We start from the raw sequence: 72,089 nt of genomic DNA on the forward strand, positions 1-72,089 counted from the left end.
ACTCCTGATCTTATTGGGAAGGCTTCTAGTTTATCCCCATTGGAGATGATGTTTGCTGATGGTTTCAGATATATACTGTTTATTATTTTTAGGAAAGACCCTTCTATGCCTATACTTTCTAGTGTTTTCAATAGGAATGGGTGTTGTATTTTATCAAAGGCTTTTTCTGCATCTATTGAGATAATCATGTGATTTTTGTCAGTTTCCTTGTTAATATGGTCAATTATGTGGATGGTTTTCACATCCTTGCATTCCTGGTATTAATCCTACCTGGTCATAGTGAATAACCCTTGTGATGACTTGCTAGAGTCTTTTTGCCAGTATACTATTTAAGATTTTTTGCATCTATATTCATTAGGGAGATTGGTCTATACTTTTCTTTCTCTGTTTTTGACCTGCCTGGCTTTGGGATCAGTACCATGTTTGTGTTGTAAAATGAATTTGGTAGAATTCCTTCTTGGCTTATTCTGTCAAATAGTTTGCTTAATATTGGAATTAGTTGTTATTTGAATGTTTGATAGAATTCATTTGTGAATCCATCTGGACCTGGGGAATTTTTCTTAGGGAGTTCTTTGATGGCTTGTTCAATTTCTTTTTCTGATATGGGGTTGTTTAGGTAATTTATTTCTTCCTCTGTTAGTCTAGGCAATTTATATTTTTGTAAGTATTCATCCATTTCACCTAGATTGCCATATTTGTTGCCATATAATTGGGCAGAGTAGTTTTTAATGATTGCCTTAATTTCCTCTTCATTAGAGGTGAGGTCTCCCTTTTCATCTTGGATACTGTCAATTTGGTTTTTTTATTTCCTTTTTTTAATGAGATTGACTAGTACTTTGTCTATTTTAGTTGTTTTTTCAAAGTACCAGCTTCTAGTGTTATTTATTAAATCAATAGTTCTTTGACTTTCAATTTTATTAATTTCTCCTTTGAGTTTTAGGATCCCTAATTTAGTCTTCATCTGAGGATTTTTAATTTGTTTGCTTTCTAGTTTTTTAATTTGCATGCCCAATTCATTGACCTCTGCCCTTCTTAATTTGTTAACATGTGAATTCAAGGATATAATTTCCCCCTGAGTACTGCTTTGGCTGCATCCCATAGGTTTTCAGAGGATGTCTCATCATTGTCATTTTCTTCAATTAAGTTATTAATTGTTTCTAAGATTTGTTCTTTTACTAACTGGTTTTGAAGAATCATATTGTTTAATTTCCAATTAATTTTTTATTTATCTTTCCATGTACCCTTACTAATTATTATTTTCATTGCCTTATGATCTGAGAAGGTTGCATTTATTATTTCTGCCCTTTTGCACTCATTTACAATGTTTTTATTCCCTAATACATGGTCAATTTTTGTGAATATACCATGTGCTGCTGAAAAGAAGGTATATTCCTTTTTGTCCATATTTATTTTTCTCCACATGTCTACTAACTCTAATTTTTCTAAGCTTTCATTCACTTCTCTCACCTCTTTCTTATTTATTTTGTGGTTTGATTTATCTAGTTTGGATAGAGGAAGGTTCAGGTCTCCCACTAGCATAGTTTTTCTGTCTATTTCATCCTTGAGCTCCTCTAGTTTCTTCTTTAGAAATTTGGATGCTCTGCCATTTGGTGCATACATGTTGAGTATAGATATTTCCTGATTGTCTATACTACCTATACTGTCTATTGTCTATACTGTCTATATCAGGCTGTAATTACCTTCCCTATCTCTTTTAACAAGATTTATTTTTACTTTAGCTTTGTCAGATATCATGATTGTGACTCCTGCCTTCTTTTTATCAGTTGATGCCCAATAGATTTGGCTCCATCCTCTTATGCGTATCTATCTTCCTTATGTGCGTTCCTTGTAAACAGCATTTGGTAGGGTTTTGGATTCTAATCCACTCGGGTAATCACTTGCATTTTATGGGTGAGTTCATTCCATTCACATTCAGAGTTATGATTACTAGCTGTGTATATCCTAGCATTTTGATTTCTACTCCTGGTCCTGCCTTTTCTTCTTTCACTATTTCCTTCTACACCAATGTTTGTTTATAATCAGTCCCCCTAGTTCCCACCCTTATTTTACTTCCCTTTATACCCCCTCCCTTTTCACCCTCCCTTATTTTCCCTGTAGTTTTTCTAAAATTGCCCCCCCACCCTTTCTCTCCCTTGTACTGCTTCCCTCCCCACCAGTCTGTTTGTTACCCTTCTACACCCCTATAGGGCGCAAATCTATTCTCCGCCCCAATGGATTGGATTGTTCTTCCCTCTTTGGGTCAGTTTCAAAGCACATAAGAGTTGAGTATTTCCTATCTCCAACCTCTTTACCCTTCCAGTGTATTGATGTTCTCCCCACTTCCGCTATGAGCTTCTTTGTGACATATAAATTTATCCCCATTTGTTTCTTTTCCCATTTCTTTTAGTATTAACCTCTTTTTTTTAGCTCTAGTTGTATTTTTATATATAATATATAAGTATATTATATATATACACATGTATATGTATTTATGCACGCATATATCTATATACCTATTTATGTCTTGTCCTTTCATCCTATACAGTTTGTCACTGTTCCCTCTAAGCGTAATTCTTCTAGATGCCCATGTGATAGCAACAGTTTTTAAGAGTTACCAATGTCCTCTTTTCTTATAGGGATACATATCATTTTAACTTATTGAGTCTCTTAAATTTTTTTTGTTGTTTTGTTTTTCTTCCCCCACCCCCTTTTTAAATTACCTTTTGATGATTCTCTTTAGTTCTGTGCTTGGACATCAAATTTTCTGTTCAGGTCTGGTCTTTTATTTACCAATGCTTGGAATTCTTCTATTGTGTTGAATGACCATACTTTCCCCTGTAATAATATAGTCAGTTTCCCTAGGTAGTTGATTCTTGGTTGTAGATCTAGTTCCCTTGCTTTCCAGAATATCATATTACATTCCTTTCGGTCCTTCAGTGTGGATGCAGCCAGATCCTGTGTTATCCTCACTGTGGTTCCATGGTATCTGAATGTCTTTTTCTTGGCAGCTTGTAATATCTTTTCTTTGGTCTGATAGTTCTTGAGTTTGGCTATAACATTTCTGGGTTTTGTCAGTTGGGGATTAAATACAGGAGGTGGCCTGTGGATTCTTTCAATCTTCACTTTTCCCTCTTGTTCTAGGATATCGGGGCAGTTTTCCTGAATAATTTCCTGTAGTATGATGTCCAGGCTTTTTCTTTTGTCATGGTCTTCTGGTAGACCAATGATTCTTAAATTGTCTCTTCTCGAATGATTTTCTAAATCATCTGTTTTGTGAATGAGATGCTTCATATTTTCCTCATTTTTTTCATTCTATTCATTTTATTTTATTGTGTCCTGATGCCTTGTGAGGTCACTTAATTCCCTTTGTTGTAGTCTGCTTTTTAAAGACTGGATTTCATCCCTGGCTTTTTGGTCATCCTTCTCTTTCTGGTCTGATTTTCTATGGAGGTCATCTTTCATCCTCTTTACCGCATCTTTCATCTCCTTTGCCTCATCTTTCATCTCCTTTGCCTCATCTTTTGTCTCCTTTGCCTCATCTTTCATCTCCTTTGCTCCATTTTCCAGCTGGTTGATTTTGGCTTTCAAGACACTATTTTCTCATTTTAGTTCAAGTGCCTCTGTTTCCAGATGACTTATCTTAATTTTTAGATTCTTTTCCCAATTGTCTTCAGCCTCTCTTAATTGTGTTTTGAGTTCTTCCACAGCCTGTATCCAATTCACTGGGATTTCTGATTTATCATTTGCTGATCTCTCCCACTCTGTTCCATTTGGTGAATAGAAGCTGTCTATTGTAGTTTCTTTCTTCTTTTTTCTGTTGTTTGTTCATATTCACCCCTTCTTACTCCCTGTATTTGTCTGTGCTCTTGCTCCTCTCATTTTTTTGGTTTTGTGGGCTTCTGGCAGTCTCCCATCTTAGAGCTTTAACAGAAAATCTCTTGGTGTAGTGTCTGGGGGAGGGTTGTTGGGCATTTGAGCTTCCCTCTCCTCTGTAGGCTTTTGATTGGATTAAAGTCCAGCAGTCACTGAGGATAGGTGTGGGGCCTGGGCTTCCCTGAGTTCTGGAGACTTTTGATGGGATTAAGTTCAGCTTAGTTGGGCTGGGTGTGCTCTGAGTCCAAAACCTCCTGAAAGATTGGAGCAAATATGGAGGATCTCCACAGCTCTGGCCAAGATGCCAGGTCTATGCTCCATCTCTTGCTCTTCCCTGCCGTCTCTATTGGAAGCTCTGAACTTGGAACAGCCCTGCCCAAAAGGTACACCCTCCAGACCAGCATCTTTGCTCGCCAAGAAGTTCCCACTGCCGCTGGAATCTCAGCGCTCTAGTTGGGAGGGGGGATGGGTCCTGGGACCTTCTTTCTGTCTTCCTCTTAAACCCGAGTGTTCTCAGATTCAGGCTTTTTGGGGGGCGTGCCTTTTGAATTTAAATCCAGCAGGAGGGTTCCTTGGCTCTGTCTTGTCGTTAAGTTTGATTTTCAGTTCCCTAGGAGCATTCAGTTTGTGATCAGTAAGGAAGTTCAGAGGTCTGAACTTCTGTTCCTTCTAGGCTGCCATCTTGACTCCACCTTTCCGTTCTCTTTTAAAATCCTTTTTGTTTATTCTTTTCCTTTTCTCTCTCTTTTTACCATGTCCCTCATCAAAAATCTGTTTTTCTTCTGATCACTACCTCCCTTAATCTTCTCTCTCTTCTATTAGTTCACCTTCCCTCCTCTTGTTCCCTTACAATCTTACTTCCCTGTAGGGTAAGATATATTTCTATAACCAACTGAATGTATATGCTATTTCCTGTGGGAGCCAATTTTTTTTAAACCCTTACCTTTTGTCTTGGAGTCAATACTGTGTATTGGCTCCAAGGCAGAAGAATGGTAAGGGCTAGGCAATGGGGGTCAAGTGACTTGCCCAGGGTCACACAGCTAGGAAGTGGCTGAGGGCAGATTTGAACCTAGGACCTCCCACCTCTAGGCCTGGTTCTCAATCCACTGAGCTACCCAGCTGCCCCCCGGGAGCCAATTTTTATGAGAGTTAGGATCAAGCATTGCCTGCCACCCTTTTCCTTATTTCCCCCTACATTGTAAAAGCTCTTCCTTTTTATACCTCATTTTTTGTGAGCTAGTCCCCATTTTTCTTTTTCCGTCCCCCTCTTCCCAGTCCATCCCTCTTTCTCATCCCTTAATTTTTTAATACCATCTCATCATAATCAAATTATCCCCATACCTTCTGTTTATATATATATATATATACATATATATATATATATTCCTTCTAACTTCTCTAATAATAATAAAGTTCTTAGGAGTTATCAGTATTATTTTCCCATGTAGAAATATAAAAGGTTTAACATTATTGAATCTCTCATAGATTTCTCTTGTGTTTACCTTTTTTTGCTCTTTTTTTGAGCCTTGTATTTGAAATTCAAATTTTTTATTTAGCTCTCATCTTTTCATCAGGAATGCTTGAAAATCCTCTATTTCATTAAATATCTATTTTTTCCACCTAAAGGATTATTCTCAGTTTTCCTGGATTGGTTATTCTTGGTTGTACTCTTGGCTGCTTTGCCTTCCAGAATATCATATTTTAAGTGCCCTACTCTTTTAATATGAAAGCTGCTGAATATTGTGTGATCCTGAATGCAGCTCCACAATATTTGAATTGTTTCTTTCTGGCCGCTTACGATATTGTCTCCTTAATCTGGGAGATCTGAAATCTGTTCTGTTTTTTAAGATGTTATTTTTGTGCCTCCTTTATTAAGCTGTTGACTCTTTCCAAAAATTCTTATGTAAACTTCACTTCTTTCCCCAAGTTTTCCTTTACTTCTCCTATTAAATTTTAAAAATCCCTTTTGAGTTCTTTTAGGAATTCTTTTTGGGCTTGTATCTGATTCATATTTTTTTTTCCTTTGAGGCTTTGCATGTAGCTTTTTGACTTTGTCTTCCTCTGAGTTTCTGAGTTTATATCTTCCCCTTTTGATGGTCAGGTTATTTTTTGTCATTTGCAAATTTTTTCTAGCCTATTTACTGACTTTTAACTTTATGTTAAAGTTGGATTCTGTTCCCAGGATAGAGGGAATTCTATGCTAAATTTCAGACTTTTCCTGTTGTTGTTTTCAGGACTAACTCTGGTTGTCTGTAAGTTTTTGATGATTCTAAGATGGTATGATCTAAGGAGAGGTGTTTTCTAGCCTGTGCTCTGTTCTTTACCCATAATGGGACTTTGTTCCCCTATAGCCACCTGCCCTAGTATTCCTCTTTGCCCTGGAGATTGTGGAAAGAAAAACTGAATCAAGCTTTGGCATTTCTGCCACTGAGGTGGAACAAGCAGCAGTTGGAATGTTAGAGTGAATATTGATGGACAGTGATGACAGTTGGTGGGGAGAGAGGAGACTGGAAGAGTGACAGTTGTTCTTGAGGTCTCTCTTTCCTGGCCCTCAGGCTGTCTCTGGATAGAAGTACCTCTATTCCTGGATTTTTCCCCAATGTTTTCTCTGCCTGGATTCCTGTGATTGTGTCATCAAACAAAAGAATTTAAGGGGAGTGGTTTGAACTATAAGGTTGATCTTTAGGGTGCTAGCCCAAAGATACAGGCCCAACCAACTCTGAAAGTCAGAATCTTTTTTTACCTCTTGCTGTCTACTGCTAAGATTTTGAACTTAAGAAAACTAGCATAGAGAGGATGGAAATAGCTCAGAGTGGGCAACCTCTTTGACCTCAGTTGCTTCCTACCCCAGATTTAGTTTGCAGTTCTGCAGATGTAAGATGAGAAAACCGAGATTCAAAGATAATGTGACTTGCTTGTCATCACAGATCCTCAAGAAGCCAGGGCTCCTATATTGATCTTCTTATTCCAGGGTCAATAGTTTTCCTGTCATGCTGTCCTGCTTCTTGTTAAGAGTTAACTGATTTGAATGATTTTTTCTCTTTTAGCATCATTATTTGGGCATTCTGAAATGGTAACTTTAGATGCAATAACAAGTAATAATTAAGGACATGATAACCATGCACATAAATAGCCACTTATTTTAAGTAATTAAAATATAGATCAATTTCATGTTTGGCTGCAACTCATTTCTCAATGTTGCTGTCCAAGAACCATCTAGTTTTTCTCTTCACTAAATGGTTCAGCAAATCGTTGATCATCAGCAATGACTAAACTGCTGCATGCATAGCTTCCCCCACAGGTCACAGAGAGAAATTAAGTTCTCTTATTAGAAATTAGGGAATTAAATTCAGTGATGGAATACTATTGTGCTCAAAGGAACACTGAACTGGAGGAATTTCATGTGAACTGGAATGACCTCCAGGAATTGATGCAGAGCGAGAGGAGAAGAACCAGGAGAACATTATACACAGTACAATTGTACTATAGTACAATTGAATGTAATGAATTTCTCCATTAGTGGCAATGCAGTGATCCTGAACAACTCCGAGGGATTTAGAAGAAAGAACACTATCCACATTTAGAAGAAAAACTGTGGGAGTAGAAACACCAAAGAAAAACAACTGTTTGATTACATGGGTCAAGGGGGATATGATTGGGGATGCAGACTCTAAATGATCATCCTAGTGCAAATATCAACAACATGGATATAGATTATTATCAAGGTCACATGTAAAACCTAGTGGAATTGTGCATCAGTTATGGGAAGGGGCGGGGGAGGGGAGGGAAAGAATATGATTCTTGTAACCAAGGAATAATGTTCTAAATTGACTAATTAAATAAAAATTTAAAAAAAAGAAAGCTAGCCTAGATTAGCATAGACAGTAATAAAAGAAACCCTCCACCAGCCTGTGAGGCCTGGCCTCAGCTCAAAAGCTGAGAAAGACTCAAACCCAATCTGGGGTAAAGTATAGGGCAATCCCTATTCCCTCTACCCTGATACCTTCCCAGTTTGTACTTGTTATTAAATTCATCTATAATTAACCAAATGCAGTCAGATATCTTTGTAAGTGTGAGGGGACCCTGAAGGGAATAAGGGTTTTTAGGGGAGAAGGTTCTCTATAACCTCAAGTACCCAAATCTTGAGGTGCCCATCCATGCCTCTCTCCCCCCTTTCACCCTATATAATATCTGTAAGAAGAATATTTCCTTATAATCAGTTCCTTCCTTGCTTTCCTGAAGCCATCCTTCCTTCTTTGCCCTCCTGTATACACAATTGCTAGTGCTCCCTTGGATTTGAGACTAGGGTCCCTATACCTCCCTGTGAGTGATCCTAATCACTCCTCTCTACCTTGGAACTGTGATCAGAGTTCCTATATCTCTGTGGCAGCAAGTGGTATTGCTCCTTTTGGACCTGGGATCTGTGTATTGGCAGTGTATTACCACTGGGAACTGTGTATTGGCAATGCTACAGGGTTCTAAAGTGCCAGAAAAATGTCCCCTACAAACTCCTTCTTATTCCCCACCATCTGTGGATTGAGAATTCCAGAAGCTGCTATTGCTGTTGCCAATGTATTCTCCTCCAAGACCTTCTGCTGGTGCAGCAGCATATCCTGTGTAGAGCTGTCTTGCACTCCAGGTTTGACTCACCACTCTTCACAGTGTTAGAGCTTTCCTGCTGACCTTTGAAGTTATCTTTGAATAGAAAATTGTTTCATCTGGCCTTTAGTACTTCTATAGAATTCTCTAGAATTCAATTTAAGGCATTATTTTAGAGTTGTTTGGAAGGAAATTTGGGAGAGCTCAGCTGAGTGCTTCTTTATTCTACTGTCTTGTTTCTACTTCTTCTACCATTACTCTTTATGTTTTAGTCCACTCTCTCCTGGGACCTTGTGTATATAAGGGGAGTGAGTATCTCTGGTTTTAGTGGGGGAAATGTTTTGTACCAATTTTTCTCACTAAAGTGTCTAAAAAATGACCTTACCTTCTGTCTTAGGATCAGTACTGTGTCATTGGTTCCAAGGCAGAAGAGTGGTAAAGACTAGGCAATTGGAATGGGGGTTGTGGGGGTAAATGACTTACCCAGGACTTCCAAAATCTCCAGGCCTTGCTGTCAATCCACTGAAACACCTAGCTGCTCCTTTATTATCTTATTTTAAAAATATCTTGCTAAAAATAAATTGAGGGAGGCACCTAGGCAGATAAGAGTGTTAGGTCTGGAAAGGTCCTGGGTTCAAATATGACCTCAGATAGCAATTTCCTATTTAAAAAGAGTAAATTAAAGACTACTGCCTGATAATCAATGGGGAAAAATATCCATTAAGTACTTATATACCAGGCACCATTGCTTTATTCACATAGGAAATACATAGCTGAAGCAAAGGCAATCCTTGCCCTTAAGGTTCTTAAATTTCTAATAAAGGAGACTAGCATGCCAAAAAGTGGAGGACTAGGAAAGGCACTTTGAACTGGTATGGTGAATAGAGCCAAAAGGGAGTAGATCGATATACCCCATCCAGGAACTGGCAAGAGTAGATTAGATACATCATATGAGAATATATGACAAAACATATATTGTACAATAATATAATAAATATTATTTACATAGCACCCACCCCCAAAAAAGGGTTGATCAGATAATTGTTCATTGTTCCAAAATAAGATTGGGGGTAAGGAAAGGAGAAAAGGGAAGACACAGTTGCTTAGGCAGCGGTGAGGTAATTGTATACAAGGAATAGCAAAAGAGGAGTGAGGGATGTGAAGTTAGGCTGTAGCCTTCTTGTAGAGAGGTTAGGAGAAATAGTTACCAATTAGGAGCTTAAGAGCTCTTGGGCAGAAGTTCATCCAGGGTTCCTCCAACCTATGGTATGGTTGTCAAGGCTGATGTCTAGGAAGCTTTGCCAGAGGAAACCAGAGAGAAGTACACCAGTGGGGGATCCCTATAGTAAGGGGGATGACTACAGTGTTAGACATATGGCCTGTCAAGATGAATTCTAACACCAGAGCTGTGCTGGTTAATATTGAACAACAAGCTAGGGGTGAGGAGGAGTGGATTACTGATTTAAAAAAATAAAAGAGAAAGGGAGGTTTGGACCCCAAGGTATGGAGATGGGGAAAGGGAGGAGAAAGAACCCCTCTTCCTCAAAAGCGGGCTACAGGGGCGACAGCAGATGCTGTTGGGTTGGCTCAGAGAGAGGAGAGGGGGGTTGAAGATTTTCCCCCCATTTGCCTTCCCTCCTTAGCTAAAGCTGCTCTCCCCAATTCATTCTTGTCCCTCTTATCTTCCCTCCACTACTCGAGACCAAAAGGTTTCCCCTAGATCTGTTCACTCACACTTAGCTTGGGGAATAGATAACTTGTAATGTTAACTCAATCAGGTAGTACAAAAGGAATAACAGGCAGGGAAGAATGGGAAAAGGAAAGCGGGAAAAGGGGGTCCCCATCTCTATCTTTTCCTCCCTCCTCAAGTTTGGGGGATGGAACTTGGGCCTTGGAAGCCTGAGCCCCTTGGGAGAAAGTCAGGTGGACTCACCCCTGGGCAATAGGAGCTGAGGTAAAGTCTGCTCAAATTTCTCTTTAGAAAGTCCCTTCAATTTGGAAGTGTTGGGGGGAAAGATTTCTAGTCACCAGCAGGAAAAATGGGTAACCCTCAGGAGAAGGTCTTTTTCCCACCTTCTCTCTTCGGAGTCTCAAGCCTGAGAGAGACCCTCACTGCTCTCCTCACCAGAGGCTTCGCTCCTCAGGAAATTCACTCCTGGGACCCCTCCCCCATCGAGGTGATCAATTTCATATACTCTTCAGTCTGGCACTTTTTCTCTAGTGCCAGCCAGCCTCTATCACATTACTAGGAAATGGGTATATATCTGGCAGGGTCTTTTAAATTTAATTTACATTTTCCACATTTTTTTCTATCACTTTCTTAAGTCTAGTCAATCAATAAAAAAAAAATCAAACTCTTGTTTTTAAAATTTGCCAATTTCTGAGCTATGAATTTATTAATGGTCTCTCCTGAAAACAGTATGAGTTGGCTTTAGTACATCCCTACCTACCACCTGGCAGGATAATAGTTAATCCTACACAGGGGACCCAGCTGCCAATGCAAGTGGGATTTAGGGGAATAGCCTCAGAGGGGGTGCTACACACATGATTATCTCCATTTTACATATAGGAAAACAGGGGTCCAGAAGCAGGTTTATTCAAGGTCACAGAACTAGAAAGAAGAACTTTATGGTTTGTGACCTGGGGTAAATCAGTTAACCTTAGAATCTTCATTTGCTTGTCTCTAAAGTGAAAGGATTGTACTAGTTAATTGCTAAGACCCTTTTTAGCTAGAAAATTCTTTAATTTGATTAACCATAACTGTCAATGTTATACAAATAGCCCCAACTGTACAGAAGTTCTTATATAATCAGGCTCCAATTTAGATGAGCCAGTGTCATATTCTTTGACCTCAGTCATCTCAATCTCTTTGTGCCTCCCTTAACCCAGCTGGGAAGTAGGTGAAAAAAGAAGGGTCTCATCGAACACCAGCTGCTGTTGCTAATCTGGGCTTTTTTGAATAAAACAGTTCCACTCAAAATCAATGGAGCAATTCTTACAAAGCCAGTTTTCTAACACTAGCACTATTTCAGTCTTTTGAAATTATTTACACTACCCATATTTCTAACATATATTTCACATGCCACACATATTCTGAAAATGAGTTGATCCTGATATAACTCATTAAAAATGTTTAAGGAAACATCTTTGTTATGTGAAATCTGAATACTGTATTAAGAACTTGGTAATAGTGAGTTGTAGGTATGTTTATTTTTTCTCCAATGATCTATTTGTATTTGGATAAAGAAGAATCATGAAAATAACAAATATCTAAATATAGTATAGTTTTATTATGAGACTAGCACACGAGTACATTATAGGAAAGTCACATTATCCAAACAGATTTTAATACTGGATTATTATTTGTAATGAACTTGATTCAAATAGACTATTCAACCTCCAAAGCTTTGCTTTCTTTAACAGTAAAATAAATCAAAATTATGAAAGAAATAATAGAAAAGTATGGCTCCATAATGCATTTGTAATACAGAATATTTAATTTATATAGGTTTTAAAATATCTTTTAAGCTCTGGTTATCTTATAGAGTAGCTGTATTTATACTTATATAATACATGAAACAACTTGATCCAAATGATAGTATGTTTCTACAAACTGTAATTTTATTCTAAGAGCTAAATAGAGATACTTTGTTCATCTGTCATAAGAGAACAATAAACAAAAGATCTCAACACTATACATGCCAACAAACTCAAACACACACCAATATAAACATTTTTGTGTTGCTTTCCTTCTTCTAATTATTCCTGCAGCTAAAGAGTTTGTCTGGTTGGGTTTCTTCCTCCTCATCCCCCATTTGATAAGAATGCGCTTTGATGACTTACATTTGTTATTTTGCACATGGTTAAGAAAAATAATCAAGAAACTTAAACATTATATGTAATAATGACTACTCCAGCCCCTACTGCCTGCAGGCTAGTTATATTACATTTTCACTTTTTCAGAATTTTTCAGTACCTTTAAGAAGGATGGGAGGTATTTAGTCTCTGCCATTGGCTCAAACTGCCACCAACTGTCTTCCTTCAGTCTTGAGTTCCATATAACCACTTAACAGTAAGACAAGCTTTTTAAAAACAAATATTTATTTTAAATTTATAGCAAAAACAAGCATACAATTCCTACTTCCTGTTCTGTTACCTGGGGCATCATAATCTCTCCTATATTTCCTTGGTTTTTGGTTAGGAAAGGGAGAATTAGTTCTTGATTTGGTTTAGTTCCTATAGCAGATAACATCAGTTCCATCAAAATCCAAGTCTAAAACCCTCCCCTGCCCCAGTTCTCATCTTGGCATTCTTATCTCCTGAGGACTTCTTTGGTGAACCGAGAGTAACATCTGGCTTGGAATCTTGGCTCCACTCTTTCCATTCAAATTCCTGCAACCAGGACTCAATTGCCTTTATCTAGAACTGAAGAGGAGAAGAGAAACAGACCAAAAACCCAAGCTTGTTTCTTGGAGCTGCAAGACCTAAATCAAGGGGAATGTAGTCTTTTTTCTACCAAACTGCCCTTGCTGAGGGTGTACAAGACCTTACACTTGAATGCCTTCCAAAAGAGAATGTCCAACTGTTCCTCCATCAGATAGATTTAAAGAAACAAGCAGTTCTGGCTTTGGGGCCAATGGAAAGAGGCTGGTCCAACATATGTGGTAGAGGAAAGCAGGATTTCTTTTTCCAGAATCAGGTGTCTGGAATTTCATACTCTCCCATGTGGATATTTCTTAGGCCATTTGGGTATGCATCAGAAAGTTCTGTAACATATTTGCTATTATGAGTTTATATTTAGATGGTTCTCTTTTAAGGTTTAAAGCCCTGATTCTTTTGGCCAATAGAAATATTAAGGAGAATTTGGATTGACAGAATGTAATCATTCTTTAACAACCAATCTAAACTCCTTCAGAATTGAGGATCCCAAATATCCTGAGCATATTATTATTATTTTAATTATTCCGTATAAGGGTTAAGAATTATTGAAAAGATTTTGGAAGTCTCATTGAACTTTTGATCTTCCCTGAACCTACTGTCAGTTTTATTTTAATGGGGATCTAATTTTCTGTATTCTGCTTTGGACCAAAATGACAACCATCCCAAGGAGAATACAGACTCATTCCCTTTACATTTACTCAGTACCTTTTGTTTTCATTCTTCACAATATGAACTAAATTTCTGCTCTCCTAAATGAATAATATTGCTGCCTATAGATGCTGTCCTTATTGTCAAAAGTGCCTCTTATCCTCAGTATGACTACCTTGTTTCTAATCAATCTGACTTGTTCTCTGTTGCTCCATACAAATACTATGTGCTTTCTATTGTAACTTATAAGAAGTTGGCAGCAATGTGTTTCAGATTCTATTTTGAAGCTTTTCTTTTTGCCTGTCCTGTGATCAGGGTTGAAGTGCCTCCATAAAGTGGTGATATGAATTTTCATAGTGCCAGACAACTAAAAAGAATGCCCAGAGATTGTAGGTCATAGTTACTTCCCTTCCCTTCCCATCTCCTCGCTTCTATTTCATCAAGTTGTGAATTGTCCTCAGACCATTAGAAAAATGTCTTATTGTCCCTGAGGTCCTACCCTCTAAATATTTGGCCTCTTTTTGCTGATGTTACCTGGTAAATGGATGTGATTCTGAGGATGTCTGGATATTGAAGAAATACTTGGCTGGGGCCAAATTCTTCTAATCTCCATATAATGTGATGGTACCATAGAGAAAGGAGCAAAGGCTTCAACTAATTATGGCAATTATCTATTGATTAATAGATAGATAGCTAGATCCCAAGATATATATCACTAACTTCAAAAGATGTGATTAAAAGATGATATCTTCATAGTACAAATATTGCTCATATCTGCTAGACCCATGGTGTGTCTTATTTTTGTGGTTTTTTTAAACCTCACTTTCTGTCTTAGAATTAACTAAGTATTGGTTCCAAGGCAGAAGAGCAATAAGGAATTGGAGTTAAGTGACTTGCCTAGGGTCATATAGCTAGGAAGTATCTGAGGTCATATTTGAAACCAGGACCTCTTATCTCTAGGTCTGCTTCTCTATTAACTGAGACACCTTACTTCCCCAGGGTACCCTTCATTAACAACTCTGATGTCATAAAATCAGAGTGCCCAAAGATATTCCTTATGTAGATATGCATACTTGAATAATTCTATTTTAAAGTGTCGTCAGGGATGTACAATCCGTAGAGTTCACTTATAGTCTTGTCATAATATATAATATGGCAACGGCTTCGATAGGCCGGCCAAACCTTGTGAGGGTAGCCATTGGGTCATAGACCCCTGGTGAACCAAGGCTTTGCTCACCCAGCATGTGAAGACTGCTTCAGCTGAACAGATGGAAGAAACCAACAAGAAGGTTCAACAGCTGAGATGGCGACGCAGCAAAGCACTGTGGAGTGTTCAGGGCACGTTGGAGCACAAAAGACAACCCGGCCATTCAATGCAGCTGAGGAAGTCTCCAGGTGTAATGACTTTTCATACCACTGGACCCAGGCTTCCAACGCCGAGAGAGTGGGACTGTCTCTGTGCATCGACTTTTCCACTTAAATCTTCACGCACAAGTATCTTTGTGCACACATGCACAAAGACAATCGTCATTCTCGGCTTCTGAGAGACTACTACAAAAAAATAATATATAATCAAATTCTCCTTGGGAAGATGGTGGAATAGAGGCAGCACCTCAAATGAACTCAACCAATATTCTTCTCCACACAACTTTAAAATAATGCCTCAAATTGAATTCTCGTGTGGCAGAGCCAACAAAAGTTGGAGTGAGACATTTTTCCATCCCCAAACAACCTGGGAGGTAGGCAATAGAGGCCAGTGACACAGAGATTGGGGCTGGCCTGGAGTGCAACAATACCAACTGCTTGTGCCAGCAGTAGCAGCTTCAGGTACTCTCGACCAAAGATGGTAAGGGGAGTCCATAACTGGTCAGAAAGGGATCACAGAGGATCCTTTAGAGGCACAAGGTGCAGAACTCTGTTGCATTGCTTATATACAGTTCCAGGGGAAAGAAAAGCATGTGGCTCCAGGAGGGCAGCGCCTTGACCAGAGTGCCAAGGCAAATTGGAGAGCAGGAACTCTGGTCACAATTCCAGGGTCAAGAGGAGCCTTAGCACTTGTGGCTACAGGACAACAACGTCCCTTCTTATGCAAAGACCAGAGTGCAGACTAGGAGAACAGTGATCATATCTCTCCTTGCATCATGTCATCTTGGAAGAACTGAAAACTTTTAGACCTCCTCTAATGAACCCTAAAAACAGCAACACATAAAAAACCATCTGAAATTTGGGACAGTGCAATAGGAGCAGAGCTGTATTTAACAAAGTTAAGACATAAAAACTGAGAATTTAACATAAATCTGTATTCCTCTTTCATTATTAAAATGAAAATTACATTTTGAACTTGAAAATGCATTTTTGTCTCACTCTTACCCTTTAGATTAAAAACAAGACCTGAACCTTATCTGGATAAAGAGGATGCTTGCGATATTCGGGGGGATGCCAGAAGCTTTATGACTCCCTGGCTTCCTGGCCTCTTGTCCCACATGACTCCTGGCATCCAGAAGACAAGCCTGTGACCCGGACTGAGATCAAGTCTGTCTAATCAGGGAGTCCCAGAAAAGTGATTTTACAAGGGAATAAATTATGAATGAAGGAAACTTAAGGTCTGTTCTAGTCAAGCAGCAAAAGTAAATGGAAAGACCAAGAAAGCAGCAAGCTAGGAAGAAGGTATAAGACCAACAATGTGTCTATATGCTTTTTCTTTCTCCAACCCACTTTTCACTATTTAATAAATAATTATAAACTAACATACCATCTCCAGAGAATTTTAATCTTAACAAAGGAGCTATTGTAAATTGAAATAAAAGAGCAAAAAAATACTACCGTTCATAAGTAAATTAAAAGAAAAAGGAATATACTACCTGTAAGATTTAGGAAAGGAATTTATGAATCAATAAGAGAGAGAGAGAGAGAGAGAGAGAGCATTGTGAAATAGAAAATGGATAATTTGGGGTACATTAAGTTGAAAAGTTTTGTAAAAATAAAGTAATTCTTGGGATAACTAAATAAAACAAATGTTGCCAAGAGTAGAAGGAAAGCAGAAAATTGGAAAAATTTTATAGACCAGGTCTCATATAGAGGCCTCATATCTAGACTATATAAAGAACTTTGTCAAATTTATAAGAATTAGAACCATCCCTCCCTCAATTGATAAATGGAGAAAAGAAACTAACAGACAATTTTCAGATGAAGTAACCAAAGTCTTATATAGATATATGAAGAAAAATGCTCTAAATCACTACTGATTAGAGAAATACCAAAACAACTCTGAGCTATCACCTAGCATCCATCAGACTGACTAAAATGACAGAAGGGTAAAATGCCAAATTTTAGAGGAGATGTGGTAAAATGGAGATATTAATACACTGTTGGTGGAATTGTGAACTGATCTAACCATTTTGGAGAGAAATTTGGAATTATACCCAGAGAGTTATAAAACTGTGTATACTCTATTGCTGAGTCTGTTTCCCAAGGAGATCAGAGAAAGGAAAAGAACTCACTTGTTTCAAAATATGTATAGCAGCTCTCTTTGGGGTGGCAAAGAACTGGAAACTGAGGGGATATTCATTCCCAAGGAGAATTTGATGGAGAATAGCTAAACAAATTGCAGTATATGATTGTGATGGAATCCTACTATTCCATAAGAAACAATGAATAGACCGATTTAAAAACAAAACAAAACTTTGAAGGAATTACACAAGGTAATGAACAGTGGAGTAAGTAGAAACTAGGAGAACATTCATTATACAAAGTCACAGAATTAATGTTGGAAGAAAAAACTGAATGTTACCTCTGAAAAGTGAAGAGAAAATGGAAATGCGAAAGACTTAATTTTTTTGTTGTTAGTCTCCCTTACACAACTGGGACACTTGTAGATAGGATTTTTTATGTAGATATGAAGAAAAGTAAGCTAAGTAAACAAATAGGAAATTTGTGATTTCATTTGTGTACAATCTTCTCTAGCCCTTACTGCTCTTTTGCCTCAGAACCAATACGTAGTTTTAATTCTAAGACAGAAGGTAAGGGTTTTTTTAAAAAAATAAATAAATAAAAATTAGAATTGGTCAAGTGGAAGCTAATGATGTCCACTAGACATCAAGAAACAATAAAGCAAAGTCAAAAGAAAAAAAATAGAAGAAAATATGAAATATTTCATTGGAAAATAGATTAAGAAGAGATAATTTAAGAATTATTGGATAACCTAAAAACCATGAAAAAAAGAGCCTCAATTTTATGTTTTAATAAATTATCAAAGAAAATGGTCTCAATATCCTAGAATCAGAGAGTAAAATAAAAATAGAAAGAATCCATTGATCATCTCCTGAAAAAGACCTGCAAATGAAAACTCCCAGGAATATTATTGACAAACTTAAAGATATTCCAATATTAAAAGCAGGAAGAAAGAAGCAATTCAAATATCATAGATCCACAATCAAGATCACACAACATTTATCAGCTTCCACATTAAAGGAGTTGAAGGTTTGGAATATGATATTTTTGAAGACAAAGCAGCTAGATTTGGAACCAAGAATAACCTATCCAGCAAAATTGAGTATAGTCCTTTCAGAGGGGAAATGGATTTTTTATGAAATAGAGAACTTTCAAGCATTCTTGATGAAAAGACCAGAACTAAATAGAAAACTGACTTTCAAATAAATCACTTGAGAGAAGCTTTAAAAGGTAATATGTATCTCAATAGATGCAAAAAAACCCAACCTTTTTTGATGAAATACATTACTCATTAACACTAGAAATTATACGAATAAATAAAGTTTTCCTTTAAAATAATTAGTACTAGGGGGCAGCTGGGTGACTCAGTGGATTGAGAGTCAGGCCCAGAGATGGGAGGTCCTGGGTTCAGATCTGACCTCAGACACTTCCTAACTGTGTAACCCTGGACAAGTCACTTAATCCCCATTGCCTAGCCCTTACCACTCTTCTGCCTTGGAACCAATACACAGTATTGATTCTAAGATGGAAGGTAAGGGTTTTTAAAAATAAAATAAAATAACTAGTGCTATCTATTAAACAAGGGTAAGTGCAAACATTATCTGTAATGGAGATAAGTCAGAAGCCTTCCTAATAAGCAAGAATGTCCATTATCATCTTTATTGTTCAATATTGTTCCAGAAGTGCTAACTATAGCAATAAGAGAAGAAAAATAAATTGAAGAAATTAGAATAGGCAGTGGAGAAACAATCTTTGCAATCTTAGAGAATCAAGTGAAAGAACTTCAAAACATTTAACTTTAGCAAAGTTTCAGGATATAAAATAAACTCAAATGAATTATTAGCATTTCTACATTGCCATCAGAAAAAGATAGTAAGAGAAATTCCACTTAATTGCTGACAATAGAAGTACATGGAAGTCAACCTCAGGAACTATATAATTACAAAACCCTTTTCACACAAATGAAAACATTAATTGCTCATGGGTAAACCAAAGCAATACAATAAAAATGACAATTCAGCCTCAATTATTTTACTTTTTTGGAACAATGACAGTCAAAATCATTAAAGAATTACTGTATTTTCTGGAGTTCAAAAAAAATCACAACAAAAGTCATGGGGGGTAAAATTTAAGCTGAACCTTGGCAGGGATTAGAGCCCGGTCCCACCCCAACCCCCACCCCCCACACCCAGGGATGCCTGTAGGACAAAGCATGGCTGGGAATTTCAAGTAAAGGCAGGGAGAGATCACCCTTCCCCTCCACCCCCACCCCTACATCCATGAGGGAAGCTCAGCTCCTAGGATCAAAAGGTGCCTCTGGAAGTTGTCCCTAAACATTGCAACCTCTAAAGAGGCCCTCCCTTTCTAGCCTCCTTTATTCTGTGGCATTAGAATTTTAATTCAGTGGGACAGAAGAAAATGCAGGGATTGGTGAGATTACTGACATCTGTAAGATACAGCACTGACCTCTCCAGAAAGGACTTGAATCTGAGGTGGGAAACTTAGGTTCTTGGGGTCTGGTTTCCAAGGGACACACTGATAGACACAAGACTCCACCAATATGGTAGCAGTGAAATTCTGAGCTGCTCTTGGGCTACTTCAAAAAACTGGTTCTCCTGCTGTCCTCATCACTGCCAGACCTTACAGTGGGTCCAGATTCTCAGGAGCAGGAGGAGGAGAAAGAGTTTATAAAAAGGGTCCCCCAAAAGTCCCATGAGGTTTTTTTTGAAAGAGGAAAAGACTTAGAATATGAATATCATGAATAGGGACTTTGCAGGGTTAGGTTGCCTGTGGATGATTCAACAGGAAAACAGTTGGTGGTTGAAGCCATTCTCTCTGGGAAGAAAAAGGAAGCAATGATCCAGTGCTCCCAAGAAGCCTGTCAGATGCTTCAAACTTTGGGTTTGCTGTGTCAGAAGGCAGTATCTTAGAAAAAGGAAAGCTAAGAACTGAGAGGAAGAAGATTATTATGACAGCAGTGATGACACATTCCTTCATCAAAGTGCCTTAACAGGATTGAAAAAAAAAAAACTAGAAAGACTGATGATAAATCATTGATTTGGAAGCTAAATATTACAGAGAAAGAACTTGCTGAGCTTTCAGAGAAGTTGAATGTCTCAGGCAAAGTCCTCTCAGAGCCTATACTTCAGAATTCTTTGGATGCATTTATGATAGAAATCAAATCATGGAATACATTAACTGGTGTGTCCCAGAAAAAGACTACATTTAAGAACCTTTGAACTGAGAAAACAACAGCGGAGAATTAAAGGATTTGTTAAACTTGTGAAGCCAACAGAGATGCCAGAGCTTAAAAAGACTGAAAATCAGACTGAAAATTTGGAAAACAAGCCTAAAAAGCTAATATTGCCTGTGTTTGGTGCCATGAAAGAAAGAAGCAATTTTAAATTAAAAACCAGAACAGTAGGGAAATTACCCTCTAAGCTTCTAGGACTTCATCCAAGTTTAATAGGAATGAAAGATGAGCCTGAAGAAAAGGAAGAGGAGGAGGGAGAGAAGAAATAGGATCAGCAGATCATAGATTTCTTAAAATGGCATTCCAGTCAGAAGAAGCAATGCAGGAAACTTGTCCAACTCCAAGTCTTTCAAGTCAGAACTAACTTATGGATACCAGCCATGAAACAGGGTCTTCTACCCAGCCCAGTCTGGAAGTACTGAATAAGGAATGCCCAGAGAGTACCAAGGGAGTCCTCAGAGTGGAAGAAAAGCTGAAAGTAGAATAAAAAAGAATTGCTAATCCAATCATAGTGTCATGAATACTTTCCTCAAAGTATCCAGAAGATGATCCAGACAATTGTGTTTTTTGGTACCACCTGAAGGCCAGAGTGATGATAGAAGGACACATCTTTTTTTAAAATTCTTACCTTCTGTATTAGAATCAAGTACTGATTCTAAGGCAAAAGAGTAGTAATGGCTAGATAATTGGGGTTAAGTGACTTGCCCAGGGTCACATAGCTAAGAAGAATATGAGGACAAATTTGAATCCATATCCTCCCAACTCCAGGCCTTGTGTTTTTAGTGAAAATAAGTTCTCTTAGTGAAAATGGAAGTTAATGAAATTTATGGCTATTGAGTTCTGTGAGTTCCCAAGTCCTTTTATTTATTCAACGCTGTCAAAGAAGGAGCATTGTGGCAAGCCCATTAACTAGTGCTGCTTGTTACCATTTCAAGTTCAATGACCAAAGATGAGGCATTTGGGCACTATTTGTAAAATACTGGATGGCTTGGCCTATTCACCCAGATGCTTGACTTTCTGAACTGAAATCTTTGATCTTAGTTTCCTTTTGGAAATGATTTGTGTGCTTGGTGTTCATTCATCAAAGTAAAAGTTTGTTTATGTATGTAAGATAATAACCATATACTCACAGGCCAAGTAAAGCAGGAAAAATATGTTTTCATTGGTTTTCTACATCCCTAAAAAGGAAAGTTGTACAAAATTCATGTGGAAAAACAAAAGATCAAGAATATCAAGAGAATCCATGAAGGAAAAAATGTGAAGGAAAGTAGCCTATCAGTACCAGATTTCAAACTACATTTACAAAGTGATACTCATGAATACAATCTTCTACTGGCTAAGAAGTAGAATGATGTGTCAATGAAACAGATTAGTTGCACAGTACAAAGAAGTAAATGACAGTAGTGATGTAGAATTTGATCATCTCAAAGATCCAAACTTTTGAGACAAGAACTGACTATTTGACAAAATAGTTGGAAAGTAGTTTTGCAGAAACTAGGTATGGACCATACCTAACACCATATACTAAGATAAGGTCAAAATGGATATATGATTTAAAAATAAAGGATAATATAAGCAAATTAGAGAAGCATGAAATATTTTACTTGTCAGATATACAGGTAAGGGAAGAATTTATGACCAAACAAGAGATAAGGAGTGTTATGTATTGGAAAATGAATAAATTTGATTACATTAAATTTAAGAGGTTTTATACAAACAAAATCAATTCAGCCAAGATGAAAAGAAAAAAAAGAAAATTGTAAGAAAATTTTTACAACAAATTTCCAATGGACTCATTTCTCAAATATATATATAGAACTGAATCAATTTATAAAAATATGGGCCATTCAATTATTAAATGATCAAAGGAAGTGGACAGGCAGTTTTCAGAAGAAATCAAACCTAGCTTTAGACATATGGAAAAAATGTTCTAAATCACTATTGATTACAGAAATGTAAATGAAATCAAACTACCTCACTATCAGATTAAGTACTATGACAGGAAAGGGAAATGACTGTGATGTTGGAGGGAATGTGGAAAAATAGGGACACTAATGGATTGGTGGTAGAGTTGCAAACCAGTCCAATCATTATGGAGAACAATTTGGAACTATGCCCAAAGGGCTATAAATTTGTGTATATCTTTTGACTTAGCAATATTGGTATTAGGTCTCTTTCTTTTTTTTTTTTTAAACCCTTAGCTTTCATCTTAGAATTGACACTAAGAACCAATTCCAAGGCAAAAGAGTAGTAAGGGCTAGACAATGGGGATTCTGTGACTTACCCAGGGTCACATAGTGTGATAGAGACATGAAGAGAGAGGTTTTGCAGGACTTGTGGACCAAGATGCAGGGCTGGAGATCTAGCTCTAGATGTCTATCAAGAGAAGATTCCAACGGAATGTCCCCAGTTGTTGGCAGTTTGAGCTGACAGGAGGGAGGGGCTTTTGGACTTTGTCTCTGACTGGAAGCCACTCTTTTCCTTGGAGGTTTGAAGCTGGCTGAAAGACTTTAGTGAGGCTGATTTGATTTTTTGTTTTTTCTGACTCTGAGCAGCTGAAGTTGACATTGAGAAGAGAAACTTGACTTTTGGAACTTGGTCTCTGTCTCTCTGACTCTGAGCAGTGGAAGCTGACCAGGGGAGAAGCTTTTGAGTTGGTGGTCTATAAGAGAGTTGAGCTGACCAGGAGAAAAGGAGAGACTTTGAGCTTTGTTTCTATCCGGGTTTAAGCTGAGAGACTTGGCTCATTTATGAAGAAGAAGAAAGAAGATTTTGAACTACTATTGTCCTCCATATTTCTAACTGTCTAAGAGTCACACTTGTGACTCCCCAAATCCTAAATTTTATCTCATTTAGATTAGGGAAATTCCTCATCCCTCTTACCTCAGTTTTCCATCCTGTTATTCCAATAAACTCCTTGACTAAGAATGCAACTGGAGTATCTTTATAGTTCACTCAGGAGGGAAGGAAGAAACGCTTCAAGAAAATTTGGGAGGTGAGGGAGGCAAAAGGGAGACGTTGGTTAAGGGAGGGAGTGAGGGAGGAAGGGGGTTAGGAAATAGATTGATCCATCAGCAATCAGTAGGGATCAATAGGCACAAACCCCAGAGTAAACCCCAGAGTAGTCCCTTATAAGCAGTGTCCCCTGTGTACCAGCAGCTGTGTGTGTGTGTGGCATCCCTGTACCTCAGCATTTCTCTGTTCTACCTCCATTACCAATAAGCAGGTTCAGGTCCCTGTAGCAGCCCTCTCAAGTCAAAGTCAGAGAGCAATAGCCATTGAAGAAGAAACAGGTTTCCCCTCAGTTTACCTTTACTATTTCAAGCAGTAACCATTCCTCTTCAGTTTACTATTTTATTACAATAGCTAGGAAGAGTCTGAAATCATAATCGATTATAGGACCTCCTGTCTCCAGGCCTGGTTCTCTATCCATTGAATCTACTGAATCACCTAGTATCCTCTATTAAACCTCTTTCCCAAAGTGATCAGGGAAAAAGGAAAAGAATCTATATTCTAAAATTTACACCAGTTTCTTTATGGTGACAAAGGATTGGAAATCAAGATTTCAAATTGCTCTGCAAAAGGGTTGGATCAGTTTGCAGTTTCATCAACAGTGTAAGACTATTCCCATTTTCCACATCCCTTCCAACATTTGTCATTTTACCCTTTTATCATTTTAGCCAATCTGAAATAGAAATGTTAATTTGTGTGACACTATTTCTTGTTCCTGTAGTAACTGATGCACTCTGGCTTATGACTAGAGAACTGCTGCTGGTATGGGGACACACCTAATGGTACTTAGTTAAAATGGAGGTAGAGGTACTACAGAGATAGGGAGAGATGGAGCCACAGGGGATACTGCTACAGGTGAATGCTCTGGGCTTTGCCTACCGATCCCTACTGATGGCTGATGAATCAGTCTATTTCCTAACCTCCTTCTCCCTCTTCCTCCCTCACTCCCCCCCCCCCTTAACCACCCACTTCTGGAAGCCTTTTGGCTTCCTCCCTCCCCCCTGAGTGGACTATAAAATATTCTAGTTTTCTATCTCAGGTAAGTTTATTGTGATAACAGGATGGGAAACTGAGGTAAGAGGGATGAGGATTTCTCTAAACCACAAGGAGAATTTAGGAGGGTTATGGAAATAATCAGTCTTGTCACAAACTGTGACAGAGAGACAATTAGAGAGATGAATGGAGGACAACTGTTTAAAATCTTCTTTCTTTTTCACAAAGCCAAGAAAAGTCTCTCCTTCAGCTTGGCTTTCCTCCAACTCTTGGTCAGTCAAATCTCAGAGAGAGCAGAGGTTTTCCCTTGATCAGAAAGCCCAAAGCCAAGCTAGCCCTACAAGGGTCTTTAACCCATGGACAAAAGCTAACTGGGTTCCGTTCTCAGCTTCTTCCCCTTCAGTCAGGCTCAACTGCCAACTCCTGGGAACATTCCCTTTGGAACCTTCTTCTTGGAACCTTCTTGATTGACAGGCAGGTCAGATCCCCAGCTTGTTTCTTGCATCTTGGCTTGTCCTGAAAAACTTCTCTCTCTTCAAGTCTCTACCACATATCTCAGGAATTGTTTTGATTTTCATTTCTCTAATCAACAATGATTTAGAGGAGCATTTTTTTTTCATTTGGCTACATATAGTTTTGATTTCTTTATCCAAAAGACTGTCTTCATATCTTTTGACCATTTGGCAATTGGAAAATGGCTTATAGTCTTATAAATTTGACAAAGTTCTCTATATATTTGAGATATAGACCTCTAAGAAACTGTCTATAAAAATGTCCCCTCCCCATTTTCTGCTCTCCTTCTAATCTTAACTATGTTCATTTAATTTGTACAAAACCTTTTAAATTTAATGTAGTTAAATTCATCATTTTACATCTCACAATGTTCTTTACCTCTTATTTATTCATAAATTCTTCTCCTATCCCTATATCAGATAGGTAATATGTTCCATTTTCTACTTTGCTTATGAGATCTCCCTTTATGTCTAGGTCAGGTATCAATTTTGATCTTATTTTAGTAGATGGTGTGAGATATTGGTCTATACTTAGTTTCTGCCAGACTATTTTCCAGTTTTATCAACAATTTTTTTTCCCAAATTGTTAATCCCAAACTTGGATCTTTATTTTTTTCCAAGCATAAGGTTACTATAATCTTTTATTACTGTTTGTTGTATGTCTCTTTTATTCCACCAATCAACCTTTCTGTTTCTTAGCCAGTAACAAATAGTTTTGATAATTGCCAATTTCTGGTACTACTAGACTTCCTTCCTTTGCATTAAAAAATTAATTCCTTTGATATTCTTGACCTTTTATTTTTTACAAATAAATTTTGTTATTATTTTTCTAGTTCAGTAAAACAATATTTTGGTAATTTAATTGGGATGCCATTTAATAAATTAATTTAGGTAGGATTATCATTTAATTAATATTTCTCTAATTATTTAAATCTGACTTTATTTGTATAAAATGCTTTTTAATTATGTTCATGTAGTTTCTGAGTTTATTTTGGCATATTCCCAGATATTTTATTCTGTCTATGATAATTTTAAACAGGGTATCTCTTACTCTTTCTTCTGGCAAGTCTTTGTTAATGATATATAGAAATGCTGATGATTTATGTGGATTTATTTTATATCTTGCTACTTAGCTAAAATTTATTGTTTCACTGACTTTTTTGTAGAATCTTTAGATTTTTCCACATATGCCATCATATTAACTATAAAGAGATAGTTTTATTACCTTTGTCCATTCTGATCTTTGAAATGAAAATTTCTTTTTCTTTACTTACTGTTATTGCTGTCATTTCTAACACAATATTGAATAGTACTGGGGATAATTGGCATCTTTGGTTCATTCCTTCCTGATCACTTCTAGATTATCTTTGTTGCAAATAATGATTACTGATGGTTTCCATCCAAATAAACTGTCTGAGGGGAACTCAAAAGAAGACGTTTCTATTAGTATACATATTTTAAACAAAATGTGGTGTTTGTGGTTTTGCACATAATTGTTTATGTATTTGTTTTAGTTAAATATTTTTTGGTATTCATGCTGGTTCCCAAGTATATAATAAAAAATAAAAATTTAAAAAGTATATTCCTTCTATTTCCTTTTAATTCTCTTTAGATAGCTGTTGTATTTAGCTTATCAAAATTCTGTTCCTCTCCTTGACTTCTTTCTTATTTATTTTTTGGCTAAATTTATCTAGTTCTAAAAGGGGAAGCTTGAAGTCCCCAACTGGTTTTGCTACCTATGCCACCTGTAGCTCATTTAGCTTTTCCTTTTATGATTTAGATGCTATAATATTTGGTGCATATGGGTTTAGTATTGATAATGTTTTATTTCTACAGTACCTTTTAACATAATGCAGTTTCCATGTTTATCTCTTTTAATTAAATATGTTTTGGTTTTGACTTTTCCCAAGATTGATTGCTATCCTTGTATTTTTTTAATTGATTAGAATGTAATACATTGGCTTTAACCCTTTATTTTTACTCTATTTATGTCTCTCATTTGAAACAAGATAATTCTGAAGGACTTATAATGAAAAACAATAACCATCCAGGGAGAGAACTGATGAAGTGCAAATTGAAGCATAATTTGTTCACTTTTTTTCTTACCCTTTTTTTAAAAAATGGCTAATCAAGAAATAGGTTTTGCATAATTTCATATGTATAGTTGATGCCAATTTTTTGCTTTCTCAATAGTTTGGGAATTAGTGAGTGGGCAGGAAAGAATTAGAACTCAAAATTTTTTTTAATTATTATAGAAAATAAATACATGAGGGGCAGCTTAGCATAGTGGATAGAGCATCAGGCTTGGAGTAGTGAGGACCTGGGTTCAAATTGGCCTTAGATACTTCCAGTTCATGTGACCCCATTAAGTCCTTCTGTCTTCCAGTCGTTATTAAAAAATGAAAATAAGATTTTTTTTAATGAATGAATGAATCACCAAAAATTGTCTTGTTTTTAAAGAAAAAAAGTTTTCCTTGGGACTTAAACTGTCAATGCTAGAGAAAGTTGGGGGAATTTGTGTCTTTGTGTGGCAGGGGCTACACATGGTAGATATGTTTGATTTTGCTAAATTATTTTTTCTTTTTTTTTAAAACCTTTGCCTTCTGTCTTAGAATCAATACTATTTATTGGTTCCAAGGCAGAAGAGTGGTAAGGGCTAGGCAATGGGGGTTAAGTGACTTGCCCAGGGTTACACAGTTAGGCAGTATTTGAAGTCATATTTGAACCTAGGACCTCCTGTCTCAGGGCTTGACTGTTTTTTTTTCTTTTAAAGAAGGGAAGACTCACTGAGTAGGGAAATGAATGAGCAATAAATTCAGAGATGAATAGGATTTTTTTAAACTGCCTCATTCCACTTGTAAAGATTAAAATTAACATACAATAACTATTATATTTTATAAAGTTTTATTAATAATAACTAAAGTAAAAGAAGTGCCTGAACTCAGTCTGGTTGCAGATCAAAAAAAGAGAGTGGGAGGATTTACAGCCCACTTAAATGCTATCACGAAAATGTGAAGATGTAGGAAAAGGGAAAAGGATTCTGGGTAATACAGAAAGGAACTTTGGATCGTGTAGTTTATTTTTAGGGGTTGTGGTAGGTCAACATGGAAATCTAGAAATCCCCAGTTTACTTCATTTAAGGGCAGAAACCCCAGGTTTTGACCTTGTCACAGGAGAGGTTCCCCCTGAGGGAAGGTCCCGCTTCACCAGACAATAGACATCCACTTCAGCTTTGGCGAAGTAGGTAGCACGTCAGTCTCACAAGCTGAAGATCCCAAGTTTGAGCCTCTGAAGGAGGGTATGATATACTGGGAAAGGCTTCTGAAGACAAAAGAGCTGGTCAAAACCTGGGGTTTATACCCTTAAACTAAGTAAACTGGGGATTTCTACATTTCCATGTTGACAAGTAGATATTGATACTCGCTGTGGTCGAGACATGAAGAGAGAGAGGTTTTGCAGGACAAGCCAAGATGCAAGAACCAAGGCTGGGGACCTGTCTGTCCATCAAGGAGAAGGTTCTAAACGGAATGTTCCCAGGAGGAAAGGCAGTTGAGCCTGACTGAAGGGGGAAGAAGAGGAGAACTGATCCCTGTGAGTTTCTGTCCATGAGTGAAGGACCCTTGTAGGGCTGGTTTGTCTCTGGGGCTCTCTGACCAAGGGAGAAATCTCTGCTCTTTCTCTGAGATTTGACTGACCAAGAGTTGGAGGAAAGCTAGGCTGAAGGAAAGACTTTTTCTTAGTGGCTGGCTGAGGGGGAAGAAGCCTAGGCTGAGAGACCTTGGTGGCTTTGTGTAGAAGAAAGAAGATTTTAACTGTTGTCCATCCATTTCTCTAACTGTCTCTGTGTCACAGTTGTGTCTGGACTGCTTTTCCAAACCTTCAAATTCTTATTATAGATTAGGGAAATCCTCATCCTTCTTACCTCAGTTTCCCATCCTGTTGTTTCCCAATAAACTCCTTACCTGAGAAAGAAAACAAGAGTATTTTATAGTCCACTGGGGTGGGGGTGGGGGGAGGGAGGAAGCCAAAAGGCTTCAAGAAGCCAGTGGTTAAGGGAGGGAGTGAGGGAGGAAGAGAGTAGGAAATAGATTGATTGATCCATTAGCCTCAGTAGGGATCAGTAGGCAGAGAGCATTCCCCTGTGGCAATATCTCAATATCCCTGTACCAGCATCTCTCAGCATCTCTCAGCATCTCTCTATCTCTGTAGTAACTAGCATCATCTCTCATCTATCTCCACCACTGCAAATAGGCAGGTGTGTCTCCATACTTGTAGCAGCTCTCTCTAGTCTCAAGCCAGAGTACATCAGTCATTGCAACAAGAAATAGTCACACAGATTTACATTTCTATTTCATAGGGGAATTAGGGTAACAGGGAAATATTAGAGATGTAACACCAGGAAGCAAACCAGGAAGAAGACTGGATCTTGAGTCCCTCCCCCTACACTATTTCCTGTTCCCTTTCAACTGTTTAGAAATATTCTCCTTCACTGAGGCCAGCTTGAAGATTTCCCCTAATAACCAAATCCCATAATCAAATCTCTCAACTGAAAGGTCTTTTATTCTTTTGGGTAGAGGAGGGAAAGAAAGGGGGAAAGGTGAGAGGAAATTAGGTTTCCCTAAATTTCCCAAGTTATCCTGTTGATTGAAGATTTCAAGATATATTCAAATTCAGGATATATTCAAATTATCTTTCCCTAAGGTGAGATGTTGACAGGTTTTTTCTGGGCTAAAACCCAAAAGTCTTTTCAGCACACAGTCTTATGGATAAGGCAGATGCTAGAGAGAGAGAGAGAGAGAGAGAATTTATCTTCTACCTTCTGGTTCAACAGCCAGAGAAGGAATCCTTTCAGTCAGCTCCAAGCTGCTTAACTGCTTTTTCCCAAGGTTCCATGGAACTGTCTCATCTCAGTTGACTGGCGTTTCACAAAGTTCTGAGTTCCTTTCCTTTTTGCAGATGCATTTGTCACTCCTCAAAATCTTCATTTATAGAGGTCAAGAATTTATAACTATACATTCCACCTTGTGATCCTGCTGGGGAGATCAGTCTCCCCAAAAGGATCATGGAAACATAACTTACTTATAAATTGCAATAATTTGTGGATAAGAGGGAAAAAAGAACAAAACCAATGATTACTAGGTTGACAAAAAGCCAATTTGGGGGCAGTCCCCTTTGGCATGAGAGTATACATTCAAAACAAAGGCATTTCAACCCCCCATAGTTCAATTCACATCCCAAAATCCATTCTGGATCTTCTGGTGCAGCATATGGTCTCTGCAGACATCTGCATGGCTCCTTCTCCAAAAAGTTCACCTTCTGGATTATTAGGGGTAGTCTCTTGTTCTAAATTAGGCTCAAATTCAAGTCAAAGTTCACAACAATAATTTGGCCCCCATGAGGTGAATAATAACAAACATAGGGATCACTCAGGGATGCATGACTGAGTTATGAGTTATATGAATCAATTTGCAAAAGAAAATCAAAAACATAAAATTCAAATCAAAGAGAAAAATAACTGGTGGATGAAATATAAAATGTAAAAGTCTTATGTCTAAAAAAATCTAAGTAAAGGAAAAAACAAATGTATAACAGGTCCTTGAATCAGGCCCAATTAAATTGATTTAAGCAATTATGCATTTACCCAGTTAGTGGCCAGGGCTACAAAAGTTTGAGAAATAGAAAAGGGACTAGATTTATGGGAGCCAGGTAGGAACCAAATTTGAGATACTTGGTAGAATGTGGGACAAGGAAGACCTGCCTTTGACCTATGTCAAAACAGCTGCAACCTTGAACCCCAAACAAGTTCAAGTCCTCTTGTCTTGGCTCAAAATTACATCAATCCCACTGGGATCTGGTCTCTTTGACCTTATTCTCCATAGGCACTATTCAGGTACTCTGTGCTTCTTTAGCACTGTACAGTGGCTCTTTTTATATTCCCTTCTTTTGGAATCAGACAGAATCATTAAGCAAAGTCCCATAATTTTTTTTAACAATCAGTGGCATAATTTTTATAGTCTAAAGCTTTTTGGGTACATATTAATATTAGAAGAAATATATTTTAAACTTATATTACTGCAAAATAAAAAAATTAAAGAAAAATATCAATACTGTTGACATGTGCTTCAAATACAAAAAGTAGAGAAAAAATCAAACTGAGATACTATATTGCACATGCAAGGAAAAACAATCATAAAAAAAGAGTTTTAAAAATAAAAAATATATAGCTTACAATCAGTGACACACTGTGTCAGCCAAGGAGAGGCAGAATACAAAGGTTTCTCACCAAAGAAATGAGATTAATTTCTTTTTTAACATGGCCATGAACCACTGTATAAGTGCAAATGATTTTCAGAATAAAACAATAATACCATAGATAATACACATTCAAAAAAGTATCAAAGTCCCCAAAATTCACAATAGCCCAGTTAATGATAATAGTAAACAAATCCACTATCATATTTCATATGAGTTGCTGAGTAACATTTTTAAAAAACTATGAATTGATGGGTATTTGTCACAATTTTTTACAGATGTAGCAAATTTAAAAAAATATGGTAAAAATATTTTTAAACAAAGTAAAACTTATTTGGGTCCAGAACAGCACCAAGAAATCTAGATCGTTCTGATGGAAGCAAATTAAACTGAAGAGTTAAATTATTTTGCATGAACAGAAGCTCTTTTTGACTTCCTGCTTTATATAAACATTTTTACCTTTAGTACAACATTCCTTATAATATATGTATAAATATAAAAAAAAACCATCCATTCAGAAACCACTAGTTTTCAAAAATTATTTCTGAAGACCTCTTAGAATTACCATTTAAATTTTTAGCTCATTAAATTCTCCAAAGGTTGCATACAATTTAACCAGTTTTGTTGAGGTCCATCCATCATCATCTATGTGACAACAAAGGCAAAAAGATAACATATGATCTTCAATGGATCTAATGACAAGGGGTTTTTTGGGCAAGATATTCATGGGCTTATACAATCATATTTTGTTCTCCAGCAAAGGTAAAGGTACAAATTAAAGATCAATATAGGCAAAACATAGTAGCTTAAAATGATTCAGTATTACAAAAAGGTATCGATTAGATTAATACAGATAAACTTAAAAAAATTTTAAACCTTAAAGCAATCAGTAAATACAATAATATAAGCAGATGAGAAGGTACAGGCAAGCAGTGCAGTCAAAATCCTTTTCATCAATCCAATAGACTTGTTCTATATTTTAGGAGGAGAATAAACTCAAAATAGTTAGCAATAAACTTCCAGATCTCTTTTAAAGTTTCCCTTCCCCCAGTATTTATTATCCATTTAAATTTCTTTTGTCAGAGCTATGAAGTTTCTGATAGAAGCATTGGGCAGAATGTAAAGAAATCCCATATGGTGCAGAAAGTGGGCAGGCCAAAATGACAATGGAATATAGGGAGATGTAGTTTCCCCTCCAATCTTAAGATTAGTAGAGCACTCAACTGCAAGGTAATCAATCAGCATAAAAACCTCCAGGATCAGAAGTAAGAAAACATGCTCTAAAGCTGTAAGTTATATGAGTTCTATAAGGCTCGGTGGAATGGGAGCTTTTATGACATGGGCAAGAAACTGAGCTATGCTTTTTAATAGTATTATTCCACAAAAAAATAAAAAGATACTGAATTGGGTCTGTTTACAGAGTAAATAAGTTAGGGGCAAAACTTTGAGGGAAACAATAGCGTTTTTGCATATGATAGAAAAAGTACTGCTCCTTGGTGTTTTGGATTAAGAGAAAGAAAGAAAAAAGCAGACTCATTTCTCAAAAATGAGTTTAAATCCAATGATTTGGAACTAACTGTCCTCCCAGTGAAAAAAAACCTTTAGTAACAGCCTTCTAAACTATAAGTCCAGGGTCAACTTAAAAAAAAAATCTATTTGAAAACTCGAAGGGGTGGGGTTTCTTTTCTCTAAGCTGAAAAATGGCTATGGCAAGCTAGAAAACTCCACATGGAGTGTGGAAAGGGATTGAGGTGGAAAGATTTTTATATGTCACCTTCTGTGTAGAGACTCAACTCAGAGATAGTAGTGGGAGGTGGCAGCAGAGTAGCACACTGGATGTGTGTGCATAGTGGTGCCAGGAGAAGTGGGTCTGGGATGCAGGAAGCAGGAAAACAGTGGCAGCTATGGTAACAGCAGGCAGAGGGGTGGAGCAGCAGTGGCCTCCATGATGCCAAGGCAGGCAGGGCTGGATGACCGGTGAAAAACTTATTAACAACTGAAAACCTCTCTTAAAAATACTTGAGAATTCTATCCATTTGTAGGTTAGCCCAAAATGTGAAGGTTAAAATTAACATATAATAACTATTATGTTTTATAAGGTTTTATTAATAATAACTAAAGCAAAAAAAGTGCTTGAACTCGGCCCAGTTGCAGGTCAAAAAGAAAGAGTGGGAGGAGTTACAGCCCACTTAAATACCATCATGTAAAACATGAGGACCTAGGAAAAGGGAAAAGGATTCTGGGTAATACAGAAAGGAACTTTGGGGCATTTAGTTTTCTTTTTTGTAGGGGTTCAAGAATTTCTAACTATACACACTTCAGTTAAATTCTTAATGCATCTTTCCTTACATCAAACCCAAGTTTGCTTTTTGGTAACTTCTATCCAGTAGTACTGGTTCTACTCTCTTGGATTTAATTAATTACTTAACTTAATAATAATTTAATTCATTAATTAGAATTAATCTAGTCCCTCACCTACATGAGAACCCTTCAAATTCTATTTTTTTAAACCCTTACCTTCCGTCTTGGAATCAATTGGTTTTAAGGCAGAAGAGTGGCAAGGGATAGGCAATGGGGGTTAAGTGACTTGTCCAGGGTCACACAGCTGGGAAGTGTCTGAGGTCAGATTTTAATCCAGGACCTCCTATCTCTGGGTCTGGCTCTCAATCCACTGAGCTGTCCAACTGCCCCCTTCAAATTCTTGAAGACAGCTATTATATTCCCTTCCTCAAGACCTCCACCTTGCTCTTCTCCAGGCTATAATATTAGACTTAGTATTTTTAAGTGATCCTCATATGGTGTTGACTTGGCCATTGCACCCCCAGAAACTTGGGCAACAGTGAAATTCCTTTGCTCCCTTACATCCTCATGACTCTGAGCCTAACACATCTAATGACCCCTCTAGGACCCCGAGATGATTGTCCTCCTTTGATCCTCCTTTAGATTTAAGATGGACAGAGAGAGGCACCTCTAGGCTGCACTTTGATCCTATCAGGCTACATCTCAGACATCTGTCTGTTCCCTAAAACTAAGGAATCTTTATGAGGGTCATTCCCGATGTCTCCAGGCAGACCCCAGTCAGATGACCACCCCACCCCACCAAATGCCTGAGTGACTACCACTCTAGAGTCACGTCCACACTATGACACAGCCTTTGTTGCAAGAGTATAAAATCCCCAGAATTGATGGGTTCTGGGAGCAGCCTTCCATCTTGCTGTTCCACCTTGCTATCCTCCTGTCCATTCTCAACATTACTGTCTAAATTAATAAGTTTCTCTTTTTGTTTTTAAGCTAAGTTTTGGAGCCTTGCATTCTTGCAAGAGGTATCCTTCCCGAACCCCAGGGGTGCACCTCTGCACCCCCATAACAGTGTGATGAATGTCCTTTCTAAAATGAGGTACTCAGAACTAAACACAATACTCCAGATGTTATTTGGTGAAGGCAGGGTACTGGAGGCAGGGTACCTCCCCACTTAGTTTCCTGTCACCTCCTTGGTTCTAACACTATGCCTTTTTTTACCATAGTCGACAATTACATTAGTTTTTGAGATATCTAATCACACTGTTGATTCCTATTGAGGAAACACCCACTGAAGATGTTTTGGAGCTTCCTCTTTGTGCATGAAGAACAGAATATATTGGAATGAGCTCAAGCTAAATTGTTATAAAAGACCATTCGTTTGGAAATCAGCTGAATAGAACTCACATATTTCTCTGTTTGCAGTTCTTCTGTACTTTCTCCACCCTGTTTATTTATTTTTGCTATTTATTTGTTTGAGATTCACTGGCTTGTAATAACATTTTAAAAGTAGTTTTTATAACATGTTTTCCTCACAGAACACTGATAGGGTTGAAAATGCAATTACTATTATTATACCTATTTTGCAAATGAGAAAATTGATGGACAGAGATGTTATTTGCTCAACTTCACATACTTCTAGCCTTAAACTGAAAACCAATCTTGGCTGTAAAATAAGTGTGTTTTCTGTTAGAGTAAACTTTTCCATTCCACTCTATCAAGCAGGAGGATATTTTACCTCTAAAACCACAACTTCTCTCTGTATTGTTTGCTAAAAGGATTTTTAAATGCTATTATGGACTGCTACTGCTTCCTTATATTTATGGAGAAGAATGAATGAATGAATGAATGAATGAATGAATGAATGAAAAAGCATGTACGAAGTATTTATTATGAGCAAAGCATAAATAAAACTGGGGACACAAATACAGAAGATTGTTCCAACCCTCAAGAAGCTTTAATTTGATTAGGGGAAACTATAGGGTTATGGAACAGTACAAGGAGTTTGGGAGCATATATGCTTGGAGAGGCATTTGATTTGATTTGAAAACCTACCAGGATCATAACTATAGTTAAGAGGGAGTAGACTGACACCGCCTTTCCTAGACAACTGGTAGTGTTGAATTGATTTGGACTACAGAACTGGCAGGTGGGGTAAGGTCCAAGTGAAAATGGCTCAGGGAGTAAGAATTAAGCATGACCTGCTGTCTGTCTAAAATAAAGCACTCAGGGAAGGTGAAACAGTGGATAGAGGGGCAGTCATGGAATCTGGTGGACCTGGGTTCAAATTGGACCTCCCAACACTTCCTAGCTTGATGACCTTAGGCAAATCACTTCTTGCCAGGTGCCTTACTGCTCTCTTCTGTCTCAGAAGCAACATTTTTGATTCTGAGACAGAAGGTAAGGTTTTAAAAAATAAAATAACACACTCACCAGTTGGAGGTGGGTTTGTGGAGTGGGTAGGATGAGAGATCCTGAGCATACCACATTTGTCTGACCATAATGACATGTGTCATAGTGTTGTTGTGAAGATCAAGAATAATGTACATAAAGGACTTTGCAAACCTCAAAACAATACAATCAGGTGCTGTTATTATTGCTGCTGCTGAATTTTCCCTAGTAATTTCTTTCTGGAATTTTTCCTAGTCATTAAACTTGAGCAAAATTTGAATGTTGGATTAAATAATGAGAAGGTGATTTCAGCCTGTCTTCATCTGAATCATTAATAAATGATTCTTCAGTTAGAGAAATAGCTTGCCAAGTTCTTCAGGACTCCTCATCCTGTCACAGCTCTACTTTGTATCTTCTGATTGCTATTTGATGAGATTTATTCTTACCCTAGACAATGTTATTCATCAACACAAAGTGAGTTTTATTTTCTGCATTGTTCTTGTCAATACTTGTTTACCTCATGGGGATGTTATGAAGATTAATGAGATTTTAAGTTTTGTAGTTCCACAGAAGAAAGGTATAATAGTATTCCCTTCTTCTGCCCAATGCATATGCTCATTGGGCATATGAATTGCATGTAAAATTGAGATCAACAGGCAGTTTTAAGATCCCACTTTAGACAAAAAATTTTATAATTCTCTATCAATATTTTTTCTTTAACCTAAGTTGCAAACAAGTAGCAAAAGAGTCTGAACAGCACCTCATCTTTTTTCCTTTCCCCCAAAAGATGGTAGATTTTTTTAACAATTCAAAATGGCTCCCATTTAGAGTTCTTAAAGTTTTACGAAGTGCTTTACACACATTATCTTATTTGATGCTAAGAAGAACCCTATAAGGTAGATGATATTTCTGTTTTACAAATGAGGAAGCTGAGACTCAAAAATATTAAATGACTTACTAAAAGACATATAACTAGTGTCTGAGGTGGGATTGGATCTAGGTCCTTCTAGACTTGGCCCCAGTCCTGCATTAGAGCCACAATGCCTCAGTTCCATCTATTGGCCCAAGGCAGAAAAAAGGAGGAAAAACAATAGAACTGCTACCCAATGGAGGGAAGTAAGGAAAGAATATAAAATATGATGAGAATAGTCAAGAAAGCAAAAATAATTCTGATTTTCTGTATAAGCAGTGAAAGAATTTGAACACTGAAATGATTTGATTTAATTATTATATTGACTAATCAAATGTTACTACTTACTCAGCATTTTGCTCATGTTTCCTATCTTCAGAGAACTTAAAATCAAGTTGAAGAAACAAGATTAATTCCATAGTGAATAAGACAAAGTTCTAAGTGCTTCACCTCTGCTCCTGCCTCGTCTGGTATTATGCTTGTTCAATTATGCTCCCTTTGTTCCTAGGGTTTCCAATTCTTTCCTTTATGGTCAACTTATCACTTCCTAGGACCATGTTTTCATTTACACTAAAAAGTCTTCAGTCTTGGGAAATGACTGAACAAGTTATGCATATGATTGTAATGGAATAGGACTGTGGCATAAGAAATGGCGAATAGGACAATTTCAGAAAAGTCTGGAAAGACTTATGAAATGATGCAAAGTGAAGTGAATAGAACTAGAAGAATGTTGTACACAGTAACAACAATAATGTATGATGGTCAACTGTGAGTGACTTGACAGTTATCAACAAGGTGAGAATCTAGGATAACTCTAAGGGACTCTACAAAAAAGCATATCCACCACCATAGAAGGTACAGATTGAGTCTGAAGGCAGATTGAAAAAGACCATTCTTCACTTTACTTCCTTGATGAATTTTTTTTCTAATGTAAGCAATATGTGTCTTGTTTCACAACATGACAATTATGGAAATATATATTGTACAATCATATGTACAACCTATATTGTATACTTACTTTCTTGGGGAAGGGGTAGGAAGGAGAGAGAACATGGTTTGAAAAATGTCAGAATGAATATTAAAAATTGTATTGACATGTTATCTGGAAAAAATTAAAATAAAAACTCTTCAGTTTTATAATGCCCACAAGATATTGTACTGACTCTCTTCTTCCTTCTTTAAATATTTCTCAAAATTATAGCGTGTGTTCAATCCTAACACTTTCATATCATTTACTTACTCCTTCTTTCCTTACAATCTAGTTTTTAAAATTCATAATAACTTCCTGAAACCATATTATCAGAGGTTACATTAGATCTTATATAGCCCATTTGGCTTTTAAAAAATCTTTATTTGTCTCTAGACCCTCTGCAGCACTGTATTCTATTAAGACTCCTTGAAACTCTCTTTTCTCTTGGCTTCAAAAAAAAAAGGTCTAGTAAAGGGATACTAAGGAGGATCAACTAAGGTTTTTTTTTTTAAGAGAGGGGAGGGAGCTGGGTCTTTGTAGGCTGCAAGGGAATAGTAGAAATGGAGAGATTTAAAATTAGAGATGGGGAATGATACAATTATTGTTACTAGTAATTTCTTCCTAGAATTATTCCTAGTCATTAAACTTTAAGCAAAATTTTGCCATTAGACTAATAAGACAGGGATTTCAACCTATCATCACTTGAACATTTATTTTCAGGTAAGCATTTTTTCTATTCCTTAATCCCACCTCCTCTGCCCAAAATATTTCTTAAAGAAAAAGAAAACTTGTTACAAATGTGCATAGTCAAACAAAACTAACTCCAATATTGGTTACATTAAAAATGTATTACTCATTCTGCATCTTGAATCCATAATCTCTCTGTCATGAGACATGAAGCGGGCTTCATTGTTGGTCCTTTAGATTCATATTTGGTCACTTCATTGATCAGAATTTTTAAATCTTCCAAAGTTATTTGTTTTCATGTTTCTAACATTAATTGGGAGTTTTAACTAATGCTCCGCCCTTGGCCCTCTTCTCTTTTTTCTCTATGTGTTTTCTTAGTGATTATATCAGCTCTCATAGATTCAGTTATCATCTTTATGCATATGACTGTCATATTTATATATTTAGCCTTAGCCACTATCTTGAGTTTCAGTCTCCCATCACCAACTGTCTATTGGATATTTCAAACTGGATGTCCTGTAAGCAACTTAAACTCAGCATGTCCAAAACAGAATTCACTATCTTTCCCCTCAAACCCATCTGTCTTTCAAACATCCTTATTTCAATCAAGAACATCCCACTCTTCCAGGAACCCAGGCTCACCACCTCCATCTTATCCTTGATTCCCAATACTTATTCATCACATGTAATTTGTCACCTCTTCTCTATTCTGACTCTACAGTATCTCCCTCCTTTCCCTTACTCCTTTCATAGTTTAGGCTCTCATCATCTCTAACCTTTACTATTGTAATAACCTCCTTATTGATCTTTCTGACTCAAATGTCTTCCCTTTCCAATCCATTCTCCATTCCACTACCATGTGATAGGTCATTATCCTGCACAGTAAACTGTAATGGCTCCCGAATACTACTACAGTCAAATATAAATTCTTCTGTCTGTCATTTATAATCCCTCCTAATCTAGTTCCAATCTTCCATTCTTGGATATTAATCATTCTTCTTCATGAATTCTTTAGTTTAGTCAAATTGACCTTCTTGCTCTTCCTCACATTTGGCATTCCATTTCCTGCCTCTCTCTCTTTGCACAGGCTGTACTCGAGGTTATAATGCACTCCATTCTTACTTCTATCTCTTAGAATAAATAGGTCTCTAGGGGGAACACAGCAGTACAGTGAATACAGCGCCAGGTCTGGCATTGGGAGATTATAGGTTCAAATCTGGCCTCAGACACTTCTTCTATATGTGACCCTTTGTAAGTCACTTAACCCCAATTGTCTAGTCTTTACTGCTCTTCTGCTTTGGAGGCTCTAGACAGTATTGATTCTAAGACTGAAGGTTAAGGTTAAAAAAAAAAAGTGTCATTTTCTCCAGAGCTCAGTTCACATATTGCCTGCTATACAAAAGTCTTTCCTCATATTCCCAGATAATAGTATCCACCCACATACTTTGTTATTACTTTGCATCCATTTAATATTCTTTTGTGTGTACATAGTGCTTCTCCCTTTAAACTCCCTGAGGGCAGAGACCAATTCATTTTAAATTTTACATCCTTAGCACCTAGCACTGCACCAAGCAGTTGTTATTTATTATCAGTCATGTCTTACTGTGACTACTTAGGAGCAGTGGTTGCCATTTCATTCTCCAACTCATTTTACAGATAAGGAAACAGGCCATCGGAGTTAAGTGACTTGCCCAGATTCACACAGCTAGGAAGTGTCAAGACCAGATTTGAATTCCAGAAGATGAGTTTTCCTGTCTCCAGGCACAGCACTCTTTCCACTGTACTACATTGCTGCTCTCACCAAGCAGAGAGTAGGCTTTAAATGATTACTTAATGAGCTGGCATTCAAGATCTTCCACAATCTGTTTTAAATCTGTCTTATGATTTATATCATCAGATTCTCCATTAAGCACATTAGCCTCTAGCTAAACTGTCATTGCTCAAATATAGTTCCTATTCTGATTCTTTGCTTTCTTTCCCTTTCTCTAGAATGCTTTCTACTTTTCCAACTGCACCACTCTACCTCCCCATTTGGAAATAATTGTATTATCATCAATTTAGGCTTGGAGGAGACCATGGAGCACATCAATTGCGAAGTCCTCATTTTTTAGATGAGGTCCATAGAGGCTGTTACTTTGTCAAGGTTGTACAGGCAATCAGTGGCAGAACTTGGATTTGACCCTCTTTTTCAAAATTCAGAAGAATTCTTTCCACTGTGCTAGACCCATCTCCATTTTCTAAATCATTTCATCTTCCTTTAATTTTCTCCTCACACCACTCCCAGCTGGAAGTGATTTCTCTATCCTCTGATTACACATCACTTTCTATATTTGTACAAATGTCTAATTGTTCCTAGTAAATTACAATCTCTTTGAAGATGGAAATTTAGTTATCTTTGTATCCATTACAGTGTTTAGGACAATAGTTTACACATAGATTGTGTTCAATTAGCATTAGTTAAGAAAATGAATGAAGTGTTAAACTGTATTGTATAGGCTATAATTATTATGATGCTTTGGGATGGTGAGAGTCCAGTACATGATGTTTAGTGGACAAGAAAACAGTGTAAAGCTTCACTAGCATAAGCAGAGTAAGCATTCCCTCCTACCTCTAATTTTTTAAATTTAATTTTTCTCAATTATTGAACAGTTACTTTTTTCTCCAAGTTCCCTCTCCCCAGTGGCCATCTCCTCCACCCCACAACACACTAGGAAAAATCACATAAATATACTTCAGACAAAACCTGTGTAACAAACATGCATAATCAAGCAAAACAGACCCCATATTAGCCACATTCTAAACTCATTCTGCATATTTAGTGTACCACCTTTCTGTCAAAAGGTGGGTAATATTCTTTATCACTAGTCCTCTGGAATCATAATTGATTCTTAATTCCTTAAAAAGTATTCATTTTTTACTGAGTTGCTATAATTGACAGTGTTCTCCTGATTCTGCTCATTTCACTCTATATCAGTTCACATAATTCTTTCCAGGCTTCTCTGACACTATCTCTTTCATCATTTGTTTTGGCATAACAGTATTCCTTTACATTTATATACCACAATTTCTTCAGCCATTCCCCAATTGATGGTTATTCCCTTCGTTTCCAATTCTTTGTCACTTCAAAAAGATTTGCTAGAAATATTTTTGCTCATATAAAACTTTTCCCTTCTTCTTTGATCTCCCTGGAGTATGGCACTACAAGTCATATTATTGGTCAAAGGATAGGTGTGGTTCATTTTTAAAACAGTGCTTATTGATATCTTTTGTTCATAATTTCATTAGTGTCTCTAAATATCTTTTCTTCTCCCAAAGAACCATCCCAAATGACAAATAATATTTTTAGAAAAAAGGAAAAGGAAAAAAAGACAAAGCAAACCAACAAAACAAAAGAAAAACATGCAAAAGTCTGAAAATATGGGTAATAGAGCATATCTATGGACCTTTCAAACTTTTGCAAAGGAGTAAGCTTGGTGTATATTCTCAGATTTTTTTTTCTTCAGAGCCAGACTTGCTTGTTCCTTGTAATTTTGCAACATTCAATCTGATTGTTTTGTCTTTGTTCTTTCCATTTATATTGTTAAAGTAGTATATATTATTCCCCTGGCTTACTTTGTTTCATTCTGCATCCTATTGTATAAATATTTCCATACTTTTCTGTATTTATCACATTTGTTGTTTCTTTCTTTTTTAAATCCTTACCTTCCATTTTAGAATCTATATAGTGTATTGGTTCCAAGGCAGAAGAGTAGTAAGTGTTTGGCAATGGGGGTTAAGTGACTTGCCCAGGGTCACACAGCTACCAAGTGTTCAAGGGCAGATTTGAACCTAGGACCTCCAGTGTCTAGGCCTGGTTCTCAATCCACTGAACCACCCAGCTGTCCCACATTTGTTATTTCTTATAGCACTATAATACTCCATTACATTCATGCACAACAATTTGTTTACCTGTTCCCCAATCATTATGCATCTATTTTCTTTTAATTCGTTGTTACTATAAAAAATGCTACTATAAATATTTTTATGTATATGGAGACTTTCTTCTTATCAACATCCTCCTTGGAAGTTAAAGCCTTATAGTAGAATCTTGGGTTCATCTGAAATGAACTTTTTGAATAACTTTATTTGCACAATTCTGAATTGCTTTTTAAAATGACTGTACTAATTCATAGCTCCACCAATAATATACAAGTATACCTTTTCCCACAACCCCTCTAACATTGACTATTCCCATCTTTGCCAATTTGCTGGTCATGAAGTGAAACTTCAGAGTTTTTTTAAATTTACATCTTTACAAGTGATCAGGAATGAATAGTTTATTAACATTTGGGGAATAATTACAAATTTCTTTCCAAAATGACTGTACTAATTTAAAACTGTGTCGACAATACATCAATGTTAATGCTTTCATACAACCCCTCAAATTTTTGTCATTTTTCTTTTTTTTGTCAGCTTTACCAGTCTGATGCAATTCTGTCTGTCCAGTGTAGTGTTAGAACTACTATGTAAAATATGAACTATACAATTCCCCCTCCCCAACCCCCACCACTGAGCAGCTTTATAAAGTGGGAAACAAGAGCAAATTATACATAACAGAAGTAGTTTCATATCTAACCCTATTTTTTGTTATTTTTAAATTTTGAAATGTTCATATTTATTGATGTTTATTAAGTTTATAATAAAAGAACAATAGTATTTTAAACAAATTTAGTATTAAATTAAAATTTTATTTTAATTAAACAAAATTTTAAGTGTTTAAATAAAATTTAAAACAAAACTTTAAACAAATTTAAGTGAATTTTCTAGTAGTAAATTTTTGTTCACCTCACCATGACAATAGCACAAAGTGTAGGTCTGGTTTCTTCCACTTCTTAATCACTGATAATCACAAGATTACCTGTTCTACATCTGGCAAGATCTAGTAGAGAAAGGTTTTGGATGCATTTACCTCCTTTATTTTTATGTACATATAGTTCAGTTCACTAGAAAGCCCATCTCATAAAACTAAAAAAAAAGGCAAAGTGGGGCTAATTGACTATCTGTTATTTGATACTCCTTTCCTGGGTGCCAAGTTTGAGCCTCAAGACATAGAATCATGGAAGAGTAGGATGTCATCAAGTCTAAACCCCTAATTTTATAGATGAGGAAACTGAGGCACATACAAATTAAATGACTTATTGGGGATCAAATAGCTAGTAAAGTATAAAGTAAGATTTGAACCCCATGATTCCAAGTCTACATTATTTGTTGTTTAGTCATTCGGTCATGCCTGCCTCTTTGTGATTCATTGGACCATTGCACACCAAGTTCTTCTATCTTCCATGGTCTCCTGAAAATTATCTTTACTAATTTTCCTTGACCTTGAGTATAGCATGCCTCTTTGGACCTATTTTTTTATTTCTTTTCTATCTTCTTAAACTCTCCAGGCAGCATGATCTACTTTCTTTAGATCTCTAGGATTTGATTTTTCCCATCTGTACTAAATGACCCTCTAGCCTACCTGCCTATCTGCCAGAACCCTCACTTTTTCTTCTCTAGACTCTTGTCCTTAGCTCTTTTGTCTTAGTTTCTTCTTTAGCCAAACTTTCAAATGATCTCTTAATTACCAACTCTGATTGCCTTTTCTCCAGTTCTTCTTGACTTCTCTGTAGGCTCTGACACTATTGACCATTCTTTTCTCTAAGGCATTCTCTCCTCTCTGGATTTCTGTAACTGTTTTTTCTTGCTTTTCCTCCTAGCTGAACAATTTTTTTTCAATTTTCTTTTGATGTATCATCACTAATATGCCAGCCTTGAAAGAAGTGGGGGTATAGCCCAAGACTTTATCCTGGGTCTTCTTTCTCTATACATGATCTTGGTGACATCATCAATTACCATGGGTTCCATAATCATCTCTATGCAGATGACTCCAAGATTTATTCATTTATTTATTTATTATTTAGCATCATCTTTCTCCTGAGTACCGGTCATCAAAATTTGTAACCTGAGTATTATCTTTGACTCCTCACTTTCATATGACATATTCTATTAAGAACCAAGTCTTATTCATTCTACTCCCATGATACATTTCTCATTCCTCCCTTTCTCTCTACTAAAATGGCTACCACATTACTTTAGACCCTCATAGTCTCTCATCTGCACTGTTGTAATTGTCTTCTAATTAGTGACCCTGCTTTACCTTTCCCCTCTCTAATCCATCTTTCATACAATCCAACCACATCATTCCTTCCCAATGGCCTCCAAGGGATCTATGTTATGTCTAGAATCAGATACAAACCATCTATTTGGTATTTAAAGCCCTCTAACCCAACTTTCCAGGTTTCTTATAAATTACTATTCAGTCAAATTAGCCTCCATAATGTTTCTTACACTGGAGATTATACTCTTACTTTATCTGCCTTTGCGCAGGCTGTCCTTCATGCCGTTCATATATTCTTTCCTCTTTACCTCTTAGGAGTTCTGGTTTCCACTGAAATTTAACTAGAAAAGAATTTGCTATACATGATCTTTTTTCCTGCTCTCTACAGCAGTTAGTGGCCATCCTCTCCCCAAATAACCTATTAATTTATGATATATTTAATATCCTTAAGCATGTATTTGTTGGATTGTTCTGTTTTTATCTTTCTCTTCATATTCCCAATGTCTAACAGGGTTGCACTCATATGGTAGGTATTTAATAAACGGTTATTCACTGATTAATGCCCTACTATGATAATTCTCAATCATAATACTCTCATTACTGACAAAAAGTTATTGGTTAATTTAATCAGGCTGGTGTCCTTCAATATTAAAAAAATTCTAATTAGGAGGGTGGGTTGTGAAGGGGGAATTAAGGGAGCAAAATAAATGACAAGAACCAGTGATTTGGTTCTGATCAAGGGATGGGCAATATAAAGGGAGCTGGTTATTCCAATTATAAATCACTAAATTGATCATTTCCCTTTAAGCACTGTCTTGTTTTCATAGTAGGAAATATGGAACAAAGAAAGGAAAAACTATGTAAGGACAAGATGAAAGGAAATATACAAGAAATAATATTAAACAGGAATGTGAATGGTTTGAACACCTTGGAAGAAGGTCACAGATTGAATTAGAAAACAAATCCTAAAAATATATTGTTTACAAGAAACATCCCTGAAAGATAACAAAAAATATACAAAGATTCATACAGAGCTACATTAAGGGCTAGAGTAGAAATTGTTATACCTCAAGTGAAATGAAAAAAGCAGAGTGGCAATCATAATCTTAGATAAGGCATAGTAAAAATGGACCTAGTGACCAAGTGGGATTATACCAGGAATGAATGACTAGTTCAATATAAAGAAAGTTATTGATATAATTGATTATATAATAACAGAATAATAAAAACCACATGATTATATAAATAGATGCAGAAAAGGTTTTTTATAAAATACAAAACTCATTCATATTAAAAATACTTAAAAGCATAGGTATAAGTGGATATTTCCTTAAAATGACAAGAAGCATGTACCTAAAATCATCAGCAAGGATTACATGTAATGAGGAAAAAGAAGAAGCCTTTCCAATAAGATCAGAAGTGAAACAATAATGCCCATTTTTATCAATATTATTCAATATTATATTGGAGATAGTAGCAACAGCATTAAGAGAAGAAAAAGAAGTTGAAAGAATCAGAATAGACAATGAGGTACTAAAACCAATCCATTTTTGGAGTTGATATGATGGCATTCTTGGAAAATCCTAAAGATTAAGCTAAAAAGCTAATTGAAACAATTAATAATTTTAGCTAGGAAGCAGAATGTAAAATAAATCATCAGCATTTGCATATATCACCAGTAAAGCCCTGCAAGAAGAGATAGTAAAATATAGTTCAGTAAAAAAAAATAGATAATAAAAATACCTGGGAAATTGTAAGCCAAGACAAATCCAGGAACTATACAAACATAGTTATAAAATACTTTCTTTTTTTTTTTAAACATTATTTTATTTGGTCATTTTCATACATTGTTCATTGGAAACAGATCATTTTCTTTTCCTCCCCCTCAACCCCCCCACCCCCACCCCTTCCCTAGCCAACGCACGATTCGTCTGGGTATCACATGTGTCCTTGCTCTGAATCCATTTCCTTGTTTTTTTTCCTTGTATTTGCATTAGGGCGCTCATTTAGTATCTCTCCTCGATCATGTCCCCTCAACCTCTGTAGTCAAGCAGTTGCTTTTCCTCAGTGCTTTTACTCCCTCAATTTGTCCTCTGCTTGAGGATAGTTTTTTTTGTTTGTTTTTTTTTCTCGTAGATCACTGCAGGTTGTTCAGGGACATTGTAAAGCCATTTTTGGAGGAGTCCATTACATTCTCTTGTACCACAATGTGTCAGTCTCTGTGTACAATGTTCTCCTGGTTCTGCTCCTCTCACTCTGCATCACTCCCTGGAGGTTGTTCCAGTCTCCATGGAATTCCTCCACTTCATCATTCCTTTGAGCACAATAGTATTCCATCACCAACATATACCACAATTTGTTCAGCCATTCCCCAATTGAAGGGCATCCCCTCGTTTTCCAGTTTTTGGCCACCACAAAGAGTGCAGTTATGAATATTCATGCACAAGTTTTTTTCCTTATGATCTCTTTGGGGTACAAACCCAGCAGTGCTATGGCTGGATCAAAGGGCAGATAGTCTTCTACCACCCTTTGGGCTTAGTTCCAAATTGCCCTCCAGAATGGTTAGATCAATTCACAACTCCACCAGCAATGCATTAATGTCCCTACTTTGCCACATCCCCTCCAGCATTCATTACTTTCCTTTGCTGTCATGTTGAACAATCTGCTAGGTGTGAGGTGATACCTCAGAGTTGTTTTGATTTGCATCTCTCTGATTATAAGAGATCTAGAACACTTTTTCATGTGCTTATTAATAGTCTTGATTTCTTTAACTGAAAATTGCCTATTCATGTCCCTTGCCCATTTTTCAATTGGAGAATGGCTTGATTTTTTGTACAACTGGTTTGGCTCTTTATAGATTTGAGTAATTAGACCTTTGTCAGAGGGTTTTGTTATGAAGATTGTTTCCCAATTTGTTGCTTTCCTTCTAATTTTAGTTACATTGGTTTTGTTTGTACAAATCTTTTTAATTTGATGTAGTCAAAATTATTTATTTTGCATTTTGTTATAAAATACTTTCTATAAAAATAATTGGAAAATTTTAAATGTTCATGAGTGAGCTGAACCAATAGGATAAAATGACAACTCTACCTAAATTAATCTACTTATTACATGACATCCCAATTAAATTAACAATAAATTATTTTATTGGAAGAACAAAAGTTCAATGATATCAAAGGAATTAATGAAAAAATGTAAATGAAGGTCTAGCAGTGCCACATTTTAAATTGTGTTATAAGGCAGTAATTATCAAAACTATCTAGTATTGGCTAAAAAAATGGAGGGTAGATCAGTGGAATAGAGTAAATATCCAGAAGAGTAAAACAAAAAAAAAATATTGGAGGGGATGTGGGAAAATCAGAACACTATTGCACTGTTTGTGGAATTGTGAATTGATCTAACCATTCTGGAAAGCAATTTGGAACCATAAAACTGTGCATATCCTTTGATCCAGCAATACCAATCTATATCCCAAAGAGATAAAAAAAAGAAAGAAAGGAGAAAAGAAGGACTTATTTGTACAAAAATAGCAGCTCTTTTTTTGTGGTGGTGAAGAATTAGAAATGAAAGGATGTCTATCAATGGAAGAATGCTCGAAAAAGTTGTGGTATATGATCATGATGGAATACTATTGTGTTATAAGAAATGATGAAGAGAAAGATTCCAGAAAAACACAGAAAGACCTATATGAACTGAGGCAAAGTGAAATGAGCAGAACCAGGAGAATATTGCATATAGTAAAAGCAGTATTGTACAATGATCAATATGAATGACTTAGCTACTCTCAGCAATGCAATGATCTATATGAAAAATGCTATCCTCTTCCACAGAAAGAACTGTTAGATTCTGAATGCAGATTAAGTCCTATTTTTCCCCTTTCTTTTCTTTGTTGTATATGAGTCTTCTTCCACAACATGACCAATATGGAAATATTTTTGCAAGATCACATGTGTATAACCTTGATCAATTGCTTATTGTCTCATGAAGTGGGGAGGTACTGAGGGAGGGAGAGAGAGAACTGAGAACTCAAAATGTTAGAAAACAAATATTAAAAATTGTTATGATATAATTTGAAAAAATATTTTTAACAGATTTAAGCTTTCAGGAAAAGGATTCACTGTCTGATAAAAATTATTAGGAAAACTGGAAATTAGTCTGGCAGAAAGTAGGTATAGATCAATATCTTAAACCATTTACCAAGATAAGATCAAAATTGACACATGGTCTATACATAAAGGGATATATATGTAAATTAGTAGAACATGGAACATATTCGCTGTCAGATTTGTGGATGAGAAGAATTTATGCATAAATATGATTTAGAGAGCACTGTGAACTATAACATGGTTAATTTTTGATTACTTTATATTAAAAGAGTTTCATCCAAATAATAATGTTGCCATGATTAGAAGAAAAGCAAAAAAATGGGGACAAATTTTATAGTCAGTTTCTCAGATAAAGACCTATATGTATATGTATAAAGACCTGTAAGTATAAATGGACAGAGGCTAGAGTATACACAGTCTGTGAAAAATAAAGGAAGTTTTGAAGGAAGAAATAAAAACTATATATAGTCATATGAAAAAATGCTCTAAATCATCATTAGAGAAATTAAACTAAAATTAAAATTTTAATAAAATTAAAATAACTTTGAGATAATATATCATGCCTATCTGATTGACTAAAATTATGAAAGGGGGAAATGATAACCATTTGAGGAGATTGGGACACTAATACACTGTTAGTGGAATTGTGAACTGATCCAAGCATTTTAGAGAGCAATCTGGAATTATATCCAAAATGATATAAAACTGTATATATACCCTGTGACCTAGCAATACCACTATTTGGTCTATTTCCCAAGGTAATCAGGTAAAAATGAAAAGGACCTATGTCCTGAAATATTTACAGCAACTCTCTTTCTGATGGCAAAGAGCTGGAAATTCAGGGGATGTCCATTAATTGGGGAATGACTGGATGAGTTGTGGCATATAATTGTGATGGAATATTATTGTGCTATAAGAAATGATGAGTAGGTTGATTTTAGAAAAATATGGAAAGACTTGAAGAGTGAAATGAGCAGAACCAAGAGAATGTTGTATATAGTAACAGCAATATTTTTCAAAGAATAAATGTGAATGGCCATTTTGAGTTATGTATATTCATATTCATATCATATATATTTATATTCAAATCAGCTACAAAATAGCAAAACTAATATCTGGGTTCATCAATGCAATCTTTTTCAGACCTAGAAAAATCTAAGCAAAATGTAAACTAGAAAGAATCTAAGAACCTGAGTAGAATTTTAGAAATATCAGATGTAATAGATCTCTGGTAATTACTCGATAGGAATTGGAAAGAGTACACATTTTTTTAGCTGTGTATGACATCATTACAAAAACCAACCATTAAGGCACAAAAAGCTTATAAACAAATGTTGAAAAAAAGCAGAAAAATTAAACACATTTTTACTGTTGTAATTCAATAAAATATCATCAGTAAAGAAAGGCCTTTAGAAGACAAGATTAAAACTTAATTGGAAAATATTTAACATAATCCCAAAAAATAGATGGGACACAGAACAAATGTAAGAAACTATAGCTAACAATTACCAATTAAAATGATAACCATAAGATAACCACATATTTTGGAATAAAAAAGGAAAATCTATATTTCAAAACATATTCATCAAAAAAAGAAAGAACAGATCAGTGGGTAGGAAATACAACCAAAACCCCACATCCTAAAAGTGCAACAAATACAAAACCATCAGCTGCACACCAACAGCAATAAGAAATTCTGAAAAATCAAAGAAAAGATTAACAAAATGAATATTAATTGATAAGCAAAACTAGAAGTTAAAAAAAAACACAATGAAAACACATAAACTTTCAGCCACTCTGATTTTTAAGAGAAAATAAACCAAATTTCTAATATCAAAAATGAAAAAGAATTCACACCAAATGAAAAAATAAATGAAATTATTAGACACTATTTTTTTCTCATTATATTCCCCAAACCTTAAATTTAAGACAAAATGGGTGAATATTCATAAAATATAAAATGCCCAATAAAAACTATTTAAATAATGCAATCCCAGATAAATAAATTGAACAAGAAATAAAGGAACCCTTTAAAAAAAATCTAGGACAAGAGGCAGCTAGGTGGCTCAGATGATAAAATGCCAGGCCAGGAGTTGTGAGGACCTGGGTTCATGTTTGCTCTCACACACATCTTAGCTATGTGACCCTGGACAAGTCATTTAACGCCATTTGCCTAGCCTTTGTCCTTCTGCCTTAAAACTGTTACTAAGATAGAAAATCAAGTTGTTTTTTTTAACCCAGGGCTAGATCAGTTTATAAGTAAAAGCTATGAAACATTCAAATTACAATTAATTCCAATATTAGTTATACTGCTTGCAAAGTCAGGAAAAGAAGGGATTCTCTAAAATTTAATTTGTGATATAAATATGGCCTTTATACCTAGAGACAAAGCAGAGAAAAATTATATACTACTATCACTAATGAATATTAACAGAAAACATCAAATAAAACAGCAGAGCCAAAGGGTTATATTTGAAAGACCACACACTAGGATCAGGTAGGATTTATAGAGGTTTTTTTCAGTAGTAATAAAACTAAAAATATAGTTCACCATATTAATAATAAAAGTAATAAAATTATCATATTTATATCAATGAATGCAGAATTTTAAAATAAAATGTAACATTAATATCTACTAATATTATAGGAATATGTGTATCTCTTTAATCTAGTAAATAATATATCTAAAACCAAGAGCCAGAATTATATGTAATTTGTTAAAGAATAAATTTTGAATGTTACTTCCAGAGAGTGAGCCAAAAGGTGCAAACAGGAAAGACATAATTTGTATAAATATGTCTATCTTCTGGAAGATGCCTTCTGTGATGCGGGGAGTAGGAGAGGGGATGGGACACTTAGAGATAAATTATATGAATAATTTTTTAAAAGAATTAAGAAAAAAGAAAGTATCATCCTAAGCAATGTCAATTTTTGTATATATTATTATATTTTTAGTAAATGAATATTTGTAAAGGACTTGGAAAATAGTTTATTCTCCCAAATAGCTTCATGTTCCCTCTGATGTGCAACACATTCTTTCATTTAGCAAAACTATTTTTCACAGACTGTGTATACTCTAGCCTCTGTCCGTTTACACTTAATTTAAAATGAACCAGGTCTAAATTAATGAGATTTCTGCTGGTCAAGAAATGTTTGGGGTGATTAGAAAATCAAATGTTTGTTTCTCTCAACAGTGAGTTTTTAGTAGAAATCCACTAAGTTTTCTATCAGCTTGTTAAATTCCATGTTCCAACAACCACGACCAAAGTACAGGGCAGACTAAGGGAGAGAAAAACTCTGATCCAGCCCTTTGTGACCTCTCAAAAGGCAGCAAGACAGGCAAAGACACATATGCCATCCTTGACTTCATTTTTTTGGGTATGTATATAGTCAATCTGGCGAAGCAGCCATGCAGTTTTCTTTGTCTACCTTCAATAACCTGGTAAAATAAAAAAAAGGCTTAGTTTGTTTTTCCTAGTATAGGAATTCTTAATCTGTGATTGATGAAATCATTTGTTTTTTAAATTCTATTCATTATAATTCAGCATAATTGATTTCTTTTATAATCCTACATATTTAATTTTATGAATTTTTTTTATTTGTTGTATTTTCTTTTTTTTTTTTAATTTAATTCATTATTTGTCACATGAGAGATTGCAGGTATCTCCCTCCCTCCCCTGTACTAGAGAAGTTATCATTTGACAAAATATATATGTATATATTATCAGTTCTTTCTTTGGAGTTGGACATTTACAGTTATTCTTCAAACAATATTTCTGTTGCTGCATATTTCTTGGTTCCACTTATTTCACGCATCATAATTTCACATAGGTCCTTCCATATTTTTTTAATTAACCTACTAATCATTTCTTACTAAGCAATAGTATTCCCTCACAATCATATGCCATAAGTTGTTTGGCCATTCCCCAGTTGCTGGGCATCCCCTCGGTTTCCAATTCTTTGTCACCACAAAGAGAGCTGCTATAAATATTTTACAAATTCTTGGAATTCTTCTATTTTGTTGAATGACCCTACTTTCCCTTGTAAGAATATAGTCAGTTTTGCTGGGTAGTTGATTCTTGGTTGTAGACCTAGTTCCCTTGTTTTCCGGAATATCCTATTCCATGTCTTTTGGGCCATCAGTGTAGATGCTGCCAGATCCTGTGTTATCCTCACTGTGTTTCCATGGTATCTGAATGACTTCTTAACAGCTTGTAATATTTTTACCTTGGTCTGATAGTTCTCGAATTTGGCTATAACATTCCTCGGTGTTGTCAATTGGGGATTAAGAACAGGAGGTAATCTGTGGATTCTTTCAATCTCTACTTTTCCCTCTTGTTCTAGGATATTGGGGCAGGTTTCTTGGATAATTTCCTGTAGTATGATGTCCAGGCAACAAAAATGTGGCAACAGTGAGTTGTGCTTCACAAAGTAACAATTATTTTGGAAGAAAAAATAGCCAGAATTTCTGTGCAATGCAACTATGAAGATTAGCAAACAAATGTGAATGACCTGTGCATACTCAAAATACAACTAAATATGTGTACAAAGAAACATGCATTCATTATGTCACCAGCTCACTTGTGTTCCTTTGTTTACTACACATACATAATTTTTTAAATCATCCATTTATGTAATAAGAATGATAGTGATATTGCTGGGTCAGAGTTTTATAACTCTTTGGGTATAATTCCAGGTTGTTCTCCAAAATTGTTGGATCAGTTCATAGTACAAATAATATGTTAGGGTTCCTATTTTCCTATATCCCCTCCAACATTTGTCATTTTTCCTTTTTATCATTTTAGTCACTTTGATAGTTATGAGATGCTGTCTCAGAATTATTTTAATTTGTTTTTCTCTAATCTATAATGATTTGGAGCATTTTTCATATGATGATATAGTTTTGATTATTTCCTCCAAAAATTGTTTGTATCTTTTGTTTTATTTTATGCATTTAAAAACATTATTCCAAGATGATCCATAGACTTTACTAGACTGCCAAAAGGGGCCTTGACACAGAAAAAGTTAACAACCTCTTTCTAGTGGAAAATTCAAAGGATGTTTTATAATGATATCTTGGGATAGGGAGATCACATACAATATTGTGAACATTTTCTTTATTCCAAATATCCTAGTGAAAGAAAAAAATGTGAATAGAGCATTTCTTAATTTTTTTATTGACAGTGTTAACAGTAAAATGTCCAAACAGACATTTGTGCTATACTATGGTAATATCATCTCTGGCTCTAAGGGATAAACAGATTTATTACCATTATTTTAAAGAAATCTACATTAGAATGTCTTGTCCCCTGAATTTGTTATTTCTTTATTCTTTACTATATTTGTAGTTGACTTGTTAGTATTTTCCTTTATTGTTTTACTTGGTTTTCTTTTCTTTTTTTTTGTGGGGTAGTCAGAACATCTACAACATTTACTCATTAAGTTCACCATCTTATATGGGCATGCTTAATGTATCCCAAAACAATTACAATAGTAATACCAAAGATCACTGATCATAGATTACCATAACAGATAAAGTGAGAATGAATGAGTTTTTAAATATTGGAGAATTACCAAAACATGACACAGAGACATAATATGAGTCCATGCTGTTGGAAAAATGATGTTGATAGAATTGCTCCATGCAGGGTTGCCACAAACCTTCAATTTGTAAAAATCAAATCAAATCAAATCCAGTATTTGCAAGTACAGTAAAATAAAATGCAAGAAAATGAGATATGTTTGTTTATATATTTATTTATATATGTGCATATATATGTACATGAACATATTCATACACATATGCATACACATTCTATCATGACCCAATAATGTTTTTCCTTTATTTATATTCATTTTTCCCAGTTACATGTAAAAACAATTTTTGTTATTTGTTTTCTAACATTTTGAGCACCTTTTCTCTTTTTCCTTCACTTCCCTCCCTCTTTTATTTTCAGTATATTTAACACACTTAGAGAGAACCGAGCCATCCATTAGGGCTTTAGAATCTTTCTACTATACAGAAATCCTCTTTTTAATATAACTTGATCAGTATTGAGAACAGGGTCACTGACCTCCAGCTTGTACTTTGGACAATATCATGTTCCATCTTTCTTCTTGGTATGTTGTTGTAATCAGCTCCCGGGCAGTATACTCCATGAATGCCAAGCTGGCACATTAAACTCTTAATAAGTTGAATGCTGAACCTTTGGTTTGCTGCCAGGAAACATGGCCAATTCCTGATATAGAAACCAGAATGGAGGAATCTGTTGTTTAATGTGTTTCCATACCTACTCACTTGGAACAACTAATAAAGGAGGAAATAACATTGATTTTTATTGATTTAGTGTTCTCTATGCCTCCTGGGGGAAAGGCAGCCCTGCTTGGCATATTCTCTGAGTGTTTTCATCATGGTCCTGATTGCCTTCCATTGCCTGACTCTTTACCAATATATAATAGTTTGACATGTACAGCCAGTATTAGACCTGACTAATTGACACAATTCCCCAAACCTTTTTTTTTCCTTTTGCTAAAATAAAATTTCATTTAAAAAAAAACAAACCTTCATTTATTGGAATGATTATGTCTGAAGGTAGTCAGTCAAACCAGTTCCATATTATAGAATTTAGCCCTGGACCTTAGGGGCCATCTTGTCCAATCTTCTCAATTTAAAGATAAGGAAATAAAAACCTAGATAGCAGATGAGATATTTTCCAGGTTATACAAGAAGGATATAATTAAGCTGGAATATGAACCCCAATATTTTTTAAATAAGCTCTGTTGATTTAAAATAATGTAGCTTCCATAGTCATCCAAGTGTAATATAGAAACCTAATTATATAAATAGGGAGCACTTAAAATGAGATAGTAGTAGGACCTCTTGCAATCTTTCCAAAATGGGACCTAGAATTGAGTGAGTTATTAAGATTTATTCATAGGAAAACAGACCTTGAAACCAATGCAAAATTTTCATACAATGGAAAGAATATTAGATTTAAACCAAGAAGATCTGAATTTCAATCCTATATCTTCCACTAACTACTTATGACTTTGCATGAGTCACTCACCTCTGTAAGCCTTGATTTCTTCATCTGTAAAATGAGAGATTTACAATAGATAATTTACAAAGTCCCTTGGAGCTCTGAATCTATGACCCTATGATGTACTAGAAAATTGCAATTCAGCAAGAAACAACGTTGTTTTTGTATTTTTATTATTATTATTATTATTATTATTGGTCTAAATCAGTTTCAAATAGTGCAAGTAATTAAGTAGATTCTATGGGAAGGGTACCCAAAGGAGCTGAGATAATAACTCTGCCTTCTAATGCATTGCTGACCCAGAGATGGATCTTTGGGCAATAGCTTTTGGCAGGCTTGTTCTTGGCTTATGTCATTGCTGTTAAAATAGCATGTCTGCAAATGACTTAAATATCCACTGCTCTTTAGCTAGTGGCCTTAAGTGGAACAGAACATTTGCCCTTCTCATCAAGAGCCACTTCTAAGTAAGCTGAGTGTCTCTTCTTAAGCTGGAGGAAGAGTCGAATGGAAAATGTCAGAAGAACATGGCGAGATGGTCAAAAACATTCTGAAAATATAACAATACAGCCGGATATCGTGCAAAATGTGGTTCTTTTGTCAGCCAAACTTATTCCCTGATTGTGCTCTTTTCTAAAATGACACTGGAAGATTCCTTACTGAAAAGCACTGCCTACTGAGCATGACAGGAAGGTATGAATCGATGAAGAGCCCAGGGAAGAGTGGAGCTTTATCGTCCATTGGGACCATCAGGGAGAATAGTTTTGATCAGAGAGGTTGCACATTTTTTTAGCAGCAACAGTTAAAAAAAACAAGAAACAAATTTGCAAATCTCCAAACAGATCATCTACTATTGGAATGCAGCTCGCTAATGTATCATTTTAGCAAATTCATAGATTTGCCTGATCAGGGACTTACAATTGGAAGAATCTGAAAGATCATTTAGTCCAACATCTTCATATTTTAGGTGAGGAAACTGGTGCCCAAAGAAATCACACAGGCAGCAAGTAGCAGAGCTGTTCAGGGAGGACTAGCATCTCCGGTTTGAGGGCTTACAGTTCCTTTACATTTTGTGTCCACCTTTGCCCCAGCTCTCACTTGTGTCTCTAAGAAACTGTTGCATTGGCCACACTCAGGTGAACCTACCTATAATCACCTCCTATAATGCTCACTGGGCAGTGCTTTTCAACAAAGAATCTTCCAGTGTCTTTTTAGAAAAGAGCACAACTGGGGAAGAAGCTTGGCTGACAAAAGAACCACATTGTGCCCAATATCTGGCTTCACTATTATATTTTCAGAATGTTTTTTACATCTTGCCATGTTCTGACATTTTCTAGTAGGATCTTTAACCAGCTTAAGAAGAGAAACTCAGCTTGCTTTGAAGTGGCTCTTGATGAGAAGGTAACCAACAGACCTCAAACCCATCAATGAGTGAGGGGGGATGCCTACAAGAAAAGGCAGATAAAAGCAATTTGTTCCTTTCCTGTGGAACACTTAGAGCTTAGTGAGGCGTCAAAGATGCCACGATCATCCACTGCATCCCAGGCCATCACCAGTCATCCTGACTTTTGTCTTGCCACTGGACTTGGGTGATTCTGGAACAGAGGTGAGGCTGTTGACTTTATGCAACTCTGCCTCACTTCAATCCAACTTACACATCCTAGGAAGTCATTGGTCCTTTTTGAAAATGAAGTAGAGTGGGGATTGAAAATAGATGTTGGTCTTGTTCCCTAGTTTTGTTACCTCTTAGGGATAGAAGGACAGTGTCCCTTTTCCTGCCTATAGTTCCTTCCTAAGGCTGGCACTAGTGACTCTGAAAGTATCTACCTCAGGCTTTTGGGAAACTTTTTCTATTGGGGTTCCCTTTAAGAAAACCAAGCATATGAGAACCTGAGTTTTGGAAGTATAGAACGAAGGATGATTAGCTTTACAAAGGATTTAGTGCAGATTTGTTGTTTTAGTTTTAGTAAATTCTCTATTACATTTAAAATAGGATTTAAATTGTTTTTAAAACTATTTTTAAATGCAATTTTGTGGTTCTATATCTTTTTTTTTTAACCTTTACTTCAGCAACTTTCCAAAGGCAGCATTTTCAGGGGCAAATTTAATTCTTCAAGCCAAGGCCTGAATGTTTCCTTGTTCTCTCTAGGAGGGTGTGTATCTTGATGAGGAAATTGCAAAACATTTTATTCTATGTAGGGGCAGTCTGGTAAGCAATGTTGATCTTTGCCATCTTCCTTTGGGCATTGTGTAATTTAACTCTTTTCAACATTTATAAAGCTCTCTCAAGGGATAAGAAAATTATTATAAACAGAACAGGTAGTTCATAAATGCTTGACAAAGGAGTTTTGGAATTAGACTCATCAGAAGGTGGATTTTGCAAATATCTATTAGAATTTTAAAGGTGGAAGAGACTTGAAATCACATCAAGAAATATATGTTTATGTCATTATTCTCTGATTCAGTAATACCACTACTAGAACTATATCCCAAAGAAATTTAAAGAGAGAGAGAGAGAGAGAGAGAGAGAGAGAGAGAGAGAGAGAGAGAGAGAGCAAGAAGAACCTATTTGTACAAAAATATTTATAGCTGTTCTTTTTATGGTAGCAAAGAATTGGAAATTAAGAGGATGTGCATCAAATGGGAAATGGCTGAACAAATTGTGGTACATGATAGTAATGGAATATTACTGTGCTACAAAAAAAATGAGGAGGAGGAGGATTTCAGAAAAAAACAGGAAGATGTGTAAACTGATGCTAAGTGAAGTGAGCAGAGCCAATAGAACACTGTTCCTAGTAATAGCAATATTATATGATGATCCACAACAAATAACTATTCTCAGCCATGCAACAATCTAAGACATTTCTGAAGGATTTATGATGAAAAAAGTTATCTGCCTCCAGAGAAAGAACTAATGGAATCTGGATGCAGATTGAAGCGTACCATTCTTTACTTAATCTCCTCCACAAATTTTTCTCTAGCGTAAATATGTCTTTTTTCACAACATGATAAACATAGAAATATATATTGTATGAAAGTACATGTATGACTTCTAATATTTTTTGTCTTGGGGAGGAGTGGAAAAGAGGGAAAGAATATGGATCCCCAAACATCAGAAAACCATTGCTAAAAATTGTATTGACATGTAATCTGTGAAAAAAAAAGGGGGAAAAAAGAACCTCCATTTAACCCCTCCAACTCCAACAAATATTATCTCTTTTGATCCTTAGAACAGCTGTGTGAGGTAGGTACTATTATTATCCCCACTTTACAGTTGAGGAAGCTGAGATAAACAGAGGTTAAGTGTCTTGCCCAGAGTCACACAGCTTATATGTGAGGCAAAATTTGAACTGAACTTGCCTTCTGGACTCCAGATCAGAAATATACATTGTACCACCTAGAGGAAGAACATCCATAATCCTTGTACATAATACATATCTAGCAAAGAAGTCAAGTCAATAAGCATTTAGTAAGCTCCCATGTACTAGGCACTATGCTAAATGCTGGAAATACAAAGAAAGACAAAAAACAAAGTCCCTGTTTTTAAGGAACTCACAGCTGAAAGGGTTAAGAAAATATGAAAACAACTGTTCAAACAAGATATAAATATGTATACACATACATATATATGATAAATTGCAGGTAATTAACAAAGGTAAGGTATTTGCTTATTCCTTGTACACAAAGCAAAAATAGCAAACAAAATAATTGTCTCTAATTTCAAATCAGCAAAAAGTTTTTCAGTATAAATCCATTTTTTTTAACATGGTTTTATTTAGTGAGTAACATCATAACTTAATTTTCAATTAATTTCTGTCTGGGTAGTATAGATGTGTTTTTATATAAATGTGAAGAGCAGCAAGAAGGCCAGTTTTACTGGAATGCAGGCTCAAGAAGAGGAATAATCTATAAGGCTCAAAGAATAGGTTGGAGTCAGGTTGTGAAGGAAGGGCTTTAAAAGCCTTATTGAGCCAAAGAGGTCATTGACAGAGGAAAAGGACCTATCAGTACAAAAATATTTTTAGCAGCTCCTTTTGTGGTGGCAAAGAACTGGGAATTGAGGGAATGCCTTCAAATGGGAAATGTTTGAAAAAGTTATGCTCTGTGATTGTAATGGAATACTATTATGGAGGAGTAACTAGGTGGCTCAGTGGATGCAGAGCCTGGCTTAGAGGAGGTCCTAGGTTCAAATCTTACCTCAGACATTTCCTAGCTATATGACCCTGGCAAAGTGATTTAATGCCAATTGCCTACCCCTTATTGCTTTTCTGCCTTAGAACCAACATATAATATTGATTCTAAGACAGAAAGTAAGAATTTAAAATAAAAAAGGAACACTCTTCTGTTATAAGAAATAATGAGCAGGATAGTTTCAGAGAAACCTGGAAAGACTTATATGAACTGATACAAAAGGAAGTGAGCAGAATCAGGAGAACTTTGCACATAGCAACAGCAATATTGTATGATGATCTACTATGAATGACAGCTATTTTCAGCATCCCAGTGGTCTGAAGCAACTCCGAAGGGTTCATGATGGAAAATGCTGTGAACAATGCCAGAGAAAGAACAGACGGAATTTGAATACAAATCAAAGCACATCATTTTTTAGTTTATTTCCTTCATGAGTTTTTTCTAATATATGCAATATGTCACAAAATGATGAATGTGGAAATGTGTATTGCTTCATATCACATGTATAACCTATATCAAAGTGCTTACCCTCTCAGGGAAGGAGGGAGGAAGTGAATTTGGACTGCAAAATGTCAGAAAACAAATATTAAACATTGTGTCAATCTGCAATTAAGAAAAAATATTAATGGAGAAAAATAAATAAAATCCACAGAGAGGATTTTATATTTGATCCAAGAGTCTATAAGATAATCTTAAAATTTTTGGGGGGGGCAACTAGGTAGTACAGTGAATAGAGTACTGATCCTGGAGTCAGAAAGAATCCTCTCCAGAGTTCAAATCTGGTCTCAGATACTTAGGAGCTTGGTGAGCTCAGACAAGTCACTTTACCTTGTTTGCCTCAATTTCTCTATATGTAAAATGAACTGGAGAGAGGCAGCTGGGTAGCACAATGGATAGAGAGAGAACCAGGGTTGGAGTCAGGAGGACATGGGTTCACGTCTGGCCTCAGGCACTTTATAGGTGTGAAACCCTGGGCAAGTCACTTAACTGGAATTGCCTAGCCCCTGCTTCTCTTCTGTCTTAGAAATAATGCTAAAGCAAAAGCCTTGAGATCACCTCAAGAAATATAAGTTGATTTCATTATTCTCTGATCCAGCAATGCCACTACTAGAACTGTATCCCAAAGAAATAAAAAAGAGAGAGAGAGAGAGGAAGAGAGAGAGAAAGAGAGGAAGAGAGAGTGAAAGAGAGAGACAGAGAGTCAGAGAGAGAGAGAAAGAGAAAGAGAGAGAGAGAGAAAGAGAGACAGAGAGACAGAAAGAGGAAGAGAGAGAGAGAGAAAGAGAGTGGGGGAAGAGAAAGAGAGAGAGAGATAAAGAGAGAGAGAGAGAGAGAGAGAAAGAGAGAGAGAGAGAGAGAAAGCAAGAAGTACCTATTTGTACAAAAATATTTATAGCTGTTCTTTTTATAGTGGCAAAGAATTGGAAACTGAGGGGATGGCCATGAATTGGGGAATGACTGGACAATATATGATGGTAATGGGTTATTACTGTGCTATTAAAAATGATGATGAGGAGGATTTCAGAAAAACCTAGAAAGATTTGTATAAACTGATGCTAAATGAAATGAGCAGAGCCAATAAAACACTGTACATATAAAAAAAAATTAACTGGGAAAGGAAATGCCACACCACCCTAGTATCTTTGCCAAGAAAATCTCAGATAGGGTCACAAAGGGTTGATCATGACTGAAAGGACTGAACAAAGTTTATTGAGTAAGAGAGTGACATTGTCTGACCTGTACTTCAGTAAAAATCCTTTCAGCAGTGGTGCAGATTATGGATTGGAGGGGGAAACATGCAGAGCAGTTAGAACTCTTGGGAGAGAGATCGGTAGAAGTCAAAGAAGGTGAAAGTGAGGATTCAATAATGACCCAAGGCTGTGAATGTTTGGCATTGGGATGAAATGATACTTGTAGGTCATTCAATAGTTAACAAAAGAGTCATTTGGCTATAGCAGGAGCAGGATGTCTGACAAGGGTATGGCCCTGAGAATGCTTCAATCTGATTCAGCTGAGCAAAGCTTTCATACCTGAATTGTCCATCATTCTCTGCTACCCAAGAAGCAGAATTCACCTAACCCTCCTGCTTTGCCCTGCAGCAATTAGGGAGTGATGTCAATAGAGTTGACATTCAACATTCAACTTCTGAAGATGGTTTCAATACATTTTTTTTAAACCCTTACCTTCTGTCTTAGAATCTGCACTAATTATCTAATATAGAAGAGAGGTAAGAGCTAGGCAACTGGTGTTGTCTTGCCCAGGAAGATCACACAGTTAGGAGTTACAATACAATACAGTTTTAACCCACATGATGGAGAAAGGGTAGTGGTGATAGTATAACATATCGTTACCATTTCGGTTGATTTTTAATTTACTTACTCTGGGAAACAGGGAAGTGAATGCTGAATAACAAGTCCATCAATATTGTTTTAAAAATAGCACAATATATCATTATTGTACTTTCAGTAGCATCATTTTCATTTTTACAAAGGATAACACTGTTATTTATAAAATATTTATAAAATATATAAATATATATATATATAAAATATAAAAATATTTATAAAAACTAGACACAAAGAGAAATTCCGGGTTTGGTATTACTGAGGTAGAATATAAAATATTATGCTTAGTGGGCTTTTGTTGGTGGTGTTTGGAAATTTTAATTTTTGAAAGGCAAACCGGTTCTTTAGATAAGCCAGATATAACTGAGTTTAATCAGAGCTAATATTAGGGAATCTTCCTTTGTGATTGAAAGGAAGATATTTGAAGTGGTGGTTTCACCTGGAGAAAAAGTGTTGTAAGGGACCATCTTAAGTTCTGCCCACTCTGGGCATTAAAGTTCCTTAGCATAGCTTAGTAAGTGTCCATATTTCCATTCTAGGGAACCCAGTTTGAATGTAGTCCCTATGGCTGTCATTTCATTTCTGTCCATCTCTCTTAAAAAGGCAAAGTCTAAGAATATGGACATAATATATTTTTGGCCAGAATAATAGCCCTTTATAGGATCTGGGGTGCCTTTATTCTAATTCTTACTTTTATAAAAAAGCTAGACTCTGAAAGGGTATATATCTCTCCTTCAGGGTTCTAGGGATATATCTAAGGTTGTGTTGGTGAATGTATGGCATGTGTGCCCAGAATATGCTGGAGCATGCTGGAGGGTGCTGCTTCCTTCTCCCTCTCCATGTGTACCTGAGGACATTTCTCATATGACCCACCCCTCTGCCCAACAGCCCAATGGGAATGCTTCCTCCCTGCTCTGTCTGGGGTAAGGTAGGGGGCTCACATGCAACTTGAGGGTTGCAGTTTGGGCACTTGGTCTCTAAGGTCTCTAAAAGGTTCACCATCACTGATCTAGGGGCTGCTTCAGGATATCTTTCTCTAATGCTTTAGATTTGAGCTCCCTAGTATTTTTGGAGTCTTTTCTTTAACATTTCACATCCTAATTTAATTAATCAATTAAATCGCCTTTTAAAGAAGTGCTATTTACTGAGAAGTTATAGCAAAAACAGAAATTTTAAAGCATTTCCCCATTAACTGGAGGGAAAAGTGGTATCACACTCTTCCCATCTATCTCATAAATCCCTAGGAAGAGAAATTCTCACATTTAAAGCAATTGCTACAAAGAATTTGCCCCACAAAGTTTTCTTTCAAATGAATATAGTCTCTGAACATCTTGATTCTCAGCTATCCTCGGACTGAGCCTATCAGGTTACTCTTCTGCTGCTTCTCTTGTTCTTAGTCTTTAGTAAATATGCTTTAGACTCCAGCTCCCAGAGTTCTGGTATTCATTATTTCGAGAGGCCCATATTCACTAGTTTCATGTTGGCATGGGTGAGGAGATGGGCAGCTGGCAGTAGGCTGCTTCTGTTTCTCATCAACAGCAGGAGCACAAACAGTCATTTTATCCTAAATCTAGATAAAAAGGGACTTTTGACCTTCCCTCCCCACAGACACCCACATCAGTTCTTCCTTCTTACTGAAATACCCAGGAAAAGGAAAAAGAAAATGTCCTGGTTGGTTCATGCCCTTTGAAGACATTTTCAGTTTCAGTTCAGCAGATCATTATAAAGGCTCCCTTTTTTTAAGTGATAAGGAGACAAGAACCTGCCAGAATACTTCCCAAATTGGGAAGGAGTTGCTTCCATTTTCTATCTTTACACCTTTCTGAAACAGGTTCCTGGGCTCTTCCACAGGCTGGCAGCAGACAGAGCAGAGCAGAGAGAGCAGTTGTATATGCTCTAAAGATGGGTTGCATTGGCTAGACTTCCTTACACAGTCATCCTCAATGGAGTTACTAAAGGGGTAGAGAGAATATCTCTGCTTCGTGAGTTCACAATTTAGCTAATCTTTGCCAAGGGACTGATGATGCCTTGTTAAGGGGAAATAAAATGGATTTAGGAAAATTTCAACAGACTTCTCCTAGGCTGATTCCTTCACTAGGAATCCCCAGGAAAAGCAGGACATGGGGCACAAAAGTAAGAGATTTATCACTGCAGGAAGATAATTGGACAAAAACAAGGAGGGGAATTTGTGGGTAGTATCTGATACTTAGTGTATGGTAGACCAGATAGACACTGTTCAGCATCATTTCTACCTGCTGCTTTTTGGTATCTGAGACGACTCCATCCTTGTAACTTTTCTGGGTTCAGAAATATGGATTTTCACTTTGTCTTGCATAGGGTCACTTCTTTAGTCTTTTTTCCCCAGTCATTATCTCTAAATTTTGATCTTTCCATCTTCCCCTTCCCATTTTTATAAGTTAACTCCCTTTTATGTCCCTAGCACTGGGTGTAATAACCAGAAGACAATAAGCACTTAGTAAATGCTCTCTACTCCTTCATCTCTTCCTTCCTCCTTCTGTTACTCCCTCCCTCCTCCTTCTCTGTCTCTGTCTCTCTGTTTCTCTCACTCTCTTTCTCTATTTCCCTTCCTCCTCTCTCTCTTTCCTTCCTCTTTTTTTGTCTTCTATCTTTCCACTGTTAGTCCCCCCCAAATATTGTTAGTTCCTTGAAGTTAGGGACTATCTTTTGCCTCTTTTTGTATCCTCAGCACTTTGCATAGTGCCTAGCTCATAGTAGACACTTAACAAATAAATAATAGTTGTTATTTATCAATCCATTTTTTGTAAAGGCGTTCTAAGGCTCTTCTTTAAAATTTTTTTTCAAAGAAAAAAAATCAATTTTCTTTCTCTTCCACACCCTCCCACATCACTGAAAAGAAAAATAAACCCTAACAAATATGTATGGCCAAGTAAAATAAACTCTCACCATGGTCAAGTCCAAAACATATATGTTTCATTATGAGTCCATCTATTAGGAGGTAGATAGCATCATCCATCATTGATCCTCTGGAATTATGGTTGGTCATTGCATTGATAGGAATTTTTAAAGCTTTCCAAGGTGTTTGTCTTTGCAATATTTTTATTAAATAAATTGCTCTTCTAGCTCTGCTCACTTCACTCTGTGTCATAAGCTCATATAAGTCTTCCCAGGTTTATTTAAAATAGTCTCTTTCATCATCATAAAACAACAAGATTTCAGTTTCCTCGTTTGAATTGGAGTCAGGGAGAGAAGATGATAGACAAAATGGACATGTTCATAAGTAGAAGGGAATTAAGGGAGAAGGGGAAATGCAAAAAAGAGGGAGAGGGAACAATTAAAGGGGAAAGCTTCTGAAGGAAATTCAGGGGATGGGAAGAAGCAGAAGGGCTAGGGACCGTTAGGTGGTTCAGTGAACAGAGATCTGGAGACAATAGATCCTGGGCTCAAATCTGGCCTCAGATACTTTCTAGCTATGTAACTCCAAGCAAGTCACTTAACCCAATTGTCTAGCCCAGTGATGACCTTTTAGAGATGGGAGTGCCAGGCCCCACCCCCCAACCTATCCCCTAGAGCAAGTGCCATGTCAGCCCCCAACCAGAGATTGAATGCCGTGCCCTACCCTACCCCTTTACCATAGATAGTGGAGGTAGGAAGTGCTCCCATTGGGTTATTGAGCAGAGGGGTGGGTGATGAGCAGCACATGTAGAGAGAGGAAGGTGAGTAGTCCTAGTCTCTGCTCTCCTCCAGCTCTGCCACCCGTGAGCTGCCTACCTTACTCCCTGTGCACTCCCATTGGGCTGCTGGGCAGAGGGGCAGGGGATGTGAAAAAATGTCATCAGGCATGACGGAGAGGGGAAGGGGAGCAGCTTGGCTGAAGTCCCTCTGCCTTTCTAGTAATGAACTGGGTTGGGGGTGGGGTGGGGTAGGAGGGTAGTCTCTAGCCCACAGAAAGTGACCACTCTTCAGCCTAGGAGCCAACATTTAGTAGCCATTTTGAGGAAGAAAATAAAGGTTAAAAAAAGTAGGAAGGTTGGCAGTGGCAAAGAGAAAGGTTGTCTCATCCTCAGTAACTGGGGCAAAGGAGACTATGAGACATGATGGTGGACGATTTTACATCTGGGACTAAGAAGAGGATGGAGCAATACGTGAATGTCTTTACCTTTCCCAGGGAATTTCCAGTGAATAGTTCCTCTGCTAAGAGAGGTAGAGGTTGGGGTTAGTGTGGGTTGCTTGAGAAAAAGACAGCAGGCAGTCACTCAGACCCGTGCACTAAATTCCTGCTATGGGCAAAACTTTGTTCTAAGTACCAGGATGCTCATAAAATGAATATTATACCTTGTTCTATAGATTGTCTTAGTCCTATAAACCTTAGTCTTGGATTCCACAGGGAGAATTGGTCCCAGGATTATAAAACATCCTCAGTCAGTTCATTCTCTGTAGTTGGCAAGGAATAGTCTTCCACAAGAAGTGTCTTGTGGAGCAAAAAGAAAAATGTGAAATGGCAGGATGAGAGGGGAGGAAGACTGCCTAAAGGCAGAACATTAAGAGTATTGCTCCTGGTTTCAAAAATTGTGTGCCATCTGGAAAGAAACACATATAAGTTACCTTTAGGGAATGAGCAGGAGATGAAGTTGGGGGAAGGGAAGAGGTAGTATACCTCAGTGAAGGGAAGAGGAATTATCCAAAGGTAAAATATATGACAAAGCCATTAACTGTTTAAGATTCCAAGATATTTTATTTTCCTAAATACATGTAATAACATTTTCAACGTTTTCTGAAATCATAAGATCCAATTTCTCTCCCTTCCTTCCTTCCCTCCTTCCTCTCAGAGATGGTAAGCAATTTTACTTGAGTTATACATGCATTATCATGTAAAACACTTCCACATTGGTCACTGTTGTGACCATACTCATAAATACTCATAAAAAATTAAAACTCCCCAATAAAAGCACAAATAAACAGGAATGAAAAATAGTATGCTTTGATCTGCATTCTGCAACAGTTCTTTTCTGGAGGTGGATAGCATTCTTTGACATTAATCCTTCAGAATTGTCTTGAACCACTGTATTGCTGAAAGTAGCTAAATCTTTCACATTTGATCATCCCACAATATTGCTATTACTGTGTACAATGTTCTCCTGGTTCTGCTTATTTCACTCTGCATCAGTTCATGTAGATCTTTCCAGCTTTTTCTGAAATCATCCTGTTCATTATTTCTCATAGCACAATAGTATTCTATCATCAACATTTACCACAATTTGTTCAACCATTCCCCAAATGATAGACATCCTGTCAATTTAGAATTCTTTGCCACCACACAGAGAGCTGTCATAAATATTTTAGTACAAGTAGATCTTTTTTATGATCTCTTCAGTATACAGACCCATTAGCAATATTACAAGATTAAAGACTATATAGAGTTTTATAACTCTTTAGGCATAGGCATAGTTCTAAATTGCCCTCCAGAATAGTTGGATTCGTTCACAACTCTACCAATAATGCATTAATGTCCCAATTTTTCTACATCCCCTCCAACATTTATTAATTCTTGCTTTTTTGCAAGATCATTGTCTTCCAGTTGCCTAATTCTGGCCTTTAAAGACTGGTTTTCCTTTTCATTTTGGTCTATCCTGCTTTTAATGACTTCCAGCTGTTTCTCCAATTGGGAGTTCTTGTCCTTGAAACTGTTATTTTCTCTTTCAACTATTTTCCACTTTTCTTGCCAGAAGGCTTCCATCTTTTTTTATAAGCTCCAAATTAAATTCTTCAAGAGCTTGTGGACAATTTCCATTTTTTGGAAGGTTTTGGCTTTATTTGAATTTCCTTCTCTATTTCCTCTGTAGCCTGGGTTTTTCCAGGGTCAATGCCTTCTTTTTTGTTTTTCTTGGAGGGAGGTTGTTGCTCCTGGGCACAATTTGCCATCACTGTGGAGGTTTTTCCTTCCCTTTTTGGTCAGAAATCTGAGTGAGATGGGTAGGTTCTCTGTGTATGGAGTTAAGGAGCAAGGATTTTGCCTGAGGCAAGCTCCTGGATCTCTGCAGCTTCTGCTGTTTGCTGCCCTTTTCTGTGCTATTTTCCCTAGAGCACCCACGGTCTGCGCTCTTCAGCCTGTTGGGATTTCAGGTGTAGCTGCTCTCAGGGGTTGGTCTTTGGTGATCTCATTTGGCTCCCAAGGACCTAGAGGTGCCCCTTACTCACTCTAGAGGTACCCCTTGCTCACTTGCTGATTCTGGCACCTGCTGGATCTGACTCTGGCTTATAGGTGGGGTGGAGAGGGTAGATCAGCTTACATTTGGGTGGGAGCTTTTTCATTCCCTTATAGTGTGGAAATGCCCAAATCCCATGTACCTTCAATGCTGCGCCCTACTGTAGAGTCCCTTCGTTCTTATGAATTTGGGTTTTTTGGTCTTTTGAGATAGTCTATATCCATGGGTACTGAGGAGAGGAAGAGTCTTGAGTCTAGACTACCGCCATGTTTACCCAGAAGTCCCCTCCAACATTTATAATTTTCCTTTATTGTAATATTTGGCCAATCTAATAGGTATGAAGTGATACCTCTGAGATGTTTTAATTTGCATTTGTCTAATCAAGAGTGATTTAGAGCATTTTTTTCATATGTTTAAATCCATAGCTTTGAGTTCTTTATCTGACAATTGCTTATTTTCATATCCTTTGACTATTTGTCAATTGGGGAATGATTTGTATTCTTATAAATTTGGCTTATCCTGTTAATTTGATAAATGAGACCTTTATCAGAGAAATTTCTTGTAAACCCCCCCAATTTATTATTTCCTTTCTAATCTTGTTAACATTGGTTTTATTTGTATAAAAACTTTTTAGTTTTATATAATCAAAATTATTCATTTTACATCCTATAATGCTCTCTATCTCTTATCTGGTCATAAATTCTTCCCTTCTCTATGGATCTGCCATATAATTTTTCTGTTCCCCTAGTTTATTTACAGTATCATTCTTTATATATAAATCCTATAGCCATTTTGACCTTATCTTGGTATAGAATGTGAGATATTGGTCTATTCCTGTCATACTTTTTTCCAGTTTTCCCAGCAGTTTTTGTTAAAAAAAAAAAAGAGTTCTTATTCCAAAACTGGTGTCTTTGGATTTATCAAACACTAGATTGTGAAGGTCATTTGCCCCTGTATATTGTATATCTAATCTCTTCCATTGATCCACCATTCTATTTCTCAGTCAGTACCAGATTATTTGGATAATTACTGCTTTAAAATACAGTTTTTGAGATCTGGTACTGGTAGGCCACCTTCATTCATATTTTCCCCCATTAATACCTTCAATATTCTTGACCTTTTGTTCTTCTAGACAAAGTTTGTTATTATTGCTTTTTAGTTCTATAAGCAATGATGTGGCATTTTGATTGGTATGGCACTGCATAAGCAAATTATTTTAGGTAGAATTGTCATTTTTAAAATATTCACTCAACTAACTCATGAGCAATTAGTATTTTTCCAGTTTAGATCTGACTTTATATAAAAAGTATTTTGTAATTTTGTAATGATACAATTCCTATGTTTGTCTTGGCAAGTAGACTCCCAGGTATTTTGTATCGCCTAGAGTTATTTTAAATGGAATTTCTCATTCTATCTCTTGCTGCTGAACTTTGATGGTAATATACAGAAATGCTGATGATTTATTTAGGTTTATTTTGAATCCTGCAACTTTGCTAAAGTTATTATTTCAACTAGTTTTTTACTTGATTCTCTAGAATTCTCTAATTCTGCAGTGATAGTTTAGTTTCCTTGTGCCTACTTGAATTCCTTCCATTTCTTTTTCTTTTCTTATTCTTATATTTTCTTATTATCCTTATTCCATTTCTGGTACAATATTAAATAATAGTGGTGATAATGGGCATCTTTGCTTCACCCCTGATCTTAGTGGGAAGGCTTCCAACTTATTCCCATTGCCCATGATACTTGCTAATGATTTTAGGCAGATAATAATCTTTTTAAGGAATGACCCCGTTAGTCCTATAATTTCTAATAGTCTTTTTTTTAAACCCATACCTTCTGTCTTAGAATCAATACTGTATATTGGCTCTAAGGCAGAAGAGTGGTAAGGGCAAGGCAATGGGGGTCAAGTGACTTGCCCAGGATCATAGAGCTGGGAAGTATCTGAGGCTATATTTGAACCTAGGACTTCCCATATGTAGGCCTGGCTCTCAATCCACTGAGCAACCCAGCTGCCCCCACTTTCTAATGTTCTTAATAGGAATGTATTTTATCGAAGTGTTTTTTCTGCATCTATTGAAATAATTATGTGATTTCTGTTAGTTTGGTTACTGATATGGTCAATTATGGTGATAGTTCCTTGCATTCCTGATATAAATCTCATCTGCTCATAGTGAACGATCCTTGTGATAGATACATTGCTATAATCTCTTTGCTAGTATTTTGTTTAAAAAATTTCCATCTATATTCACTAATAAAATTGGTCTATAATTTTCTTTTCCTATTTTTGCTCTTCGTGGCTTAGGTTAACAGTTCTATATTTCTGTGATTAAAAGAATTTAGTAGGATTCCTTCTCTGCCTATTTTTCCAAATAGTTTATATAGTATTGGGATTAATTGATCTTTAAATGTTTGATAGAATAGACTAGTAAATTCATCTGGCCCTGGGGATTTTTTCTTAGGGAGTTCTTTGATGACTTGTTCAATTTCTTTTTCTGAGATGGGATTTTTAAAGTACTCTATTTCCTCTTTTGTTAATATGAACAGTTTATGTTTTTGTAGATATTCATCTATTTCACTTAGATTGTCAGATTTATTGACATGTAATTGGGCAAAATAGCTCCTAATGATTGCTCTAATTCCTCTTCATTGGTGGAGAACAGAGCTGTTAACTTGGAATGGCGAACGTAAAGTGAAAAGCATTCTAGAGTTAGAGTCAGAATCCTTGGTTTCACATGTGAGCTGTGTAAACCTGGGCAGAACATTTAACTGCTCTTTGCCTCAGTTTCCCTGATTATAAAATGAGCATATGTACCAGAAGTTTTCTAATGCCCTTCCAACTCTAAATTTATGATCTAACAAGCTGTTAGTAGGGAAGGATTTCTTGAATATTTCCTCCAAATTTTAAGCTGAAATGTGTGACCAAATTTGACTTCATAATCTGAATTGCAGATGTTGCCACTCCAGTCTGCTATCTCTGCATGAAATTTTACATGTAAAAATGCTCAAAACTTTAAATATCTAGCTCATAATGAACTCAAGTTCCAGGATCAGCAATGCCATTTTCTCTCTTCCAGAGTCATCCAAGGCCAGTGGCAAGATGAAAGGCAGGATGACTGGGGGGTGACCCTGGGTGCAGTGGACAACCTTGGCATTTTCAATGTCTGACCAAGCATCAAGCACTCTATAGCTTCAGTCACCTTCATGGCCTCTGGAACAAATTGTTCTCATCTACCCATTTCACTGGGGGAGGTCTTTCCATGCTTGGGGTAGATATCCCTTTAACTCACCAATGAGTCTGAAGCCTGTTGGTTACCCTCAATCAGAATTGGTCCATTTGGCAAGATTTTTTTAACCAGGGTGTGACCAATTCACATGCTATAACTTCTTGGAACTTCAGTTGAGAGATGAATGAAAGGTAGACACCAAACAAGACATAGTTGCTTTGGATATTGATCAGGTCAGAGTGGATGTTGTTCCCTTGGGGTTATAGCATAACTCTCAAAATTGGCAGCATGTTATCACCTTAATGGCTTTCTCCAAATTGGTGAGGGGTTTAGAAGCCACCTCAATGGGAAGCAATACAGTTTAGGAACAGATGCTAAATATCAGTGAATGCACCCACAGCTCTGGATTAGTGTATTGCTGAAAGAGTGTTTATCTCCATGATGTCATGTTTCTAGGATTTTTTTCTTTTTTAGGGAAAGCATTATAAAAGACAAGAAGAGACAAGACAATTTAAACAGAGCTCTTAAATTTATAGGTCCCATTCTGATGTTTGTTTGTATGTGATTTAGAAAA

The 72,089-nt window shown here is 36.4% G+C and overlaps 1 long non-coding RNA gene across 1 annotated transcript; it reads right to left on the reverse strand.

Annotated features, from left to right (window-relative positions):
• Nucleotides 1-11,757: 11,757 nt before the first annotated feature.
• Nucleotides 11,758-55,751, reverse strand: LOC130455803 (uncharacterized). The gene is made up of 3 exons (XR_008913936.1): nucleotides 55,601-55,751; nucleotides 54,608-54,772; nucleotides 11,758-15,111 (listed from the first exon to the last, which is right to left on the reverse strand). It is a non-coding gene; the product is annotated as an uncharacterized LOC130455803 (long non-coding RNA).
• Between the last annotated feature and the right edge of the window lie 16,338 nt (nucleotides 55,752-72,089).

This window comes from Monodelphis domestica, chromosome 8 (assembly GCF_027887165.1).
Source record: "Monodelphis domestica isolate mMonDom1 chromosome 8, mMonDom1.pri, whole genome shotgun sequence".
NCBI lineage: Eukaryota > Metazoa > Chordata > Mammalia > Didelphimorphia > Didelphidae > Monodelphis > Monodelphis domestica.